This window comes from Lynx rufus, unplaced genomic scaffold (assembly GCF_022079265.1).
Source record: "Lynx rufus isolate CCGP_SWC_20201006 ecotype Redwood Valley unplaced genomic scaffold, mLynRuf1.p SCAF_3, whole genome shotgun sequence".
Taxonomy (NCBI): domain Eukaryota; kingdom Metazoa; phylum Chordata; class Mammalia; order Carnivora; family Felidae; genus Lynx; species Lynx rufus.
Window position 1 is genome coordinate 7,085,898 of NW_025814845.1, and position 72,089 is coordinate 7,157,986.

The 72,089-nt window shown below is 41.6% G+C and overlaps 1 pseudogene; it reads right to left on the bottom strand.

Moving 5' to 3' along the window:
• Window positions 1-1,813: 1,813 nt before the first annotated feature.
• Window positions 1,814-56,857, bottom strand: LOC124520461 (40S ribosomal protein S5-like; annotated as a pseudogene).
• Window positions 56,858-72,089: the final 15,232 nt, after the last annotated feature.

A 72,089-nucleotide genomic window follows, 5' to 3' on the forward strand; every position in this document is an offset into this window, starting at 1 on the left:
CTAGCCATTGTCCAGGCCCAGGCGAGAGGTGGCAGGGAGGGAACGATAATCCTATCACCTCTTGGGAGGAGGGCATTATCAGTTAAGGGTGTTTTCAGTACTTTGGCAAAGGAAACAGCCTTCTGGCTGCTTCTCTGAAAGGAGAACACTAGAGAGAGGGAAATGGGAAAGTAGAGAGAAAGATGTCCATGGCATAAAGGATCAGGTGAAGGCAATGACAACAACAATAATCGACACTGGCTGAAGACTTGGTGTGTGCCTAGGTGTGTGCTTTACATATGTTGGTTAATCCTTGTGAAAACCTTGTGAGGCACTATTATTGTTCTCTTTACAGAAGGAGGCTTAGCTTGGCTGAGGCATGAGTAAAATGGCAACACAGTAAAAGGAGAAGGGGAGACTTGAACCTGGGCCATCTGGTTTACCTGGGGCGGCTTTTGTTGGCCATGCATGACGCTATTCTGAGGACAAAGAAAGACACTATTCTGAGGACACTCTTCGGCTTTGGGGCTGCTTCAGATAATCAATTCATCCATGATGGTAGTACCAGTTAGCCATAGTGACAGGTATGTAGAAGATGATCCAGTGGCCTCTGTGATTCACCCATTTTTTCATTTGACAGACGTTAGCCTACAGGATTAGAAGTGTTAAGCAAGTAAGAAATGGTTCCCACCTGTAGTTGGCCTTCCTTGATCTTTGGCTCTTTGTTAGCAGGGGCGGACAGGGTTGTAAGATGATCCCAGGGACCCTTGCCCTTGTGAGCCTCCTTCTCTTTGAGTGTGGGCAGAACCTATACATCTGATGAAGGTGAGGTTAGATGGGGGGGGAGGGGGGCGGACACTGACCACTCTTGAGATTCTTGGTTGTGAAAAGATGGAGAGAAGAGGGGTGCCTAGGTGACTCAGTCAGTTAAATGTCCAACTCTTGATTTTAGCTCAGGTTATGACCTCATGGTTCATGAGATCAAGCCCAATGTCGGGCTTTGTGTTGATAGCACACAGCCTACTTGGGATTCTTTCTCCCCTCTGTCCCTCCCCTGCTTATGTGCATTCTCTCTCTCTCTCTGTCTCTCTCTCTCTCTCACACACACACACACACACACACACACACACACACAAATAAAAAAACATGGAGAGAAGGAGTGAACCCGCATACGGGATGTATCTAGAGACACAGAAGGCAGAGGACACTTGATGAAACCTAGGTCCTGATGGAGGTGGGATAAGAGGCTGGGCTGAGAGGACAGAAGAGATCACCCATGAACTGAAACCTTACTGCTTTGCTTGCATTCTCGCCGCTAAGTGTGGTTGAGACTGGAGAGAATCTCATTCGATCAAAAAGAATGGGAATGTGCAAGCTACCAAGCCTTGGTATAAAATCTGCAGCTTTTGTGTTGACGTGTCATGTCATATACTTTCCCACTCGTTAGCCTCTAATATAACCGTACCTTGAGAGTATGTGTCTGATGTTCCCTCAGACTGCTGTAAGCGTCGTAGCTCTCTTCCTCCTGAGCATGAGCTACGATTGCACTTCTGTCTCCCCTGGCGGTCAGGAATGGCTGTGTGGCTTGCTCTGGCCAATGAAATGTTAGTGTATCACTTCTTGGAAAACACTGTAGAAGCAGTTCAAAATTGCCACGTCGCCTTTCCCTCTGCCACCGGTAATCCTCAACGGTTTAGAAAAGGCTCCTTTGACAGCCTGGGCTCTGGAGGGAGAACAAGCCAGAGCCATCTCCAGCTAATCCGTGGTGGGAATTTAATGTGAACAAGAAATATATTTTCGTTGTTTTCACCTGTTGGGATCTGGGGAGTGTTTGTTACTGCCGCATAATCTGGATCATCCTGACGCATGCAACCCGCGAATAGAGAGCACTGGGCTCCCCATTATTGAGAGACTTCCAACCTGGTTGAAGGACACCACGCCAAGGGCACAGGGACACTAAAGGGACAACAACAAAAACAGCAACGCAGCAAGAAGCGTGGGAGCAACAAAAACAGTGGAAGCTCTACCCCCCTGCTCTCTGGGCATCCATGGCAATTATAGCCACGGCGAGGGACGCATGAGCTTTTCCAACTCACTGTTCTCTAAAAGCCGGGACTGTCTATCCACATTTACTGTATCATTTCTCGGCAGCTTGTCCTTAGGGTGGAAGAAGAACAAGGGCTTTTATTAACACATTCCATTGGCTGGGTTTATGATGCTCTGCCTCACTCCCTCTGCCCTGGAGTGAAGTTGAATTATCAAATAGGGCCAGCCTTATCTTGGGCAGCCATGCAACAATGGTATCTGGAGGTGAGTGTTGAAATATGTCTTGGGGCTTTGGGAAATGTTTTCAGTTCGACATTCTGGGATCATTGTCCAAAGATTCTTGATAGTGTCCTTTAGGAGTCACTGAATACAAACAGGAAAAAAAAAAGAAAAAAAAAGAAAACGAAACAACCTTGCATGCAGATGCCTTGAACTAACAAGTAAGCCAGCAAAGGTTTAGAAAACAATTTTGTGGACCCGGTAAGGATAATGACTATGATTATATGTATATACCATATAAAATATTAATACTTCTTGTAATAATGCATATGCAAATAGATTTACAATTTTGGAGCTCAGAGTCATTTAGTAGAACACTACCTGGGTATTGAAAGACCTGGAGTTCATTCCAGCTCAGCATTAACCAGCCAGGAAGACTTGGGCAAATAGTTGAGCTTCCTTTCCATTCCTCTGACCCGGAGAACTTTACGTTCTAGAGAGCTGAAGTCTGAAGGTTTACTCTTTTTTTTTTTTTTTTTCAATATCTGAAATTTATTGTCAAATTGGTTTCCATGAAGCTTTACTCTTATAGTGGAAGAGCCTTCCACGGGCTTTCACCTCATTAAAGGTTGTTCTTTCTGAGGATGTTTCAGAGATATTTCCACCAAGCACTGCTAAAGGCAGAGAGGTAAGAGAGAGACTCCTTTGGCAGGTGTTTCCGGTTACAGCCCAAAGCCGTATTTTGTGTATTAGTTACTCTTTGCTGCATTACAAATTATGTCAACAACCAACTTTTATTATCTCATCGTTTCTGTGGGCCTGAAATCTAGGTTCGTCTCAGCTGGGGTCATCCAATCTCTCGTAACTAAGGGGTCAGTTAGGGTTTCAATCACGTCCAGACTCCACTGTGCTTCCAGACTCATTCGCCTTTCCCTCTGCCCCTCATTCCTCCATCCCTTGTGGCTGGTATGACTGAGCGCTTCAGCTCCTTGCTGGCTGCTGCTTGCCAAGTGCACATCTCTGGACGGCAGCTGACCATGGCAACAGGCTTCACCGGAGTGATTACGTGAGGAGAGAGAGAAGGAAAGTCACAGTGTCTTATCCTCTAACCTCAGAAATTTTTATCCCATTGCCTCTGCTGCATTCCATTCTTTAAAGGAAAGTCACGAGGTCTAGGAGGGGATTACACAAGATGTAAACACCAGGAGGTGGGGATCATGGAGAACCATCTCAGAAGTCTACCAATCATGCACTGCAAGCCAGATGTGCTTTGGAAGCTTTGTGTTTTATCTTTAAAATCTATGCCTATGTGCAGTTTATGGCAAATCATGTCTTTGCTTATTTTAACAGAAGGGTAATGGTTTTGAATTATTTATGATCAGGAAAAAAGGCTTTTCTGGGAAGAGGCACCTTGTTTATCCAACAACTTTCAGTATGCCAGGTTGCAGGCATAAGCTTCCATTGGAGGATCATGGCCTTGGGTCATTTCCTGACATCGTCAATTCCAATCTCATCATTTATATAGAGAAGAAAACTAAGGCCAGAAAGAGGGAGTGATTTTCTCATGATCACCACCTGTGAAGGTAATGTATCTTAACTCTTCTGAATATCACTTTCCTCATAGAGTGATTTGGGGGTTTTGGGTTTGGAGTCAGGAGAGGTTTCCTCAAGACCTTGCTTTACTTGGGTAAAGCACCCACACCCTCCAGCATTTATACTGTGTTCCTCAACGCCCTCCAGCAGGGTCCCACACATCGTGACATTCTCCCTGTGATGCTATGAGGTCTCAGACTCCTGGCACACCCCTGGTCACATTAAGATGTGCTCAAAGGGTCCGCTCCATGTATCCTTTTTCTTAACATGGAAAGTATTGGCCACGAGGATCCCATTATCACCATAAACACATTTTTTTTTCTACTGCAATCTCATAGAGTGAGCTCTCTCTCTCTCTTTGAATGGCCTCATCCAAGCCCTCATCTGTGTTCTCCTGATTTATGGTCATAAGCTCCGAACAAATCCCTTGACTCCAAATTATTTTCCAATTCAATACATTCTCCTCCCTGTAGTTTAGGTAGGTTTATTATTATTATTATTATTATTATTAAATTTTAAAGATCTTACTGACTTTGTACAACAATTCATGCATCAGGCAGCATCCAGTCTAGCAGATAGAAAGGAGCTCCAGGAAACTGTACAAAACGAAATACTTTCCTGGGTAGAAGGGAGTGGGAACAAGGAAGTTATACTAGACAAAAAAGCGGATTGGTTATTGCAAGGTTACTTTCCTGTGGAGGATGGCAGTGGTCTCCCAGGCAGTTAGCTAACTAGTGGTGATCAAGCAATTCCTGACTGGTTTAAGATTCCATTCTTGGGAGAGCTGAAACTAATTAAGTTTGGTGATGCGAGGATTAGCATAAGCCACTCCATTTTGGGTCTGCTGTTTTGTTTTTAAAAGTGGGTATAGAATAGTACTTAATATTTGATTCATTTTCCTTTTTTTTTTTTATTTCCTAGTGAAATTGAGACTCGTTGCTCTACTTTTTTAAGTTTTTTTTTTTTTTTTTGAAGTCATCTCTACCCGGCACAGGACTCGAACTCATGACCCTGAAATGAAGAGTTTGCATGCTCCACCAACGAAGCCAGCCAGGTGACCCTCTTTGCTCTACTATTTTTCAAAATTTTGATTCAAGTGTGTTAACATATGATGTAACATTGATTTCAGGAGACGAATTTATTTATTTATTTATTTAAATTTTATTTTTTAAAATTTACATCCAAATTAGGTAGCATATAGTGAAACAATGATTTTAGGAATAGATTCCTTAATGCCCCTGACCCATTTAGCCCATCCCTCATCCCACAACCCCTCCAGTAACCCTCAGTTTGTTCTCCACATTTATGAATCTCTTCTGTTTTGTCCCCCTCCCTGTTTTTATATTATTTTTGTTTCCCTTCCCTTATGTTCATCTGTTTTGTCTCTTACAGTCCTCTTATGAGTGAAGTCATATGATTTTTGTCTTTCTCTGACTGACTAATTTCACTTAGCATAATACCCTCCAGTTCCATCCACGTCGTTGCAAATGGCAAGATTTCATTCTTTTTGATTGCCAAGTATCACTTACATACAACACCCAGTGCTCATCACAACAAGTGCCCTCCTTAATGCCCATCGCTGGGTAGGTTTTGTTTTTTTTAGTGTCTTTATTTATTTTGAAGGAGAGAGAGAGAGAGTTGCAAGTGGGGGATGGGGAAGAGAGAAAGGTAGAGAGAGAGAACCCCAAGCAGGCTCAGTGCTGGCAGCATGGAGCTTGACGCAGGGCTCAATTCCATGAACCATGAGATCATGACCTGAGCCGACCGAGCCACCCAGGTATCATGGGGTTGTGTTTTTCCAGTAGGTCTCACTCCCCTCTGAAAGCCCATCAATCTCTTCCCATTGTCTCCAAAGATGCCCATTTCTCAGGTAGGCCAAATAGGGTCTCCATGGTAGGGTCTCTGTCTTTTTTGCAGCTTTATCTCATCCCTCATTTGGGCATGAATCCTACTCCTCAGCCGAGCTGCAATTCTTGAACATTCCTGAAAAGGCAGAGCTGTCTTCAGCCTTCATCCACGTGTGCCCTCAGCTCTGAGGCCCCTTTCCTCATCCTTCTTCTCTCTCTCACTCATGTGTCGAGATTGACCTCAAACATCATGTTCTTGGAAGCCTTTTTGTGGTCCTTCTTTCCCATGCTATCTCTCTTACCCATTCTCTGTGCTCCCCCTTCACCCATTGCCATCAACACCCAGAGTAGGAACGAACCACCACAAGATGCTCAACAAAAAACACACGGCAATGAGTTATTAGGGTATCGTTATCTGAGTTGTTAGGAGACCTCAAACATGTGCTAAGTGTAGTATATTTATCCTGTTTTTCTCACAGTAACTGTAAGAGCTTTATGAGGAGAATGCCATTCATAGTGGTTGAGATACACCAGGCCCCACAGCTTGCCAAAGGCAGAGCTGGGATGCCAGCCTCAGTCCATCTCATATTCTCCTACTGTAGTAAATGTCTGAGCTTTGAATGTTGGAGTAAATAATCAGGTTAGCCTGAATCAGCATGAACTTTGGAACATTGTCTCTGCAATACTCTAGTGAATGCCCTTGTGGTTGATCAAATTTGTGCTACATTTGCTGAAAACCAGAAACTTCCACTCTCTTAATTCAATTTGAGGATTCATTTGAAATGGCTCCAGGAGAGTGGCTACTAGAAATATGGTGTGGGCATCACACAGAGCTCTCCTCCTGCTTATCTCTATAAAATCTTTATAATTGCCTTTGAAATGTTCAATGGTCTGGTCCCTTCATCTAGACTTGGGCTGTCAGCTGTTTGCAACGGTGGTTCTCAGACATTAGTGGCGACCCGTGGTGTTTGTTAGAATACAAATTGCCCGACTCCCAGGGTGTCTAATTCAGGAGTCTGAGATGGGGGTGCGAGACTTGGCTTGTCTAACGTGTTCCCAGGTGATGCCGATGCTACTGGTCCACGGGCCATGGATCATCTATTGAAAACCACTGGTTTGCAGAAATTGGCTGGGAATGCTAGGGGAAGGGGGCCAATTGCTACACACCAGTGGCTTTCAATAGATGATCCATGGCCCGTGGACCAGTACGTCAGCATCCCTACAGGGTGCTTAGCTTAGATAATGCTTCTCCCACATCGAGAAGCTAGCAACCGCTCCTCATTTGCTAATCCCAGCCAGCCTGTGTACCTAGCAGTTCAGAGTGAGGGTTTAGGGTTGTCTCCACACAATTCTATTCACTGCCTCACATTATTATTATTATTATTATCCAAATCTGGATATATTTTTAAGTTTACTTATTTATTTTGAGAGAGAGAGAGAGAGAGGGGAAGGGGCGGAGAGAGGGAGAGACAGAATCCCAAGCAGGCTCCATACTGTCAGTGCAGAGGCCGGCCCAGGGACTTGAACTCACGAACTGGGAGGTCATGACCTGGGCTGAGATCAAGAGTCAGACGCTTAATAGACTGAGCCACCTAGGCGCCCTGCCCCCTCCCCCCGCCCCCCGCCAAATCTGAATTTTTTTTTTCTTAAATCAGATTATATATATCTTCATTGTGTAACTCAGATTTACCTGGGACATCTGTTAGAAGTATCTGAAGTAACACAGGCCTGTCTATGAGCTTCTAGAAAGTCTCATTTCGCCCTCCATTCCACACTTAACATAGGCACAACTACACTTTTTTCTGTCCTCTTATTAACTGTGAGAGAGTCCCTCCATCTGTCCAAGATGAGTATTTTGCATACCTTCCCTCTAGAACCTTGCTAAGGTTCTTATTCCCTCAATTCGCACTTTCTGTCTCTTTCTATGAGCCGCTCCTTCCTTACCTTGCCCTCATCAGGATATAAACGTGCTCAAGCCTTTCCCACGCTAGAAACGAAATCCTAAAGACGCTCTTCTCCACTGCTTCAGCTGCAAGACTGAAGACAAATTTTGGTAACTGGGTAATCCACAGCCCAGAAATTGTTGACATTTTTGAAGGGAGGTACAGTTATCTGGGGGAGCCCTACTGGTTTTAGATACAGCAATATTAACCTTTTTTTTCTCCCAGGAAGAAAGAATAAACGTGCCAGATTGGCAGATGGTGGAGAAATAGAAAGGAACGGGTTACTGTTTGCGTGATCTGTGGTTGTACACAGAACATGCTTAAAGGTACTGGTGGGAATTTCAAAAGAAGGCCGATGGATGTTTCCCTCAGAACTTGTGCAAGAAAAAGTCTCCCTTGTTTCAATCTGAAGTGTCGGTGCCTGAGTGGCTCAGTTGCTTAAGAATCTGACTCTTAGGGGGGCGCCTGGGTGGCTCAGTCGGTTGGGCGTCCGACTTCAGCTCAGGTCATGATATCAGGGTCCGTGAGTTCGAGCCTCACATCCGACTCTGTGCTGACAGCCCAGAGCCTGGGGCCCGCTTCAAATTCTGTGTCTCCCTCTCTCTCTGCCCCTCCTCTGCTCATGCTCTGTCTCTCTCTGTCTCAAAAATAAATAAAAACATTAAAAAATTAAAAAAAAAAAAAAGAATCTGACTCTTGGTTTGGCTCAGCTCATGATCTCACAGTTCGTGAGATCTAGCCCAGTGTCAGGCTCTGTGTTGGCAGCACGGAGCCTGCTTGGGATCCTCTTTCCCTCTCTCTGACCCTCCACTGCTCTCTCTCTCTCTCTCTCAAAATAAATAAATAAACAAACAAATAAAAAATGCCATTAGTTTTAAAAACAAACAAACCCAAATGGATCCTCCGGGTTTTCTTGGCCTGTACATTTTATACAAACATGGAAAAGTACAGTATTCTGGAAGGAAATGTGGAGGGGTGTGAGTTAAAACCCAGGTGCTTCCATCCATGGGCCATGTCGGTCGTTATTCCCCATCTTGCTCCCCTCTCATTGAGGCACTCAGAAAGAGTTGGCAACATTACTGACCCTGGTTCTCGGTGTCCAGTTTTAAGTTGGCTGCAATAGAGTCTCTACCCACAAAGGCAGCCCTGGTGGCTTTGGAGGTAATTCAGAAATGACCCCTTAATTTTCAAATTCAGTTGACTTACGTCACAGCCCCCCATTTTGCCAAATTCACCTACTCCGTCCAACCCTGTTGAGGGTTCTCTTCTTCAGGAAACTGTATTTTCTCTTTTCTTTCATGCTCCTCTTGTGCCCATAGTCATGGTCCTCCTTCTGCCCGTTCCCCGTCCTTGTGGCCTCCTTCTCATGCTTTCCTGTCATTAACTGTATTGCTCTGGATTTTGTCCCTGGTCCCTTAATGATTGGTCTGAATTCCCTGGAAAAAATGCTTGTGGCTTTCACTCCACCAATAAACTGCCTCCCGGTCTGGTCACTCACCAGGTCAATGGTTTACCCTGTGAGACATTTTGAAACTGTGTGAGGATATTTTTGAATTTCATGATGAGTGAGGGAAGAGAGCTACTGGTATTTAGAAGGCAAGACCCAGGAAGGCTAGACATCCTGCAACGCACTAGATGGTTCCGCCCACATAATAAAGAATCATTCTAAGTTCTGCATGATTTGGATGTCCATTCTGCCATTCATGTAAGTAAAAAAAACAAAACAAAACAAAAAACAAAACAAAAAAAAACGTATTGTCATTGTGTGGACCCAGGATATATGCTTGTTTTCCATAAAATCCCAAGGGATTTTGTGTTCACTTTGGGTATACTTTGGATTCCCAGGAATGCGATGAGTGTGTAAATCCATAAGTAACTGTATTTTTCTTTTTTTCTGGACTTTGCTCTGAGTAGCCAGTCTGATCACAGTTTGAAAAATCACATTAATGGGGCGCCTGGGTGGCGCAGTCAGTTAAGCGTCCGACTTCAGCCAGGTCACGATCTCGCGGTCCGTGAGTTCGAGCCCCGCGTCGGGCTCTGGGCTGATGGCTCAGAGCCTGGAGCCTGTTTCTGATACTGTGTCTCCCTCTCTCTCTGCCCCTCCCCTGTTCATGCTCTGTCTCTCTCTGTCCCAAAAATATATACATGTTGAAAAAAAAATTTTTTTTTAAAAAAATAAAAAAAAAAAAGAAAAATCACATTAATGATGACAGTGTTGTTCATATGATTTGTCTCTAGCATACCTGTATCCGCCTGCATTAAAAAGGATTCTACCTATTTATACCAATGTGCCTCATTATCCCTTATTTCAAAATGCCACATATTAAAAAAAAAACATCGGTATTCATCTGGAAATTATATTAACTTAAAAAAAAATCGCAGCCTGTTGTTTTTGCCTTCCCTCAGAAGGCTAACCCCAGACAACTAGAGGAGGGGAAGGGAAGGGAAGATTCATCATGAAAAATGATCAGTATTAAAGAGCATTCATTAGGTACCAGGCACTGTTTTAAGGACCTGGCATATTTTCCTCAGTCCTTACACTAACTCTAAAGATTTTTATTATCGTTATTCCCATATCATAATTGTACACTTCGGAAAGGCTGAGGAAGTCTCCCAAGGAAGATAACTAGTAAGTGTAGGTCTGTGATTTGAACCAAGAGTCCATGTTCTCAAAGTACCATCGATACTAATGTTGAGAGAGGCAGCATCCTCAGGAAGGAGCTCAGAGTATGGGAAATCAGGGCAAATCTGGAGGAGGGCAAATATCAGCATTCCAAAACGTCCTAGAGAGAGAACACCTCACATCAAAGAAGGGCTTATAAAACCACTCCCGTATATTGAGACGCCAAGGTATTATTGATGATTATTACATAAAGCTAAAGTCCACATCTGAGGCTTCCTGCCACATATCCAAGGGTTCAATCTAGTATAAATTGTGCCTAATGCTGTGTTTCACCTGCTCAAGTGATCCAAAGCCTTCCACCCATTCTTTGTGCAGAATCCTTTTGTGCTGGTGCATTATCCTCAATTCTGCCCATGACCTTGCTTCTCCTTCCTAGCTCCAAAGGGTTAATAACGTGGTGACAAGTTTATCAAAGTTGGTTTTTCCTTTGGGCTCCGCCCTCCTTCTTCCCCCAGACTTCTAGTACCATGGCCGAGGTGCTAACCTCCGGATTTTTCGTTTAGCTAGGATGAGGCAAAGAATACTGCCACAATTTCTTCTGTATCCAATGGAATGAGAACTGGTCGAGTGGGTGTCTCTTAAGATTCTTTCTTGCTTTAATGATGAACAATTTATTTTTTTTCAGCTTGCAAATGGTCCCATAATTTAATTTAATAGTGTTTATGACAATATGTAATAAATACCATAAAAAAGTAGAAGTCGTTCTGGGTGTGTTAGCTCATTAAAATGAATACTTGCTAGATTCTGTAGCAAGCTTTGGAAACATGGTGCTAACTCATGTAAATTGCCATGACAAACGTGCTTTAAGACCAATAAAGTGTGTCCTGATTCATTAATAGTCAGATCCAACATCTCCCTGTTGGTTCCCAAGAAAAGTCGAGTGGAGATCGGCAGAAGAGAAATTGCTGTCCGCATTCTGCGACCCTTCAGGCATTCTGATTAGCCCGTGTGATTTGGCGACTGTCTTTTGTGACGTTAGGCACCTGCAATGCTGTCCTCCTGTTTTTGATCTTGCAAGCTCTGAAAAGGCCTCAGAGCTCAGCACGTTCATCCTGCCGATGCCTGATGTGGAGTCTTTGGATTTATGCAGACTCCCCAGTCTCCTGGCTCAGAAAAAAAAAAAAAAAAAGATGCTTTCTGGGCTCAGAAGGGGGCTGCCAGATTAAGCACAGCACAGGTGAGGGGCAATGGAGCCCGTCCAAACAGCAAACTAGCGTATCTCCTGTCTCAGAAGCACACTGAAGCCACAGGCATAAATATGCAATAAAGCTGCACTGAGGGGAGGCAAGCTCATGTTTTATAATGTATTTATGTCTTACACAGCATCTGAGATTGCAGGCACAGTCCAGACTGTGGTTCTAGTGTTGTTGTTGTTGTTCTAGGGGAAAAAAAAATCGCCTCCCCCTTTACCTCCTGAAAATACAATTTTGGATTGTACGAATGACTTCGCAAGATGTTAGATATGTTGAAATATACCTTTGTTCTGACTTGTGCTCTCAAGCTTTGCTGCTGAATTTTACTTTATACAAACTGCTTCAGGAACAAAAGATCGGAAGATTTGTTCAGTAGGACCATTGTCTCTAGACCTCGGCTATCTGTGGAAGGTCTCACCTCTCATCCTTTTACAGTTTACAAAGTTGACCTTCCCTACTGCATCCGATATGGATGCTGAGTCAATCTGTGGAGGATTTTAAGGTTTAATGCACAAGCATTTTTTTTTTTATTAAATCCTGATGAAAAACCTTCTGAGGGGGCATGTTGCCCAGTTTCCGAGCAAGAAAGATGAGATGCAGGGTAGCTAAGGTCACAGACATCACAGCTAAGGTCACCTAACATCACAGAACATGCAGGTGATAGACATGGACACTCAGCTCATGGCTTCTCATTTCAAATCCCATATTCGTCTTAACTCCTTTAACGTGCCTTTGGCATAAAGGGAGAACTTCCTCTTTCTTTTGGTACTTCTGTCTCCTTTTCAATTCTTCTTGGGAGTTGGCCTTGATGAGCAGAAGCTGTCCACACTGACACTGGCTCCTGTCATCCTGTCTTCACAGAAGACAGATCTATGCCAGACCCCACTCAACAAGCAGCCAACTTTGCCTATTTGGTGCAGAACTGACTATGCGTCTGGGAAGATAAAAGGACCTCTAAGACTGAGTCAGTCAAAATATTTTACGGAGTGCCTACTATGTGCTGGGCATCTGGTGATTGCCTTTAAGAGTATTTGGAGCAATCAGACTTTTATCAATACATCTGTCCACCACCTACCCAGACCCCATCCGATCGTCCATTTAGCCATCCACTCATCCAATCATCAATCAGTTTAAGTCATTTAAGTGCTAAATCATATGCAATAAGGCCCCCCTTCGAACAAAGAAAATAAAGGAGAAAAAAAAAATAGAAACCTCAACAAACAAACAAGTAAAACCTGTCTGGGCTTAATATATTCAAATAAGACTAAGAATTATCTTCTTGAGAGCTTATTTCTCCCATTTATGCTTTCTTCATCTGAGTAGAAGACAGCTACTCGTTCAACAAATTTATATCCATAATATATGTTCAGTTTGAATAGTGACCACAACTAGAATTACCTTGGCATATTGGACTGCTTTTCTTTTTGGCATTCTTATATCGTATATTTCATGCCAATGAATACAGCTGCCCTCCAATATACTCCTCAGAGTTTTTATTCCCTTTCTTCCTGAGATGCAAAATCCTAGTCAAGAAGGAAATGCTTCGACAGTCACTTTGAAAGCTTTCTTAAATGTAGATTTACTGCGATCTCTAGTCATGACACAGCTATCAGCCTATACTAGCACACCTATTCCGTGTAATTGAATACTTAAAAAATGAAATATGCTTCATAAAATGCAGGTGTAGGATCAATTGCCATAAGCCAGGTTTTTTAAAGAAGCACTCCACCAAGATTTACTGGCATTGATTTGATGTGATTTATTTTATTTTTCATTACATTTATACTTCAATTTCACCACTTCAATTTCTTATTAAGAGATCACATAAAAATAAGTCTTTATGCAAAGGTCTCAGTTTAAACAACAAATAGACACAAATCTGTGAATGCATCATTGTAAAAATGAAATATTTACCCCAAATAGAGGCAACGAATAAGAAGAGCTAATGTTTACTGGGTCCTTATTATTTATTAAGCATCAGGCATAAGGTACATGTGCATTATTAATTCATTTATCTTCACAACTGTGTTTGTTTTGTTTTGTTTTGTTTTTAATTTCAACAATACCTTGACCCCATCTTACAGGCAGTCAGGACGTGTGGAAGTTACGTAATCCATCCAAGGATACTGAGCTCGTCAGTGCAGAGCAGGGATTCAAAGCCAGGCTGTCTGAGTTCTACTGTTGTTCTCATTAAGGAGTCTTGGGCTCATCAAAGCTCAGTCCATACCTAATATGTGAAGAAGCTTCCTTTCCCCCTTTCTTTTAATTTCTTTCCTCAGCAAGGACAGAAATATCCAGGGATTGTTTAAAACACATTAGATATCAAAGAAAGCCAACGGCTGGCTTCCCTGTGTCTAGAAAGTATTGAAAGAGGCATTTCTAGGAGGGAGTGGAATATGAGAGTTGGTGGGACCCTGGACATGAGATTTGGAAGGACGAATAGAGGGGCACCTGGGTGTCTCAGTCGGTTAAGTGTTCAACGCTTGATTTCGGCTCAGGTCCTGATCTCACAGTTCGTGAGCTCGAACCCCAAGACAGGCTCCATGCTGACCACGCAGAGCCTGCTTGGGATTCTCTCTCTCTCTCTCTCTCTCTCTGCCCCTCACTCATACTCTCACTTTCTCTCTCTCAAAATAAATAAATAAGCTTTAAAAAGGTAATTTTAAAAAAGGAAGGACAAAGAAGAAAAGAATAAAATGAATTTTTCACTACAGCAGTAGCCCATTTGTGAACAAGTGAAAGTGACGAGGGATAGTGTGAAATAGACAAAGTTTGGTTGAGAGTGCAGCTGGATTTAAAGTGATGGCTATAAAGGTAAAAAGAAAACTCTGAGAAAGAGTCAGTGAGTACAGACATCTGTGCATATTGACAAAGCCGGGATCACTGGGCTAGTGGGTGTGAGGGCTGCGTTCCTCTGGTAAGCGATGAATTATCCGGAAGGACGGTGGTGGTTCAGGATCTAATATCCCCACTAAATCCTGGACTTCAGTGTACTAGGATTGGCTTCTGTTACTTGACGTGGGTGCTCTCTGCCTGCTCATGGAATGTTAGACTCCCTAGAGAATTATTCCCCAACTTTGTCACTTGGCAGATGCGTTTCTTTCCTCGGGCTGCTGTAGCAAAACCACAAACCTGATGGCTTACAAAACAGAAGCACCGTCTCACGCTTGTGTCAGCTCGCAGCCTCCAGTCGAGATGTTGGTGAGGTTGGAGCCTTCTGGAGGCTGTGAGGGATAATCTGTTCCATGCCTCTCTCCTCGCCTTCACCTGCTGTGCTTCGTAGACGTATCACTCCAATGACTCCCTCCATCGTCACGTGGCTGTCTTCCCTCTGTGTGTCCCATGTCTTCACGTGGTGTTCTCCCTGTGTGTCCCTGCCTGAATTTCCCTCCTCGTATAAGGTCACCAGTCATATTTGATTAAGGCTCACTCTAATGACCTTATCAACTTGCTTAAATCTGAAAGGCCCTATTTTCTTTTTTTTAATATACAATTTATTGTCAAGTTAGCTAACATGCAGCATAGTGGCTTTGGGGATAGATTCCCGTGATTCATCACTTACATACAACACCCAGTGCTCATCCCAACATGTGTCCTCCTCAATGCCCATCACCCATTTTCCCCGTCCCCTCACTCCCCCACCCCCATCAACCCTCAGTTTGTTCTCTGTATTTAAGAGTCTCTAATGGTTTGCCTCCCTCTCTGTAACTATTTTTTTTCTTTCCCTTCCCCCATGGTCTTCTGTTAAGTTTCTCAAATTCCACATATGAGTGAAAATATATGATATCTGTGAAAGACCCTATTTTCCAAGAAGGTTACCTTAGAGGTACTGAGTGTCAGGCCTTCAACATATCTTTTTTTTGGAGAACACACTTCAATTCCTAACAGCCCAGTTCATAGATGTGATGATCACTGCTTCCCCGTATGGAAGTTGTCTAGATTTTATAACTAAGAACCAAGGCTTAGGGTTTTCAATATCAGGTTTCACTGGTCGATCTGCTGCCAGACCCAGATACAAATGAATTTCTTCCCACCCTATCATTCTGAGAAACTGCTTTCTAACTAATACTGATGGGCTTCACTGAAAGGCCATGATAAAGGATGTGTTTCAGAGAGCGGGGCCAGTGAGAGTGAGGGTGGGGACCACAGTTATTCCTGTTTGTATCCTTAGCAACTTATACTCTCTGGTACCAAGTACACACTCAATAACTGCTCTACAATTGCATGAAATTGCACATAGCCTCAAGTCTACTGAATATCAGAGATTATTCTGAGGAATCAGGGATCTTACCATTCGTTTTTCAACTCCCTTCTCAGTCCACTCTAAAGCACAATAATCTGAGCGCTGGTTTTCAAACACAATTCTTGTCAGTGGTCTGCCATTTTCAGGTGTCCCACCTAAAATAGAAGTCTTCCAGATGTCTAATCCTTCTGTTCTGAAGAGTCATCTTTAGAGCATAATAAATGAAACCAAGGGATCTCGTTTCAAAGACCAACCTCCTCCCTTACTGGCTTCATGATCTTGGGAAGCTGAACCTCCCTGAATATCAGTCTCTTCACCTATTAAATGCAGATAAAAATAGAACCCCTGAGGATTAAATGAGACAATTTAAATAAACTTTTAGAGAATAGAGAGCCTGGTAAATGGTTACACAAGGAATGTGGTAGGTTTCTGTGGACAAAATTATTTCAGGCTTGAGGTTCTGTATGTCGTTTCACTGTTAATGCTCATAAGTAAGTTTTGTTTTATCCCCGTTTTACAGCTGAGAAAATGGACACAGGGGGCCTAGAAACTTTCTCAAGTGCTCATGGCTTCAGAAGAATAGGAGAAGGGACGAGGGCCCATTTGGGCAAGGCCTGTCTCACTCCAAAGCCTCGTTGCCCCTCTCCTCATCTCGTTTAACATGTTGTATTAGTTTAGATAAAAGAAGACAATCTATTTTCGCTTAATATCAGATGGAAAAAGTGAATATCACTTCAGAGTGTTTATTTCAATGTGACCCTTCAGAGAGTAGTAAAATAGAAGCTAATAAACAAGCAAAGAAACAACAAAACTGAGTTTCCATAGCAAGCAGCGAACCGAGCCTGGATCTCACATACTTTTTCCCTCCAGCTCATGCTCTTCTCCGTGATGCGACTGTGACAATCACAGCTTCTTCTGGGTGGAAGAACGGGGCACTGACCAGCCGTGTGCACGTGGGAACAGCAAAGTTCCAAATGGGGTACAGCTTGTTTCAGTCACAAGGGGATTTGAAGCAATTCGCCAAGAACAACCTACATTCAGTGATCAAAAACAGGTAGGGAGTGGAGGATGGGGAATCAGGTGACATGTGAATTACCTAACATGAACGCAGGCCAGAGATAACAGGTATCGAAACACAGGCCAGAGATCCAGGCTTGCAAGTGTTGATGAAGATAGGACGCTACCGAAACAAGGAGGGGCCCTTTGAGAGGCCACTTGCGAATGACGTCTGGCTTCATTGTAGCCCTTAGGGCCCCTCTCATAAAGGAGCCGTTCTCAATGTCTTGTATACTGTGGGCCAAACTGACTTCTGGGAATTGCAGTGTCAATAACCAGTTCTTCCCTATTCAGTTATCTGATCACCCCGGAGGGATGGTCACCATGAGGCCAAGGGCATTCGTCTTGAGGATGCTACAAAACATACATAGTTACCTACTGATCTAGAATATGTGAACTCATCTTCCTCCAAGGAATCGGAGCTTTGGGGACTGAGGAATAACAAGCTAAGCGTAGTTGTTACAGGGGAATCCACGGAGAAAGAGAAGATTTGTTAAGTGAATGTGGATCCCAGACCTACACTGGTGGACTTGGTCTCTATTATACCAAACGTCAAGACAGTTAGGGCTCTAAATATTGTAAGTCTTCTCCACTGCAGGTTTTAATGGAGGGACTGATTGAGACTGGATTTTATGCATGCTTGGGACTATTCACTGGGAAAGAAGTGGAAACAATTTTGTTTGTTTCGTGTAGATGGATGACTACGTCAGGAGGAACGTTGGAAGAGGTTTATTGAACTGCTCTTTCAGATTAAAGAGTTGAGGGATTCAGATGACTTTGAAGAACCCAAGTCTTCAAACCCTCTATTGCATATTTACATTGTTATGGTAGAGATATGGATTCACCAACTTGAGGAGGTAAAAGGAGAATATATTCAACTTGGATGCTTTTCTTGAGGAAATACAGGCACTCAGGAGCAAGCTGAACATGTGGATTGAGTACAAGGAGACTTGAGGCTCTACCCGATTCCCATTGCTCACCCTGAAATCACTGGAAACCTGATTTCAGAAAGAACTCGTAGGTCTGACGGACATGAATTATGCCCGATGTTTAGACTCCAACTCTCAGGATGATTCAGTCATTTAGCATCTGCCTCATCTTTAAGGTTGAGCTTCTAGAAAATCTCATTGGAACATAAGCAAAATATGGCTGCCAAGAAGGTGATGTAGCCCAAGAATTTGGGAGATGGGTACGATAGTCTCAGGGATATCCAACAATTTGTAATTATGTGAACAGATTCTGAAACATTGGGCCTATTGGGCTTTGTGAGAACGTATCTCCTTTCATGAAGTGACTGAAGTGGGGACTTTGAGTCACCTTCAGTGACACAGTCTTGGAATGAGCACGGTATTGGTGGCTCACAGAATATGTCATTTTCAGTAACTGTATTCTGATTGACTTGATCAAAATTGTTCAAGGACAATCAATGAGTCCTTAGAACAAGCACGTTCTTCTGAGAATAAGATTGTCTAGGGTTATGTAGACTGTCTTTGTACTACTCCCACAAAATCTATGCATTTAAACAGCTAATCGCCTCCTACATTCCATTGCAGTTGATCAAAATTTCATGAGGGTTTTTGAGCAAGAGAGCTACCATCGACAAAAGAATGTACGTTTGTAGTAAATCCCTATAATTTTGTTGAATTGCCAAGGCATCTGATCATCACTATTGAGGAATTGTAAAATTGTCAATTGTAAAAGTGAGCATTGTAAAATGCTGACTGCTCTGTATTTGAACGTTCTCATACTGCTACCTATTGAGAGCTTTTGGGCATCCTAGATGTTCTGCCAGAGCTGTGCCCTAGACCTCACCACTTCCTCTGGGTTCAGAATCTGTTTTTTCCTTTCTGTTGTTTGCTTTCAATCTAAGGAAGGTATCTATTCTCTATTTTGCTTAGTTTCAGTTTCCGTAATCGTAGACATGACAAAAGTTACTCGGTCTCCTAATAACCCTAGAAGGTTTACAATGAAAACATTCAGAAGCCACCATCAGCACTTTAGATAGTCATTGTGAAATAGTCCCTGTGTTGCCATGGAAATGTAGCATTCCAGAGTGGGAGAAGAACCTGGATTTCACAGCCTGCTTCATTCTCTTATCAAGAATGTTGTTTTCAGGTGCCTGGACAGTCAGTTAAGCCTCCGACTCTTGATTTCAGCTCAGGTCATGATCTCACGGTTTGAGTTCAAGCCCTGTGTCAGGTTCTGTGCCGACAGTGTGGAACCTGCTTGGGATTCTCTCTCTCTTCCCCATTCTCACTCTCAAGCTCTCTTTCTTTCAAAAAAAAATTTAAAAAGAATGTTGTTTTATCTACAGTGGCACCAACAGGGTGAATGATAACGTCGTATCTGATATAAACATCTTTTTTCTCCTTCCAAGTTGTGGGATCCATTGACCACATTTCATCTCTGGGCTCCAGTGAGGTTTAAATTACACCAGCAAGAAATACTTATTATGCCAAATGCTGAAGATTGTTGGGGGGTAAGGAGGGATCATTCAGAATCAAAAAATTAACGACAGTCAGAAATGGGACACAGCAAGATGAAATTCTAAGCCCTTGATGTGTTCTGAAAAGTTAAATTACTGCCTTGCATCAGTTGGTAACTTTTTGAGAGGGTCCAGGATGAATAGCTGAGGAACACATAAATGGAAATCACATCTTAAATTAACACAAGACAAGAAAAGAAAAGACAGGTAGATGTGGAGAAAATGTCATGTGAAAGTCGAGCATAGAGCTTGCGTATAACGATGTTCTCCCTTTCTATGACTGCAGTTTGACTCTTTTAAACCTCAGCGTCTTAGTAGAAGAATGCAGACATGCTTGAGAGGTGTTCAGCTGTCAAGCTGTGGACATAGTATTGGGCCCAACTGGAAGAAAGCAAATTATTTTCTCCCATTTACTTTTCTGTCTTTGCTGCCGACCCTGAATCGTGGCTGCTGACAGCTCTTGAGTTTCATTCACTTTCAAGAGATTACCTGGATTCCCTGCCTCAGATAGCTAAAAATACTGGGTCAGGGCTCTGAATGGTCTGGTCTGGATTAGATACGTCCTCCTGGTTGAACGATTGGAGCTGAAAGTCAGGGATCCTGAGAAACGCAATGTCCATTTCTCTTTGTGGTTACCAAGAGGTGAATTATAATATCTCACAGCAGTCTGGGGTGGGAGGCACTCCTTTGGGTAGGCAAACACTCCTGTTCATCGTGTAATTGAAGATGGATTTCCCACTTTTTTTTTTTCTTCCTGTTAATAAGATTAGCTCCTACTGCGCTTGTTTCCTCCAGAGAAAAAAGTAAAGACGGCATGGTGTGAAATTGGTGAGCTCTGTAAAGTTCATGCAGCAGGAAGCCTGCCTTTCTTGCTCGTCATTACACACCCCCATCTAGAATAGAACCTGGCACTGGGGTGCTTGGATGGCTCAGTCGGTTAAGCTTAGGTCATGATCTCACAGTTCATGGATTTGAGCCCTGCACTGGTCTCTGTGCTGTCAGTGTGGGGCCCGTTTGGGATTTTCTGTCTCGCTCTATCTCTGCCTCTCTCTCTCTCTCTCTCAAAATAAATAAATAAAAGAAAAAAATAGAACCTGGTACCCTGGAACCTCAGTAAATGTGTGTTGACTGAACAAACGGGTAAGCGGCTGCCTTGTTTTCTATTTTTTCCTACTATTTTATTCTTCTCTTTCCTTACTAGTATTTTATCTTGTTTTGTATACGATTTTGAAATCCACCTCAACTCAAAAGGGCAAGGACAGGAATTATTGGGATTTCAAGTGGCCATAAATAATACCTCCTTTTCCATCCTGAATTTAAGGGCCACTGAGAGTAAGGTGCAGTAGGAAGTCTGGGGTAGAATATGACTTGCTTATACTTCACCTGATAGTTTCACACACTTGTCAACCTGGCCATCGCTGCAGATGACCAACGACAGGCATCCCCTGGAGGGGGCTGAGCACAGCCTTCTCAATTTCTTCTCACACGTCCTCCATTAAGGTAAATCACTCCTTTTCTCCTGGGAAACAGTGAGAGTCAGAAGGGAGATCAACACTCTTTGTCTACTACAAGTCTCTCCACTTGGACACCAAGGCTTACGGGGGATGGAAACCCTTCCCTAACAGGTGTAAAGAAAGAAATGGAGGGAGGGAGGAAGAAAACAACAAAAAATCTGCCAGAGAAAAATAACAGGACAAAACCAGCTCTGATCTGGTTACTCCTTTGAGTAGCATCAATAGCAAACCTCAATCTCCCCCAACCCCATTCCACTCTATGGGAAACTCCTTTCTTTCCTATTTTGCTTGGCTTTGGATTTCTGTCCCAGTGTCTTAATACCTTTGTTCTCTTTCTGGGACAAGTGACATTTAAAAATCAAAGCAGAAACTGGCAAAGATATCAAGCCTATCTATCATTGCCAGTTCAAACACCCTTTATCCCAACATAGCTATAATTACTAAATAGGTTCAAAACCATCGGGATGAGAGGAAGTCTATGGTTATCACTGGCAATCCATCCTGTCAATATGGGAATCACTAAAACCTTTTTATCTTTTGTGCTGTTTGCAACCAGGAGAGCAGTTAAGAAACTAGAATTATGTCAACTCAACCAACAAATATCCATTGACTTTCTATCATATATAAAACATGATTTATCTCAGAGTAAAATTAATTTTCACTTATACATATATTTTCAAAAAGATATTTAAGAGCACAAAGTAAGAACATTGCAAGATGGCCCAGGATCAACTTCCAGATGAGTTACATGATCAATATATCAGGATAGAGGAGAGAACTAAAAACAAACAAACAAACAAACAAACAAAAAACAACCAACTTCCTTGTGCAAAATTTTACCTGTAGCACAATAAACACAAACAGTAACACTAGAATTTATAGGGTATTAAAGAAAATGCACAAAGGGCCTCAGTATTATGCAAACTCAAGAAATTAAGAAAAGATTATTCCTGAACTGTGAAAGAACATTTATATATGAGTCTATCAAGAACATCCACAAACATCTAACAAACACTGTTCTCTCGCAGACTTCAAAGTCCACAAAAAATATATCTTTCCTAAGTAGTAAGTGGGGGAATAAAGGTTTAGTTAGACAAGGAATGAAAACAGCTGCAAGTTAGGGATGAAAGTACCAGAAGATACAAAAATTATACTTTAAATTTTGCTTCAGGATTTTTTTTCCCTGATAATATCAATGTAAATATCGCAAACTCATTACTATTTCCACAATTCTAATAACAATAATGTCTTTCTTTAAAAGCTGACGTTTAGTGCTACATTCTCTGGGGCTCAGCAATCCACATCTGGAAATTAAATATTAAAGCAGGACCCAAGGGCTCCTGTCAGAAAATGCAAGCGATAATGTCAACTGACCTCTAGAGGGCTCCCTACAAACCAGATCTTCACCAAGTAAGCTCAGACTTCGCAGAGAGAAGGACTTTTTCCTAAAGGTGGTTTACACAGATTAAAAAGGTTTTTTGTTTTTTTTGTTTTTTTTTTTTTGAAATTAATGAATGAATGAATTAATTTTTATTTTGGGATACTCATGCCTGGCTTGCTTCTCCAAATGACCAATGAATCTTCACTGCTCTTCACACATAGTTTGGTATGTTCCAAACCTTGACGCAGGTCATTTGCAATCTTTGTGGTGCTGGACAAACTGGGCGTTTCCAGTGTGCTCATTGACCTTCGTACCCAGCACCAAATGCTGTGCCCGCTTAGAAGCAGGCAACCAAGAAATGCGGGTTGATTTGAAATTAACCTCTTTCTTAGCTCAAATGGTTCTTGGAAAATGTTATTAGCACAGGATGAAGCTGAGAATAATAAAAACATATTTGACATTTTTGTAGCTTATAATAATTAACACCTCCAGGCACATTATCTTACTGAAGACTTAAAATATTAGGAAATTAATTTTTATTATCATTTACATAGATGAGACGACTGAAACTGAGGTGCTTGATGTAATAAAGTGGAAATTCAAATTTAGCTCTTTTGATTTCGATCTCAGTGACCTTTTCATTGACTCATTGCTGCTTCTGATTATCCAGATAATGAAGTGACAAATTGGTAACCTTTCAACAGGTGTCCCTTGGTGGGTAGAATGAGACACCCTAAAAAAAGGGATAAGGCACCAGTTGTGATCTCAGCTAATTAGTCATAACCTTGGAAAGCTGGTTGACTCAGGAGGGGAACTAGGTCATGAGGCCTCGATGCATTAGTTTCCGGGGAGACTGAAGGCCTCAAGCCAAATTGGTCAACTCTGCCAGGACCAGAGACCTAAGCCAGAAAGGAGAGCCATTATCTCGGATGGCAAACCAATAGAAATAAAAAGACTGCTAGGATAGGACCCAAGCCATAAGACTGACCAGGTCAGGGCTTAGTATCAAATGGGACACCATTGTGACAGAGCATGAAAGGAAGTGGTCAAGACAGGATCTAGTGGACATGACTTTGATCCCACGTGACCAGTATAACTGAAAAGTCCTAGTTTATTCCATATGTGGCGTTTCTATCTTCACAACGCAGTGCTTAGGACAGGAGGAATAAGGGGATAGAAATCGTTAATCAAAAAAAAAAAAATGATCCATTTCATTACACTTATCAGCTGATACATGGCAGGAAACCTGGGAAATCATGACCCAGAAAATTGTATGCTTTGTTTGGAATGTCTCTCTGTTTGAAAATAAACACAGGCTGGTAGGACTGTTTCTAGACAAAACCCTGAGAGTGATAAAAGATATTAAGGGCTGAAATGGACAAGGTAACAGGCAAAAGAGGATGAGTTCCTGAAGGTAAATGAGGCCAAACTTATAATTTTGCTCTGGACTCATCTTCCTTGGCATTGGAAGGGAAATAAAATACAATGGTTTAAGAGCGTAGACTGCCTGGGTTTGAATCTTTTCTCTGTCACTCACCAGCTGCTTGATTTGAAAAGAAATTGTGAAACTATCTTCACTTCTCTTCTGTAAATTGAGATAATATAGTACTTCATGGATTTTTGTAAAAAGAAAGTTCTAGGTTAAACTAGAACTTTTTAAAGTTTAAAAAAGTCCCAGTCTTTATTTAGAATAATTATGTAATATATGTGATTCATTCAGCAAAACCCCAATAATTTTTTGTAATTTTTATGGGGGAGGCACTTTAGTAGATGAGACATTCTGGGAAAAGACAATAACTTGCACTGGCATAAAAGTAGATTGGATCTCATGCTCTTAAGATACATATATCAACATCTTCAGGGTCTACAGGAAATGTCTGGACTTTTCCACATGACAATAAGGCTTTACAATACATTAGTGACGCTGCTACCCAGATTCCTGTTCACTCTCCAACTTATGGTCCCAAAGGAAGGCAGGTACCTGTTCTAATTTATCTATTTATACAACAAATAGTTACTGAGTATCACCCCTATGCCTTGCACTGTTCCAAGCATTGAGATACAGTAGGCAGAATTCTCTGCCCTCAAGGAGCTTCCATTCTAGAATTCCATTCTAGTGGGATTCACTTGAATACTTGCTAATGTTCATTTCTGAGCTTCCTGTCTGTCGTGGAATTGCTGGAGAATGGAAAGTGGGTTTCGTTTTCTCTGAGTGGTGAGGACTTTAAGCCTCTGCACACATTTGTTGCCTTTGGATATTTTCTGATATCAAAATAGATGAATCTCAGCTTCCTCCTGGGACCTGCTATCCATCCAGTTACTAGAAGAGAGACTTGAAGGGGAGTCCAGATTCCCATGTCCACCAGTGAGCTGAGCACAGGACCCTACCTTGTCCCAGCTGCTCACTCCTTACACTGGCGCCGAGTGAGTCTTGCTCTGGGTTTCTGGTGTCCTGTCCTCAAAGGGCCTAACCAGTCAGAACACAGCTGTGATGGTACCTTCTCAGTCTCCCTAAAGCCTATCTGCACCCCAACACAGCCATGCTGTCCTCAGCGACTATCTCCTTGAGGATGGAGCGACTGTCTCCTGGGTTGTCAGGAGAATCTTTTGTTCTTTGACAGTCACATCTTTCTCAAAAGGTTGTTGCTTTCTCTGGCCTGGCACGATGGCATAGACCCAATAAATATTTGTCAAATGAATCCAGGTCGTGGGCAAGATGATCATAGGGGGTATGTGGATGAACAATTGATATTGTAATATATTAATGTGTAATATTTTAGGAAAGATGTCAATTAAACGGATAGATGAATATTTTTTTTTTATGTTTACAGACCACCACCTTTAACAGTGGTACAAAACTGATGAAAGTTGGGGAAGTCCTGACCCAGTGGTTGACAATTCAAACTGAAGAGCTTCATTGGCTTGGTTTTCCTTTTGGTTCAGACACAAACCAGTTGAGCGAGGTTGGGAAACGGCTGTCTGGACTTCAATTTCCTTCATTAAAAATGGGACTAATAACAGAACCTACATCATGGGGCTGCTCTACGAGTAAGTGAAATATGAGACGTGATCCATGCAAAATGCTACACCCCACATCAGACACCTGTGCATGTTCCGCAAATGATCGTTATTATTAATCACATAGCTACCAGGTCATCAGCTGCCGCTTCGTAATCGAAGTACCACCGAATGGAGGGCTCACTCCGTTGGGGTAGGTGCATCAAAGCGCCAGTGGTGCTCACCCACAGACATGCTGAGAGGAGCCTGGGAGAGGGGGGTAGGGCACTGCACAGAATCAAAGAGAAACGGAGCCCTGCTCAGATAGCTATTCTGTGGCTTAGCTAATGAACGCATCCCCCAGGAGGCGGAATGAGAAGACTGGACCCTCTTCTGACACCCTCAAGACTACTCTGTCATGCCACTTTATTTTAACTGATACACTACATCCCTTAAAAAACTGACCTGGCTTCCCTGAATCTTCGATAGATAAGTCCTCAGTCCATATTCAATGGTAGGAAGCAGAAATTCTGCAGAGCAATAAAGAGAACACACACATAAATAAGATGAAGCTTTGTTTAACCATAAAATCTGAAGTTGGTTAGTCATTACGTTGTAATCTAACCTGATCTAAACAAGGCAATGCACATATGCCATATAAGCTTTTTCTCTTCTAAAAATATCTCATTACCATCCACAGGAATAGTTAAATATAGATACTTTGTTTTTATGGCCTTTATTTCTGAAACATAAAAGGTTTTATGTTTCTAATCCCTAGACAATTTTTCATGGTATTTCTGTTTATCCTGCAATCTACTTTCAAGCCATGTTTGGGGGGAAAAATGCAATGATTTCAGGAAAGTCTAAAGTGCTTTTCAATTATGGTGAGTGAATTCTGGGACTCAAGGAGGCATTTAGCTCCTCTGATCTTAGACAAATTGCTCTGCATGACAGGAGTTCCTCTGCTTGGGTTTTTACCCTCTTGGTTTCTTTTGCATTCTCTGTGGTGGTTTTCATTTCCTTTGTGTTTCTCTATTGTTTATTGCAGTCAGTTTCAATGGCATTTGCCTAGACCGGTTTTGTAGCAATGAAGAATGGTCGGAGTGAAGATTTTCCAACATCAGAGTTTCATTGTGAGGAAAAGTGACAACCTTGTGGTCACTTTCAGTGACCTGGAGGTGGACTGGGACAAAGGGCTCTGAGATGAAACAGGAGGGTAAATTTCGTGCACATTCCTCCATAGGCAGGGTGACCTCGTGGGTGTGCAGCCTGTGTGGTCACAAGGGTCACACTCAGAAGAGCCCTGTCCTTGGTTGAATGCCCTTTGTCATTGTCTTGTAATTCTTAATTTTTTAGCAATCCTTTATGGCTTATGAAGCCACGGACTGCCCCACCTCCAGGCTCTGGTGCCACATGATGTCCCATCTGCTTGGGATGTCCCTGCCTCCTTCTTCCCTTGCTGGTGATCTCATCACAGCTCATGGGTAATTCTCTGCACAACTTTTCTCTCCCTTCTTCTGGCAGAGTCACTCAGTGTCTCTGTGTTCCCATGGCAACGCATGCCCACTGCTGGGACTGCATTTTTCATTCCACACTCTATGTGCATGTGTGACTTTCTATCTGCCTCAACCGTGAACTCCAGGGCACAGATCAAAACTGACTTTACCCTTTTGTTTCTTAGGAACAGTTCCTGATACGTGGTAGTGCTCCTTCAATGCGTGATGATGAGAAAAATTTCAACAAGCGTTCCCACTGTGCTGGGGCAACGTGAAGATTTTCATTGCCACTGTGCTTTTCTCTCTGTGCAAGCTACCATGCACCCTCCTTTCTCTGTACATGCAGAACCCTCATGCATCTTGTAATGGCCAACACAAGGTCCCTTCTTCTGGGAAGTCTTCCTGGAACGAAAGAAAGATGAAATCTTTCTCTTCTGTGGTTTCTCTGCACATGATAGATGAAAATTTCAATTGAACGACTTTATTTTTAAGTTTTTTTTTTTTTTTTAATTTTTGGGAGGTGGGGGAGGGGCAGAGAGAGAGGGAGGCAGAGGATCTGAAGTGGGCTCCATGCTGACAGCAAAGAGCCTGATGTGGGGCTCGAACTCACAAACCGTGAGAAGATAGCTTGAGTTGAGGTCGGCTGAGTTAGCCACCCAGGCACCCCAAGCAAGTTAGTTTTATTATCTGACATGCCATGAGTTTCTTACGTGTCTTTTTCTTTATACCTCAGGGAATGGAAGAGAAATACAGGACCTCAAAGCTAACGGATTTTTCAGCACAAGCTTGAGTTGTCTGGTTATACCAGTTTTATGGGTCCAGTTAAACTAGAAACCAGATTTTTTTTTCCCAGATGAGAAAGAGAAATCTTTGAACTTTACGACCACGTAGTAGCTCCCTTAAAGTCTCCAGGGGGGCTGGTTAATATATTTAACAAGGAAAATTGTGTATTCTGCATTGTACATTGTGTATTCTTGACTTTCTTGTGGAAGATCAGTAGACTATGGATGTAAGGATTTCTTTCTGGGCTCTATTCTGTTCCATGCTGTTTGTATAACTGTAGCTTTGAAATACGTTTTGGAATCCGACATTGTGAGGCATCCCGCTTTGTTCTTTTTTGTTCAATATTCCTTTGGCTATTTGGGGTCTTTTGTGGTGCCATATGAATTTTAGAGTTGATTTTCTATTTCTATTTCTATTTCTATTTCTCTAAAAAATGCCATTAAATGCCAGAACATTTCATTTTTTAAATGTTTATTTACTTTTGAGAGAGACAGAGGTATGAGAAGGGGAGGGGCAGAGAGAGTGTAGACACAGAATCCGAAGCAGGCTCCAGGCTCTGAGCTGTCAGCACAGAGCCTGACACGGGGCTAGAACCCACGACTGTGAAATCTTAACCTGAGCTGAAGTCAGATGCTTAACCAACCGACTGAGCCACCCATGCGCCCCGCCATTAAGTGGTTTTAAAAAGAAAAGCATCGCTTCACTTTCTTCCCCTACTAACACTGTCTCATAGGCATGATTATCACCATTTTCTGGTTTTCTGGGTAAGGAAACTGACCTTGGGAAAGCTGAACATCTTGTTCAGGGTTATCTGGTTGGGAAACACAGAGGTAAACAGATCCCATGCTTTCCCCAATACATACTTATGGATTTTTTTTTTTTTTTTTTTTTTTTTTTTGGTCAGGGGGTGGGGTGGGGTGTTACTTGTGCTAATAGGTTGAACCTATTTCATTTTAAAGATTCAGAAGGCAAAACCCCTTTCTCAGTGAAAGGGTGCCAACTAATTCCAATAATAATCCTTTATAAGTCTCTGCTTGCTAGAGAGCGTTAACTGTTTAGTAGCAGTGATTTTTAACAAGCCCATAACATTGCCATTACATGAATTATACATGGCTTATAAAATGATTATTTAGTCAGTGGAAAATTAAATCCGTCAGTGTTTTCCAAATCTGAGCTAGGACATTCATCAGAAAAAAACTGTTAAATTTTTAATCAACTGTACTGTGCTTGATGTAGCTATCAGCCTAAATTGCTCTTTCTCTGTCATTCTCCTTGTTGCGGAATATGGTGTAGAATTACCAGCTCGACGATGCTAATTGATTTTTTTCTTGCAGAGATTTAAGACAGAGTGACATGCCATCGAGCATTAAGCTAAAAAAAAAAGTTGCATGAGCTTCAAAGACACATTTCACATATACTGAGTGGTAATTTAATATTTTAGGGTTTTTTGATCTTCCTCCCTTTGACCCGACACCTCAAACCAGAGTCACCTCAGACTGAGATCACCCTAAGGATTCAGACCCAAACATTAAAACTAAGAGATTATGTAGTGTTAAAAGGTGGTAAGTTTATAAAAAAATAATGCAAGGAAAGAGAATGTCTGCTTGTGTATCAATAATGTAGCATAGTAAAAGAGTAGATTCCCCCGATGAACGAGAGCACCTAATACTCCATACGAACAGATAACTCATTGGACATTTCTTGTGGTCATAAAGCAATTTATATAGTTTTTCATTTTCTTTATAGATTTCTTTTTCCCACTTTTCTCCTCCTCCTCCTCCTCCTCCTCCCCCTCGTCCTTGTCCTCCTCCTCCTCCTCTTCCTCCTCCTTTTCTTCTTCTTCTTCTTCTTCTTCTTCTTCTTCTTCTTCTTCTTCTCCTGGGCACTTTAAGTTCTGCTGATGGCAGTCAAGGGAAAATATTCTGTTTTTCTTCAGGGAAATTTATCTATTAGGAGAACCTTCCAACCTTGTCTTTGCATCCATTAAAAGAAGTATCTTCACTGGTAGACTCAAGGAAGCAAGGGAAGGCACGGCCCTAAGAACACATGTCTGCCTCTAACTCTGTGTCAGAAGCATAGCTGGCAATGGGAATCGAAACATTCAGTGCCCACCCATGCCCTCGACACAGGATTTGCCGATCCCAGGCCTCAGCTAGCATCACGCGGTGGGTTTCTGCACAGTTCTGGACCCTTTCTGGCTTTCTCGGCCATGACTTATCTTTGGCAGAACGTGTTTTATCTGGACTAGTGTTTCTCAGATTCAGATGTGCACGCAACTTACCTGGAATCTTGCTAAAATGCAGAGCCTGGTTCAATTACTCTAGGGTAAGCTGGAGATCCTGCATTTCTTTTTTTCTATATTGATTTTTGGGGAGAGCACAAGTGGGGGAGGGGCAGAATGAGGGGGACAGAGGATACCAAGCAGGCTCGGGGCTGACAGGCTGACAGCAGTGAGCCCTCTGTGGGGCTCCAACTCACAAACCGTGAGATGGTGACCTGAGCCAAAGTCAGATGCTTAACTGATTGAACCACCCAGGGGCCCCCAGATTCTGCATTTCTAACATACGCCAGGAAATTCTGATACTGCTGTTCCACTTAGAGGATCAAGGGTCTATTGGAAACATCTAGCATGGAACCTTCCAGGATGAGAGTCCTGGCACCAGTCCTGGGTGTGGACCACCATTTCCTATGTGGGGCACATACTGTTCCCACCAGGCAGTCCTATGCATAAGCACTAGCGAACTGAGCAAGAACCCAGAATAGACCTTGTAAGAGGGTGGCAGGAGTGGGGTGAGGGAGTAGAGAAGGGACATTAGACATTTCTGCACACTGCTCTAGATGTAGCTCAGGGTGTCATCAGGAAGGAGGAGCTGAAGTGATCGCTGTTCCCACTTTTCCTTCCCATGAGCTCTGGTGTGGGCTCTGTCCACCTAGAGGACGGGACACTCATTCTCGTTGTGGAGAAGCCCTTATATATGCTCAAGGCCCCTCACCGCCTGTTCCTAACAGTTTGGGTCCCACCATAGTCTGGGGACAAATATTTACTGCTTCCCTAACTTACCCTGTACTTAGAGACTTCCATATATTTGCAATCACTGTTCCCTCTAAGTGAAATATTCTTCTCCATTCCCCTGCCTAATGAGATCTTGGTTATCTTTCTAGGGAAGGATGCCCTGTCCCCCTTCCCGGCCACCCCTCACACGGGTGGCAGCAACACTCCATCCACCTGCTGGGCTGGGTGTTGCTGTGGTGGTGACCTAATGGTTCCTCTTGCTTCTGTGCTCACCAACCCCACCCCCGTCCACGTACAATTCTGAGTTCTGAAAGGTGTAAACCAGATGATGAAAATCTCCCCTTAAACACGTCCAGCTCCACAAGTAGCCACTCAGACACCTCAAGAAAAGTCAATCTCCCTGCCCTGGTCTGGAAGCTTCTATAAAACATGTCCCTGTCTGCCTCTGAGACTCCTCTCTATACTTGGATCCCCGCCTGCACAGAGGATCTGGTTCCACCTATCTTCCATCTGAACTTGTAAAGGGGATGAGCTTACAGATGTTCCTTCTGCTCAGAATGTTCTGCCTCAGGAGCTTCCCTTGCCCAGCCTCGTCTCTTTCGGGTCTCAGCTCATTCCACAAAGCTCAAGTCAAAGTGACCTCGGGGCTCTCCCTGTGTATTGTCCTGCATTGTTTCCATCATAGTTTCCTGAGTACCTGCCATTTTCTCACCTGCTGTTTGTCCGTCCTCTGCTGTCAGAATTCCCAGTCCCGTGAGAGAGAGGACTCTGCCTTCTCTGTGGAGCACCGTATTCCCAAGGTCAAAGCAGGTGCTGGGAGGGCTTTGGGTAATCTTGGTTGAATCCGTGTTTGAAGTATTTAACAAAATGGCGTCCCCTTTAGAGAGCTAGGTCTGTGCTTGAGGGCCAGCTCTGTCCTTCACTAGATACTTACCTTCTGTACGCCTCAGTCTGACCACTTGTAAGGTGGGGTTATGAGCCCCACCCTTCAGAGCTGCTGTGAGAAGCAAAATCAGGTACCTCACATACCATGTGTAGCACAGTGCGGCATGAGGTACAAGCATACTAAGCGAAGCTACAGGTCTCATTCTTACCAACAGGCCCTTCATGCATGCAAGAGGAGCTGTGGGGGGTGGCGGAAGTCAGAGGGAGTGAAGGCGCATGCCTTGGACCCACCTGGGAACCATGGCCTTCCTCTCCGAGCTCCAGAAGATACCTCAAAATGGGGAGTGTTTATTTAGAGAATCAGCTTGAAAGTTAGTAATTATCTGATTAATGACCCTCCCACAAAGGGCTTCTGTTCCAGGATGATGGGTTTAAGTGTCTCTGGACTCAAGGGGAAGATTCTAACCTGCTGCTCTGCGGATGGTAAAATATTTAAAATTAGATGTATGGAGTGCTGAGGTAATTATGTGTGTGGCAAACATATGGCAGAAGCTATATTTCTCCCGCTGAAAGAAACAAGTCCAAATATGTAACGTACACACATTCTCCTTCCCTATAAATACACAGATTGGATGATGCCGTAGCAACATTTTGTTAAGTACCAGCATCCCGGAGAATTCACTGGAAGCGCCTTATCAGAGGAACAGATGGCCGGTGTCCCTCCTGGTCTGAAGGTATTTCTGTCTGTCATGTGATTATTCTATAAATAAACCCCACCGAGAGGCAATGGAAGGTAAGCAATCGGTTGAACTCTCTGACTTTACAAAAGAAGGTACTTGAAAAAAAAAAAATTAAAGGCTGGTTATTTTAAGGATGATTCTGTCACAGAACCTGAGGGCTAGAAGGGGCTTGACAAACCATCCAGACCATATGCTCTTTTTAGGTGGAGCCTCACTGGATTGGATTCAGCTTGACTTTTGAAGACCTTCGGAGGACGACTCCAACATTCCATGGTGACATCTGTGGTGCTGTTCAAAAACCCTGACTGTGTGGCCTCTGCCCACCCAGCTCCTACCCCCTCGCCTTCTTCCCTCCACAGCTCCCTCAGCCAGCAGACATGTTTCGTGCCCCGCAACCCACAACCAAGTCTGTTTCTGCTGGTCCCATCCTGGTCTCAGGTGGGCGCTTGTGAAAGAAGGTTCTGTTAACCAGGAGCCAAGAACCTCCCACGCAATTGCACGCAATGTGCTTGTTTTGTTTCCTTCTCACAACTGGACAGTGAGACACGTTTCATTGTTTTTATTTTATGGGATGAGGTTTTGAAGTCCTAGGTGTTAGCTGTTATTCAACCAAGCTGATGAAGGTACCAACTGGAAAGAAGAAGGGGGCAGTGACCCAGGTTCTTTGCCTTCTTGCCACCTCATCAGAGCTGGGCCACAGTCCTGTCCTTTCTTTCTAATTCCTTCTATGCTCAGCGCCTCCAGAGAATGCCCTTCCCAGAAATTAAGGGGCCACCATTTACTCTCTAAATTAGAACATGGGGGCACCTGGGTGGCTCAATCAGTTAAGCAACCAACTCTTGATTTCAGCTCAGGTCACGATCTCATGGTTTGTGGGATCGAGGCCCATGTTGGGCTCTGTGCTGAAAGAACAGAGCCTGCTTGGGATTCTCTCTCTCTCTTCTCTCTGCCCTTCCCCCCCCCCCCAATAAATCAATAAACTTAAAAAAAATAAAGTAGAACATGAAACTTAACCCATGCGTAGGTAAGGGATAGCTGTAGAATGAGAATCCCTATGTCCTTCTCTTCATTCATTCATTCATTCACTCCCTACCTTAACAAAAATTCTTCAACATGATAATGGGAGTAAAGGATGTATTCCATACCTGCTCAAGCTTGTCCTTCTTTAAATGTCTCTATCGCTACCTCTGTCTTACCCCCATTTAGTTACTTAAGCTTCTGAATCATAGTTCCCAGGGCTGGAACATAGAGAAATGACTTACCACAGTGGGTGGTCGTGATTATGGCAAAGTGCTGTCTGGGAAGTGCTTGAATCTTTAGCCACTGCTGGTACCCTTTCCCTTGTGTGCAGAATGAAGTAGGGTGATGCCTCTTCTCACGTCCATCACAATCCTTTCTCACGATGGGAAAAACATGTGGCTATTTTCCAAATTCCTAGGGCTGGAGCCGTACGAATTTCTTACAGTTTAAGCTCTACTGATCTCATTCACGGATGTATGTTCGGAACCCAAATGGGAGTGGGGCCAGTCTAAAGCAGGTGCTTAATGGATTTTTGTTGAAACACATATTGATAAATGGAATCTGAAAGCAAAACAACTTTTTCAGAAAATTCCCTACTCACTAGTTTTTATCAAATAGGCATTTTCTTTACACAGTGAAAATAAGCTATTTTCCAATCACACTTTTATGTGTGTTTTATCCTAAAATGGTAATAGTCTTAGTCATTTCTAAAGAAAACTGGGGTTTTCGAACTGCCTAAAAATCTTTCTTTATTTCCAAAATTCTTTGTTCCTGCATTCAAGGAATAACCCAGATCTTTTACTTAAAGAATTTCAAAGAAAGAGTGGCCTTTTATTTTTTAAATTTAATTTTAGGAATTGATATTTAAGATAATTTTAGTTTTAAGGGAAAAAAAAGTCTTACATAAATGAAATTATGCCAGAGACTTTTAAAAGACTTTGGTGGTTCTGTGTTTTTACAATTACTGTTTGCCTTATGTGAAAAGGATGTTCATCAGTAGAGAATTTTAAACAAGTCTGCTGGAATTTTATTGGCACAGAAAGCCTGTTTGCATACCTCTGGTTGACAACTTCGCTTTTTCATCAACAATCAAATTGCTTTCTGCAGTACTAATTATATGTCTATTATTCGCTTTGTGAAATTTCTTTGGCCCTGCTGTTGACATTTCCTATAGAAACTTGGACTCTGGGAGAAGAAAAGCGTCGATTCCTCCCGAGAGAAGGATGTCACAGGCTCTGTGGATGAAGCTTTGGACAGATAGATGGCAGTGGCCTTCACCTTGCCATGGGGTCACTGGGGGAGCTTGGCCCTGACATGCGATCCCTCTGGGCCTCGGTTTCCCCATAGATGAATTGTTTAGGTTGGACAAGTAATTCCAATTTTTTTTTCTAACATTATTACAAATGTCTCTCTTTTCTTCCATTAAAGATAATATATGTTCATGGTAGAAAAATAAGAAACATCAGGAAAAAAAATCTCTTCTAAAATCATCACCTTTCTATCTATACATACTTATGCCTATGTAAAAGTGTGTGTGCACATGCCCACACATGCACACGCTCACACACATTCCCTTATGAGAGCATATGCAGTAGATTTACAAATGCCTTGGAGCCCCGTGGACTGACCAGACTAGACATCTCGACCCGGTCCTTCCAGCTACCTGCTGCCCTTGCCCTTCTTTTTTCTTTTTCTTTTTTGGAAATAATTATAGATTCATAGGAAACTGCAAAGATAATTCAGAGAGGTGCCATGTACCCACCCTCACCCCCATTCTGTGGCTGCAAGAAATACTGCTCGCATCATGCACAGTATATAATCCTCACATAATCCTATTACACACGTCAAATAGTTTTAGAACTGCCAACCCGTATCTCTATGAGAAACGATTTTACTGAATGACAGCATTTGCACGCAGTTCTTATTGTCTTGTGCTTTACCAGATATTTTATCCAAATGCCAGTTTTTCAAGGTGGTTTAGGTCAGTTCTTTGCTTCCCCAACCCCTTCGGTGCGCTTTCGATATTCGCGGCGATGTGATGAAGTTCATTTTGTGTCTTTTATTCTCCACGTTGGATTCCCCTGCATTCTGGTTGATTTTAATGATTCATGTGGGGGGGGGGGTTGTGAAATATTCCTGTGACGTTAAGAGTGAGGGCTATCTAAAGAAGTCCACTCGGAGAAGCGGCCCTCTCTCCTTATAAGACCACTTGGCCCTACTCTCTGCTCCTGTCCAGCCTTTTCCTAGCTATCCTTTGCATATAACCAATCTCTTTAGTTTTTGGTTTATCCTCCCTGTTCAACTTTTGCAAAAATTATGTGTGGTGCATTTTCTTATATCCTTTTTTTTCTTACATGAAGGGTAGCATACCGTAGACACGACTTTGCACTTTGCTTTTTTCATGTGATAGTATATTCTGAAAAATCACATCATATTAATCAAAGAAGATCTTCCTTGATTTTTGCTGCAGGTACATACTATTACCTTGTGTGGACATGCCACATTTATTTTCAATAATTCTGCTTTGAGTATTTAAGTAGTTTCTGATATTTTGAAATAACAAGCAATGCTGCCACGAATAACCTTGTGCATATCTGTATGTCATGCCGTAGATTCCTAGGAATTGAATTGTGGAGTCAAAAGGTAAGCATGTAGGTAGTTTTGTTGGGTCTGGAGTTCCCCTCCAGAAGGGTTGTATTGGTTCGCGTGTCTACCAGTAATGTTTGAAGAGAATGTGTTGTCTCACAGTTTTACCAACAGGATATGTTGTTCTATTTTTGTAAGAGATTTTGTATATGAGAGTAGTTTTAGGTTCACTGAAAAATTGAGTGGAGAGTAGAGAGTTCCTGTATATTCACCGCCCCGCACATGGGTGTCCTTCGCCACCATCAGTATCCCTGGTCAGGGTGCTACAGTTGCTGCAATTGATGAACCCACTCTGACACATCATAACCAAAGTTCATACTTTCCATTAAGGCTCAACCTTGGTGTTATACACTGTATGGGTTTTGACAAATAATGACATATATAATGACATATATCTGCCATTCTAATATTATATAGAACAGTTTCACTGCCCTATAAATTCTCCATGCTGTCCCTGTTCATCCATCACTCTTCCCTAGGCCCTGCTGACCACTGATCTTTTTGCTGTCTCCATAGTTTTGTCTTTTCCTGGATGTCATATAGTTGGAATCATATCGTATTTAGCCTTTCAGATTGACTTCTTTCCTTTCATAATATGAGTTCAAAGTTCCTCCATGTCTTTTCATGGCTTCATAGCTCACCTTTTTGAGTATTGAATAATATTCCATTGTCTGGATGTAGTTTTCTTCCTTCCTTCTTTCGTTTCTTTCTTTCTTTCTTTCTTTCTTTCTTTCTTTCAATCCATTTACCTACCGAAGAATATCTTGGCTGCTTCTGAGTTTCAGCAAATGAGAACAAAGCTGCTATAAACATCCGTGCTTAGGTTGTTGTATGGGTGCAAGCTTTCAGTTCCTTTGGTAAATACTGAGAAACATGACTCCTGTGTCATAAGGGTAAGAGTATATTTAGTTTTGTAAAAAAAAAAAAATACCCAACTGTCTTCCAAGTGGTGGTACCATTTTGTATTCTCACCAGCAATGAAGGGGAGCTCCTGCTGTTCCACATCCTCAATTTCCAGCATTTGGTGTTGTCAGTGTTTTAGATTTTGGCCATTTTAATAGGTGAGTAGTAGCATCTTGTTTTAATTTGCAATTCCCTAATAACATAGGATGCTGAGCATCCATTCATATGCTACGTGCCATCTGTATATTTTCTATCTTCTCTGGTGGGGTGTCTGTTCAGGTCTTGAACCCAGTTTTGAAAATTATGCCGTTCATTTTCTCACTTAAGACTATATTTTTGAATAACAGTCCCTTATCAGACATGTCTTTTGCAAATGTGTCCTCCAAGTCGGTGGCTTGTCTTTCATTCTGTTTATAGTGTCTTCCCCAGAGCATAAAATTTTAATTTTCATGAAGTCTAGCTCATCAATGATTTCTTCCATGGGTCATGCCTTTGTGTTGTATCTACAAAGTCATTACTTTGTCCAAGATTGGGTGGGTTTCCTCCTATGTTATCGTCTAGGAACTTTACAGTTTTGTACTTTTGAAAAAAAAAATTAATGTTTTATTTTTAAGACAGAGCATGAGTGGGGTAGGGGCAGAGAGAGAGAGAGGGAGACACAGAATCTGAAGCAGGCTCCAGGCTTTGAGCTGTCAGCACAGAGCCTGATGCAGGGCTGGAACTCACGAACTGAGATCATGACCTGAGCCGAAGTCGGACACTCAACCGACTGAGCCATCCAGGCACCCCAACAGTTTTGTACTTTAAATTATGTTTAGAATCCACTTTCAGTCCATTTTTTGTGAAGGGTGTGAGGCTTGTGTCTAGATTCTGTCTCTGCGTGTGGATATCCAGTCGTTTCAGTACCATTTGTTTTCTTACTTTTAAATCATTTGTCAATCTGAGAGGTGAAAAATAACTCAAGCATTATTATAACTTGCATTTATTTAACTAATTTGAACTTTTTAATATATGTAGAGCGATGTTTATATGCTCTTCCGAATTGTATGCCCATATATATTTTTTTTTCTATTTTTCTATTATTTTTGTCCTTTGTCCTTAAAATTTTAAGAATTCCTTGCTTATTAGGCATCTTAAACCTTTGGCTATGGTACATGTTGCTTTTTTCCCCAGCTGTCTTTTGATTTTGATTATGATGTTTTGTGTGATGCATTTTTACATATTTTTCTGCAGTCAATTTTATCAACTTTTCTTTATTGCCTCTGGATTTTGGGTCATATTTAGGAAGCCTGTCTCTACTCTGAAGTTAAAAAGGAATTCAACCATATAGTATATATATGGTCCCATTTTTTGTATTTAGGTTTCTAATCCATTCAGAATTTATTCTTGTATATGGTGTGATATAAATCTAATTTTTGCCTTTCTTTTCCAAAATGATTTGCCCAGTTCTCCTAACACCATGTATTTAAAACTCTATCTTGGTCTGAAGTTTGTCCTGATCACTGTGTTCTCAGATCTGGTTTCTGCTGCAGAGTATTATCAATAGAAGTGAGATCTTATACTTTCCTTTGATTTTTGTTTGAAGAACACTTGTTTAAGTGCGGAATTCTTATAATTTGTTTGCCAATGAACTCTTGCTTCTCCTTAGCATAAGAGTTTACCTGTGTGCTCCTCAGAAGGGAAGGCTGTTTCTCTGTATCTCAGCCTGGTACCCTGTGACTGCAAGCTGGAATAATGAGATGGGTGTCTTAAACACCCTTCTGAGAACGTCTTTTGCTGTGCACGGTTGACATTGAAACCATCAGTCTCACATTAGGGAGCCAAGGCCCTTCCTGTATAACGACATTTACCACCTGCCATTCCCCGTCAATAGTAGGCTATAGGTTGTAGTCTATGGGGAATAGATATGTTGTCTGCCTTGGGTCTGGTACGGTGCCACACACACAGTAGATAATAAATTAACTTTTTAAAAAATGATGATGCAGTGAAAGAATACATGAATGAGTGATGTATTACTCTTATATCATCTCAAGTTCACTGTAAGAGCAGGTATGATTATCAGCTTAGTAGACAGGCAACACCAATTTTGCAGCCATATTTAAATCAGGAAAATTATATTTCTGAGTGTATGTTCCCCCTACAGATCACTGATCTGTGGGTGTTAGTATTATGGATCAGGTATTGCACAAGGACATTTCACTCCTATTAGCTCACTTAATTCTCAGCACAACCCTACAAAGTAGATATTTTTAGCGTGCTTAACAACAGGAGAGAGGAAGCTCAGAAATTTTCGGTGACTCGAAGAAGACAATGCAGCTACAGAATGAAGCCAGGTCTCTGGGCTTCAAGTCCACTCATTTCTCAACAGCGTGTTGAGAAGTGTTAAGATTTTTTTCGGCCAAGATGTAGAACCGAGGAGAGTATAATGATGGCCACAACTGCCCATGACCCACTCCTTACATGGACTGATACGTGGTAATTTATTGACAATTCACAAACTATTTACAAAATACTTACAAACTATTTCTTGAGAAGGTGTCAGAGCTTTACTGCTTCTTACAATATTATTCACATACCCTGTTCTGTAGCAGGTGATAAATAATTCAGACTGAATTTGGCAAAAGCAAATGTTTGTCCTTTCCCACTTTCAGTTGGCTTGGGAGGAAATTATTTTCCCTCTTCAATTGTTTACTGAACAAAAAGGCATTTACATTGTTTTCTAAGCCAGCTGTGTGGTCTGGCCTGTTTTCCCCCATTGCTTCGATGAATAAATTGTGCAAAATCTCCTTGTTCCAGTAACAGGAGATCCTGCTAAGAAAACATTCAGTTAGACTCCTACAATAAAGCACACCAATCTGACGTCTGGGTCAGATTTAAGAAATCAATTCTCCCCTGCTTCCAAAGAAGTCATTTTATTCTGGAAGACAAACTATCATGGTATAACCTGGAAAATGAAAATCTTTATTTAGAGCCACTCTGGGTTTTCTGGTGGGTCAATAGTTGTATTTAATATATGTAAAGATAGGTCAAAGGCAGTTTCATATAATAATATTTTCTTAGGGCTAACTGAGTACTTCTGATAACAACATGGTAAAAATATCATGAATTTGTGCAGAGCGTTTTATTATCAGTACAAGGTGGTCCTGCATTTGAAGGCAGCCATAATGCAGGGAAAGGAAGACTAAAATTAGCTGGATTTGGAGTCAGGTGTTGTAGGATCAGTTTCCAGCCGAATGATTTGTTAGTCACTTGAGTGAACCGAGGGTCTTACCTTCTCTGAACATGTAAAATGTGAAGGCTTAAATGAGATTTGCATACAAGAGCCTTCTATATGATCTAGAACATCATGCAAATGTAACATCTTTTATTCCAATAATTTTTCTTACAGTTTTTTCTTCCCATTGACTTATGTAGGTAGGTAAGGATGGTAACGCCTACAGAAATTTACCTGAGGGGCAGCTAAGTCAGTTAGGCATGCGACTCTTGGTTTCAATTCAGGTCATGCACAACTTGGTGAGTTCGAGCCCCACATCGGGTTCTGTACTGACAGCGCGGAGTCTGTTTGGGATTCTCTTTCTCTCCCTTCCTCTCTACCCCCTCCCCCCACTCGTGCTGTCTCTGTCACTCTCAAACAAATAAACTTCAAAAAAAATTTACTTGAGACACGAGCAGTGTGAACCTTCTGATTATGTCCATTTTGGAAGGAGGGAGCTGCAAGCAGAAAGGAAAGGAGCTCAGGTTTCTCTGGTCAGTCTTTCAACGACTTTTTAATGAATATGACTCCATGGCGAGTCCTATTCTAGGTGCTGGGAAGAGGTTGAAGAAGACCACGCTTACCCAGTTTACCACAACTGTGGTGCCACAGAAATTTCAGCAACTATTATAAAAGAGAATATCCTAATTCCTCCCCTCAAGGCCCTTGTGCCATATTGGCGTGGGGTGGGAAGGCTGATGCACAACTAAAGAATTGTTACTGGTCTGACCCATGTCACAGACTTCCCAAACAGAGGACATTATATTTCTCTTTTCAGATTCTTGGCTGAAGTCTCCTTTGCTGCAACTTGACATAAGACCAAATTCTCTCTTGGGTTCTTCTCCTTACACCAACTGGCCGGGAATTTTGGGATTGACTCTTTTTCCAAACAATAGGGAGTGGGTAAAGCAAAATGCTGGGTCCACTTGTGGCCCACAGTGTGGGGCTGTGGTTATATTGCTGCCCCCCCCCCCCGGTGTCATCCTCACTACCCTCTGTGTCCTGAGATATAGCTCATCACACCTTATGGTTACAGCTCTAGCTCACACTCCTGTTCAGAATTCTTGGGAGAGTGACTGCTAAGAGGGCGTTTCTTGTCTTTCTCCCATGAACATCAAGCCTCGCACCATCCAACATGGAAGCTACTTAAAAGCAAGAGCACTTGAAAGTGAAATAAGTCAGGCAGAGAAAGACAGATCCCATCTGTTTTCACTCCTATGTGGATCCTGAGAAACTTAACAGAAGACCATGGGGGAGGGGAAGGGGGACAAAAAAGTTACAGAGGGGGAAGGAGGCAAACCATAAGAGACTCTTAAATACTGAGAACAATCTGAGGGTCGATGGGGGGTGGGAGGGAGGGAGGGTGGGTGATGGGCATTGAGGAGGACACCTGTTGGGATGAGCACTGGGTGTTGTATGGAAACCAATTTGACAATAAATTATGTTTAATATAAAAAAATAAAAGCAAGAGCACTTGAAATGTGACTTGTCCCAATTGAGGTGCACCATAATTAGAAAATACACCCTTGATTTCAAGATTTAATACATTAAAAAAAAGATATAAAGTATCTCATTATTTTTATATTAATTATTTAAGACAATAATATTTTGGATATATTAGGTTAAATAAATAAAAAATGGATTAAAATTATGTAGGTTTCTTTTTACTTTTTAAAATGTTTATTTGAGAGAGAGAGAGCAAGAAGGGGAGGGGCAGAGAGAGGGAGACACAGAATCTGAAGCAGCTCCAGGCTCTGAGTTGTTAGCACAGAGCCCGACACGGGACTGGAACTCATGAACCACGAGATCATGACCTGAGCCAAAGTCAGATGCTATCATGACCTGGCCTGAAGTCTTTTGCTTAACTGACTGAGACACCCAGGTGCCTGTCCTTTAATTTTTTTAAAGGTAGTAACTAGAGCATTAAAACTATGTACATGATTTGCATGTTTTTCTAGTGGATTTTGTGAGTTAAGTTTTTGGGTGTTTTCAGATTACTTGGTGAACCCCTACTTCCGCCATAACGTTTTCCTCTTTGGTGTTCTTCGTGCCTCACGACCTTCAGTTCCCACCATCCTGATTCACCAGGCACACTCTCAAATACTGGCCCCTGAAAGAGAAAGCATTCAGAATCTAGATCCTTTTCTTCTCAGGTTTCTTCATTCATGTGCAGATTTACTGACTCTCCCCCATCCTTCAGGGCTAGCTGGGTACATTTAGGGGGATTTGGAGGGGCTACCTTGCCACGCCCCTCCCCTACAGTAAGTATCCACTTGTCTTTCATTTACAAAAATTTAGAATTACTTCAGGGATTTCTCTCAGAGCAGAGACGAGGTTTTGCTTCCACCCAGACTGGGGTGGGCAGTCAGGTTTATCGGGGCCACAGCCAGGGGACCAATGGTTGGACCTGAGTACACTTTCCAGCTCGTGCTTCTTGATAGCATAGGAATTGGAAGGACCCTGGGCTTGACTGATGAGCGCATCTGCTGGCTACTCAGCAATGGTCTTGATGTTCCAGAGGGCGGCCCCACGGGCACCTGTGCACAGCAGACAGATGGCCTGATTCCCACGGCGTAGTGGGGACACATCGGTGGCCTGATGCTTCCCTGTTCTGGTTCGCCCAGTTCGGGTTGAGTCCTCCCAGAACCTGTGAATAATCACATGCACCAGGACCTGTGCAGTCGGGGGGGGGGGGATGATGTGTTGTTTCTCACCAGTGAGCAGATAGATGATCTCCAAGGTACACTTGGCAATGGGCATGGTCATGAGCTGCTTGCCGTTGTTATGGCTGTGCAACGTCATCGAGTTGGTGAGGCCCTCCACAGCAGGGCGCCAGGCTTTTCAGAAGCATTTGGCCGCATAGTGCCCTGTGCTGCGGGACAGGTACTTTGGCACATTCTGCTTCACCGCAATGTAATCCTTTAAAGAGACGGCACTCATCTGCACGTCATTGGTGCTCCACTTCCCCAGGGGTTTGATGTCAGGGGTCTCTGTGATGCAGGTTGCACCACCTCCCACTCAGTCACCTTGAAGGCGTGGCTGGGGATCACAATGGTTCCAGACACACCATACGCACGCCCCTACGGGCAAAAGCCACTTAACCTGCTCCATTCTTACCATCTGTAAAATGGGCACGGTATTTAATGCCTATTTGGCTAACAGAGTCCAGAAGAAAGCGGTTGGGAAATCATATAACCTTGAGAAGAAACCGCCCCTCCCCCCAAAAAAAAATCAGGAGTTGGAAACACTCGTGTTTAAATGGTGTTCCCTGCACATCAGCTCATCTCCAAAAGAAAAAACAAAGAATCAGTTGATGGGATTAAATCACCTAGAGACGTGTCACCTCTTAGAAGCATTGGAAATGTGTGAGAGCTTCAGGCATAACTTGAATCAAAGCACGGATAACAGGCTCACTACCCCATGGGCTAAAGCAAACGCTCCAGGGATCCCACAGCCAGACCACCGTTTTCTAATAAAGCATTCTCTGCTGTAACACAGTCCTTAAAGTGTTAGAAAGGTCTTAGCATGGATTATAGCAAACATCTCAGTACATCTTTCTCAGAAAGGATGTTGAAGCACCACTGGGGTGAATTTTAAATATGGTCTTATTAACATATCCTTTCCTATAGCTCAGAAAACGTAGGAGGCACTAAAAGTCCTCCTAGAAAGTGCATTGTTCATGAAAAGATGCTCAACGTCACTCCTCATCAGGGAAATACAAATCAAAACCACACTGAGATACCACTTCACGCTGGTCAGAGTGGCTAAAATGAACAAATCAGGAGACTATAGGTGCTGGTGAGGATGTGGAGAAACGGGAACCCTCTTGCACCATTGGTGGGAATGCAAATTGGTGCAGCCACTCTGGAAAACAGTGTGGAGGTTCCTCAAAAAATTAAAAATAGATCTACCCTATGACCCAGGAATAGCACTGCTAGGAATTCACCCAAGGGATACAGGAGTGCTGATGCATAGGGGCACTTGTACCCCAATGTTTATAGCAGTGCTTTCAACAATAGCCAAATTGTGGAAAGAGCCTCAATGTCCATCAGCTGATGAATGGATAAAGAAATTGTGGTTTATGTACACAATGGAATACTACTTGGCAATGAGAAAGAGTGAAATCTGGCCATTTGTAGCAACGTGGATGGAACTGGAGAGTGTGATGCTAAGTGAAATAAGTCAGGCAAAGAAAGACAGATATCATTTGTTTTCACTCATATGTGGATCCTGAGAAACTTAACAGAAGACCAGGGAGGAGGGGAAGGGAAATAAAAGTTAAAGTTACAGAGAGGGAAGGAGGCAAACCATAAGAGACTCTTAAATACAGAGAACAAACTGAGGGTTGATGGGGGGTGGGGAAGACGGGAAAGTGGATGATGGGCATTGAGGAGGGCACTTGTTGGGATGAGCACTGGGTGTTGTATGGAAATCAATTTGACAACACATTATATTTAATATATAAAAAAAGAAAGTGCATTGTTGAAACCTGACTTATTTTTCACTATGTGTGCAAAATTCATGCAAAGTGGTAACGCATGCATTCAAAGTCACTACCCGAGGGGGCTTGTGGGTTGGTCAGGTGAGTTTCTGAAGCAATTACTCTGAAAATGTTAGACTGCTTGGTTTTTTAATGCTTATTTACTTATTTTGAGAGTGAGAGGAACAGAGAGAGAACCCCAAGCAAGCCAGATGGGGGCTCGATCTCAGGAACAGTGAGACGATGACCTGAGCTGAAACCAAGAGTCAGACACTTAACAGACTGAGTCACCCACGCACCCCAGGCTGCTTTTCAATCTAAACAGAGGCATAGCTACTGTGCGTCTCCTCACGAGCTACAAGGTGTTGACATGTTAGAAGGAAGTCCCAATTATTTAAGTGAGAATGGGAATGTGGAAGGGGTCTTGACTTTATTACACTGTTTGGCTGTGGTATTCAAGACATACGGAATTTGAGAATACTTTCAATGGGCATTGAAGATTGGGGATGGGTGATGGTGGTAGACAGTGGGTCCACAACCCTGGGCTGAGATGACCAAAGAGCTAAAAGTGCATAAAAGGCCCTTCTATTCAGAACAATCTACTCCCACAGTGGCTTCTTCTATATAGAGTTAGTAAGTCAAATCTGTGACTAGCAACATTAAAGTTGGAATGAAAATACCTGCCCACAGACAGATATCTAAAAGAACACTCATAACAGCTTTATTCATTCAGTGGAATACGACTCAGCCATAAAAAGGAAAGGACTATTGGTAAATAGAATACCATGGATTAATCTTATAAGCCTTACATTTGGGCAATAGAGGCCAGAAAATAAGATTAAGTATAATGTTACTCCATTTATATGAAGTTCCAGGATAGGAGACACTAAATTATGGTGACTGGTACCAGCGTAGTTGTGTCCAGGGCGAAGAAATGCCTGGAATGTGGTATAAGGGGGGCACTTTGTGGAAAGATGAAAATGTTCTGTATCATTTTGGGGGTGGCATTTGAACAAAGGTATACGTTGGCCAAAACTCATCAACATGTACATAAAATCTGCATTTTATTGTATGCAATTTGTACTCCTATTTATAAAAAAGGTAGAAGAAAAAAAGCCACTTCCCAAGTTTAAATACAATTTCCTTATAGCACAGCTATCATGAGTCTGGGTTCAATCTGATTTCAACATTCATCCATATATGAGTCTTCTCTTCTCCAAGGATTTAATACAATTTCTTTCACTCTTTTCCCAGGAAGTGGGTGAAAAGGAAAAGTAGTCTGTCCGTGAACGGGCTTTACTAATGGGAGAAAGGGTTTGCCCCACCATTGCACTTAAAAGACCAGAGAACAATCCCCTCCTTCAGGTATCTAGTTTCAGACTGTTTTAATGATAATTGCCCTGTAATGGTTCCCTTAGCAACTAGCATCTAACATCTGAAATAGAATTTGGAGTTTGAGGAAGAAACATGTTGTATTTTTCAGGCCACTGTTTCAAAGGGGCCAGCATCTAGAAGAAGCATCTTTCATTTCAAACAGAATGAAGGCAAAGACGACATAATTACAAGAGAGATATAAGCTGGTTTCACCACATAACTTCTCCATTGCCTTGACAGTCAGTCAGCAATCTAATCTAGCCTCTAGCCTCTGTCTGTTGATTCATTATATTCAAATAAGGTACAGCAAGAGTACAAAAATCTGGATGTGGACCAACAAAAGTGAATTCTCTGCCATATGCTTTATAATTCTTCCAGTCCTAAGAAACTAAGCAATCTTGTTTCAGTTAGTGTAAAAATGTAAAGTAGTTTCAGATAAACACTAAAAGAACATGAGTATTCTAACAGTAATGATTAACAATAATATTTATATTCTGGCTTCCAGACTTTGATGAATTTCTTTCTTTGACTTGTAGTCATAAGAGAGGATGACAATGATGATGATGATGGTGATGGTGATGATGATGGTGATGATGGTGGTGATGGTGGTGATGATGATGGTGATGATGGTGGTGATGGTGATGATGATGATGGTGATGGTGGTGATGATGATGGCGGTAGTAGTGATGGTGATGCAGCTTCTTATGAGCATGTTGGCTACCAAGTGGAATGCAGGTAGCAAATGTATTGCCTCCTAGAACTTATTCATTCTAGAGCTTTCATCTTGTGGTTGGAATCCCTGTACTCTTTGGCTCATACTGTCCACACTATTATGCCCACCCGACATGAAGCCTATGTTCTCTGCCTAATTGACACACCCATTCAATTTTATTTTCTACAGCTCCTGGACATGCACCTTTCCCACCAGTAAGCCTTTTCTCCACATCATCATATGGTCAATATACACTTATTCTTCTAATAGGAGGGCTCTATCTCACAGGAAAAATAAGCCCTAATTAAATGGAACCATTTAATATCTTTGTATATATTTTTTTGTTTCCAATGTTAGCTGAGTACACAGTAGGCACAAGGCACCATCCTTGACAAATGTAAAAGCACATGCCATTAATAATGCCAGTGCATTAAATACATATGCTATAGACAGAGATAATAAAGTTATGGAAAACTATGGTCATAAACAACTGAATTGGCTAAAATGGCTGTGTTATTGGGCATTGGTTTTCAAAAGTTCAAAAGATGGCAGTGAGAGTTTTTATTTTAAGAGCAATCATTGAAAGAATCAACTGACCTTGCTCTTCTCCGTCTCAAGTTAGAAAATAAACAGTGAAAGTATATCTTAGTGGTTTGCAAGTGATTCAGAGCGGGACGCTCCGCTATTAGAAAGCCATCGATTTGGCTGGAGGAAATGAGTTGCCTGCAGGATTGTGAGGTCAGGGAAAGGTGCCAAGGTGCACCACATTTCTTGGCCAGAACTCAAGCTCACTGCTAAATGCCTGCTATTACTCTGAATCCACGTTTTCGAGCCTTTGCAAAACTCTTCCTTTGATAGTCAATATCTTTCATTCAATTTCTCCATCTTTCCAGATTCTTGACATTGGTATAGGATCTTCCTCTTTGATTACAGTCCCCAAACCCACGTTTTTAACAAATTAATTTGCTGCTTTGAGACTATTCTTTTTAGAATGACAATCAACTTTGCCCAGAGGCTCTATTTTCAGAAATATCTCTCACTCTAGAAAATAAACAAGTTTGCCAAGAGTATTACTCAGGAAAAAAAAAAAAAAGGTACTGGTGGTTTAAGAATAGCAAAGCCATTAGCCACTCTCACCAGACTGCTTCAAGTAAGGTGTATTGGGAAGGGTCCCGGCTGAACGGGAAGCCAGCAGATGCAGTTCTATTCTGGGCTTGTCTTCTGTGTGACCTTGAGCAAATCACTCAATTTTTCTGCAGTTCAGTTCGCTCAGGTTGAAAAAAAAAACTGGAATGATAATACCAGGATGTTGTGGAGAGTCATCAGATTAGCAAGACGCTTTGGACCCTTGAGGCACAAACTAATGTAGAAAAATAGAAGATATTCAAGACTTGGCTCACGGCAATGCATCTTGTATTCTATGTACTGTATTCTCCCCGCCCCCCTTCCTCACTGTTTGCAAGCTCCATGAATTATTCCTTTCAAACATTCTATTCTATTTGAATTGTTGCTCGGTAACAAACGATGGGATACACGTGCATCTTAGTGAAATCAGTTCACTTCAATTCAACACAATAAAGATCGAAGGAGTTACTTATAGAAAGTAGGTTATTAATTTGATGATAATCCATAATCCCCCTAATATTCAGAAACACCCGGCTTCTCTTTTTTTCCTACCCATAAAGAATCTAATGTTGTTTTACTGACACCGCCTATTTGCTAAGTGGTTAGTCGCTGCGGGGCGTTTTTCTCAACACTGTGGTTGCATCATCGCATAGTTGTCACAACTCCGTGAGGGGTGTCTCACTTATGTCCTCATTTTACAGACTAGAAAACGGAGTGAAGATTAGCAAAGACTCAACACTCAAGTTATCATGAGCATAACTGTCCTCTGACCTTGGGTCTCTGAGCTTCTAGCCACTAACTTACACTTTCCCCGAACTCGTGATTGTCAAGTGTAAGTTTTTGAATATGTGACGTGCTTGTGAACGATGCAGGTTGCTGAGACTCACACACAGATCATCCTGATGCTATGGCTTGTTTATTGCGTGTTAGAGACACATCCAAGGATTGAAAGTGAGGGGCTCTGCTGTGTATTCAGTGGCGACTGAGGATCAGAACAAAGACCTTGTGGAAAGCCAGGAGGGGGCCATCCTGTTGCCAGGTTCAGATAAGCAGATGGGTGCAGCAACCCTTATGACACTCAGTTATTGGGTGGTTAAGCAAGTGTGACCAGACCCACAACCCAACTCTTACCCCCCCGTTAGCTGGTGAACAGCTTTAGGATGGTCACACTATAAGGCAGGGGTTCTCTACCTCAGCACTATTGAAATTTGGGGTCTGATGATTCCTTTTTGTGGGAATCGTACTATGCCCTATAGAACATTTAGCTGGATGCATGTCGTCTAACCACCCGTAGCGCGTAGCATGCCCTCACTGTTGTGAAAATGAAAAAACAAAAATAAAAACAAAAAAACCCTCCAGACTTTACCAAATGTGTAAGGGACCAATCACCCTTGCTTGAGAACAATTGTCGTTCCTGTGTTTATATCAGATAACTTAGGACATTGGGGAGGTCCAGCTATGGAAGTCCATTTTCTGCCTAACACGTCTCACCTGAAAAGCATCTGTAAAGAATCCAGTGTTCAATAAGGCCCCCTCTTGGCTCCTAAGGCCTGTCTATTCTACTAGAGGAAATGCCATATTTACATATGTAACAACACAATAAAATAGCGATGGCTGTAAGAAGGGTTCCAAGCCCTGTGTGGACCCAAAGGCTTGCACCCACCTCAGACTCCTCAAAAGCCCTGCCTGTAGGAGGAGAACAATCCCACCAAGAAGAGACAGAAGACTAGTCAGCGATGAAGCCTGAGTCCCACGATCTGGAGTAGCTGTGGCAGCCGAGGGAGGCGTTTTAGGGACATGGCCCTGCTGACAGGGGCACATGCTCAGAGGGAGAGAGAAGGGGTGTGTAGCATTCAGGAGCCCGCATTGCGGCCCGGCACTGGAGCTCTTGAGCCGAGGGCACAGCAGGCGGGTGGCGGGCAGTGAAAAGTGACAGAACATGAGACAGTGGAGGCAGGGGAGCAAACCACTGCAGGAAGGATTTGTTTGGAAGGGGGTGAAAGTTACCGCCTGAGGGTGAAGCAGAAGAAAAGGAAAATCTAAGCTGACATATTTACAGGATGGTTCCAGAACTAGACAGGCTGGCTTATATAACACAATACAGGTGTAAAAACTGCATGGCCTGAGCAATGGAAGGACTTTCAAGTCACGCACAACACAAGGGGAGGGCAGGAAGTCACTGGCCGGAGCTCCGGTGTGGGTTATTTAAAAAAGAATATTTTTAATGTTTATTTATTTTTGAAAGAGACAGAGATAGAATGCAAATGGGTTAGGGGCAGGGAGAGAGGGAGACACAGAATCCAAAGCAGGCTCCAGGCTCTGAGCTGTCCGCACGGAGCCCGACGCCGAGATCGAACCCACGAGCTGTGAGATCATGACCTGAGCCGAACTCGGACGCTCAGCTGACCGAGCCACTCGGGTGCCCCTGGTGTGGGTTATTTCAAAGCACTGAAAGAAAAAGTCACAGAGACAGATTTTCATTTCTTCCTGGCACTTCCTTGAGAAATCGCAGAAATGAGAGGCCTTCCTCTTAAGGCATTTCGGATCCAGACGGGCTCTTTGAAACATTGACCTTTCACAGGCCTGTAGTTAGTGCTGTGCTAGAAAAAAGTTTATTAACTGCCTCCCTGGGACAAAACGAAACAGAAAAACATTACCCTCAGATTTGTAGCGTTCGCTGATTTCAGGGATGTAAATACTCCCCCGCGGCGAATTTTAAGCTGCGATCCAGGATCCACCGCAGAGGGGAATCGGAAGAGGTGCGTTCAACTGACTCTCCCTACCTACCAAGTGTGACTGGTTTCCAGCCTGAGTTCGCTGACTTCAGCACACAGTGCAGCCTGTCTCCTCCAAGTCATGCTTTCTAGAAGGCCATCTTCTCAGCACTTAGTCCCTGACTGAACATTTGGGCGGAACGAAAACTTTCAAGTTAAGGACTTCTCAAGGGCTAGCTTGGCTCAAGGTAATAGTTTCCATTTTGTTGTGACTTTGTATCCATCGGCCCTCGTGGAATGCACAGGAATGCTACATTCAGGCAGCAGAAGGCCAACTTGAAATTCCCAGGACAAATGTGATCCCCCAAAGATGTCTAGAACAAAATAAACAAATGCGGGAAAAGTGGACGAAATAAAGGGCTCCTGCAGGTAGAATTTAAATCGGTAGCTTTCGCTGTTTGCTTATTTGGAGGACTTTGATTTCACGAATTTGGACTGACAGAGTAGTAGCTATGGTATCTCTCTTGTGCTCAAGGGGGAGCAGGGGGATAGACAGAGACAGCCCTCAGGAAGCTGCAATCATGACAAGGACTTAAGAAAAAAATAGTTTCTATCTCCAGAGAAAGGAACAGGGGAGGGAGAAAGGACAGGGCATGCGGCTGAATTCACTGTGTCTTCTGGCTCTCGCGTTTAGTTCCGCTGAAGTTACAACATGAGACTGAGACCCTGTGAAAACTTCCAATGAGCTTGGATAAAACCTTCCTACGTCCTTGTCTTTTTTGGTTCTTGTTCATTACAAGATGCCAGGAATAAACCTTCACACATCAGTGTCCTCAATTTAGAATCCAAGTGGCCACACATGTATGGTCCAATTCCCCACTGAAAACTCTTTTGGAGAGTATTTTTTATGGTAACACATTTTCATGTAGCAAGCAATGTAAAAAAAAAAAAAAATGATAGCAAATGACGGAGGGGAAAACATTTGTAACACGAGAGGTACATGGGATGAAACTTTGTGTTTTTCTCTCCAGCCTTTTTTCCCCCTTACTATATTTCTACTAAGTCATCTTACTCTCAAGGTGTTTAGAACAATGAGCTGTGTTTCTAGTTCATATCCTTCTTTTGAAAAGAAATATTAGTAGGCAAATGCCAACAAGAGAAATAACCTCATTAGCATGCCCCTTTCTTCCCTTTTCTGTCCCTGGCTCTATAAATTAAAGACAGGAACACAGGCTGGTGCAAAAAAAAATTTAGAATATTTAATTTCTTGATTTGAACTCAAAGAAGGCGTGTGGGTTAGAGAGCTCGCTCAGAAATAAGAGCGGAGTTTTTTGTGTGTTTGATAACTGGCCTACCTCATTAGGCCCTTGCGGGTTTAAGGATGCTTTCCTGAGGGTGCCCTGGAAGGTCCCCTCAGAGGACAAGGAATTATTTTCCTTGAAGATTTCTCGGGCAATTGTAACCCTTTCTCTGTAATTGCCCCATTTGGCTTTGACGTTCTTTTAAGAGCAAAGGGCGTTCCTAAACGTGTGCCTGTTTCGCTCACCACACTTCCTCTTGCCCAGCCCTCAGTGGACTCTCTTACTGGGGAGTCTATTAATAGTTCTCCCTGGGCTGTGCGCTGGAGAGTGTTGGGGCCCGTGAGATTTTCATCTGCTTGCCCCTCAGAGCACCTATCCCAGTGGCTCAGAACAGTGACAACCTCTGGCACGTTCAGGATTCGATAGTCTACCCGGTGCTTTCAACACCATTGCCCAGTCCATCATTGCAGCCCTGGGAAAGAAGCAGGAGGGGGTTTTATTGGAGAGGGGGAAAGAGTGGGAACCCAAGATTTTGGAGCAATATCGTGAAGCCAGTTTGGAAGTAAACGTCGATCAGCATTCGTCGTAAACCTTTACTTCCATCTCCTATTTTGTTTCTCAGAAAGAATCCATTATCCATTGAGACAATAACCCTTTTCTGATAGGAGATTTTAAAATTGCCTTTTGTAGCTGCTGCTTGGTAGCACTAATCTGGTTATTTGCTATGTTTCATCTATGTGATCCTGTGGTCCCCTTATCTATTGATGCTAGATGATGGGTCATATTTGGACCCAACCCAGCATCCCCGGTGCTATGATGACCAGTCTAATCTGGAAGGAGAGAGGCTTCCAAGGATGGTCCCATCCAAGAGCTCAAACCAAAAAGTGACATCGTCAGATAAGGCCTTTGGGAACAACAGCCTCTGCAATGAAGGTTCAAGACACATTTCTAGATTATTCCTCAATCTCCCATGCTAGCAGCAAGCAAAGGTGCTGTTAGGATAAGGATACTAGGACTGCACGGGGCTTAAATAGAATTGGATTGGGAAAGATATTTTCATGGGCAATGGGATTTATAAATTTTCATGAAATAAAACAAATAACTTTCTCCTTTGAATCGAGCTACAGATATTGCAACTTCTACTCCCATGATCCATCCATGCATCAGGAAGTCAATATTCTTTTCTAATATTTGACAAGACACTCACTGTCTTATCCCCGACAAATCCAGGGAGACTTTGCTGAAAGTTGTGTGTGTTAGGAGGTGGGGAGAGGTGTTGAGGGATTCCGGTAATAGGAATCGTGTTACTATTCTACTGCAAATGAGCCTCAGAGCGATTTTCATGATGTTCACAATTGGTCAAGAGTAAAGATGGAATTCGGATCCAATTCCTCTGATATCAGGCCTTCTAACTCTGAATCCAATTTTCTGTGCTCTCCAGCCCTGTTGCTGCCTGCATAGAGAGTGTTCAATAAAGGTTTGCCGAACAGGATTGAATGCAACGGCAGGCCAGAGGGAGTTTTAGATCTGCCTTCCCAATAAAGACAATTACCTCTCCACCAGATTCTCAGCTTTTTGTTCTGCCTCTGAGTTCATTTGATAAGAGACTTGATTTGGGCTTGTTTTAGCAGATAAGTTCAGTTAATATTTATTTTAGGAAAGTGGGATTAGTGAAGATAGGTGGGGAATGAATTATACATTCTCTGAGCAACTGAAGGTCGTTAGGAAAACACGCAGCTGCTGGAGATTTCCAAGTGAGACTAGCATAGAGAGGGCTCGAGGCAATTTCCAAATGTTCTGGTTTCTATTTATTGGAATCACGTCGGAAGTGGCAAACAGGACGATGGGGCTGTTAATCCAAATAAAAGGGAACTTTTTAAAAGAGAAAGTGACACATCTTTAAATTTGGAGAAGACGGCTTCGAAGGCTGGCAGACAGTGTGGGCAGTGAGTTGGGGGAGCCACAGGAGTTGAGTACTTTGTTGCGTCACCGAGCATAAGAAGCCATGAAGAGGGGGATGAGGTGGGGAAAACCAACTCAACTGGGGAAATGGGCCCTGGCAAGGGCAGCCATTCTAGTGCAGAGGCCAGAAACCGTACCCGACTCAGGTAGCATTTCGGATAGTATTAGCACTGGGGGTTTCTCTCCATTGGGACACACAGTCTACTGTCGAATAAAACTGGAGGTTGAGGTTGGGCAGTAATAATACCTAATACGTCATCCTTCATCCTCCTTACCCATAAGCCAGGTACTGTGCTAAGTACTTTGTCTGAATTAGTACATTAAATGCCCATAGCATCCCTACATGCCGGGGAAAATCATACAGAATTTACGGAAGGGGAAACACGCTAAAAATGTGGTTTCTTTGCCCCGATTCATAAGCCCGAAGTGGCCAAATCGGATCAGAATGCAAAATCAGACCCACGTGATGGCACATCGTTACTGTGTATCATGAATCCGAGTACCTAATAGTGTGTGGTGTGCTTCTTCAGAAAGGAGCACCAGAGAACGTGTGTGGATGATTTTGTAGTGCTCTACGGGGAGATGAATTTGAGGCACCAAAATTTCCAGGGTCCTTTTCTATCATAGAGAAAACACAATCTGTGGAAAGGAAGTATTCAGTCCTCCTCATCTGAAGCAGTGGAGGTGAAGAATTGTCTTCTTTCTCTATTTAGGACTGATTGACTCAGGAACAGGGCAATGTGGATAGGTGGGTGGGGTCCACCAGGCTTTCCGGTGAGAGAGGTCTGGTAAAAACAATGGCAGGAGAAGGTAGGTTGTCTGGGCGTCTCTCATTACTCATTCCGCAGATAGTTGTTGGGTCCCTGCTACATGCCAGGCAGTGTCCTAGGCACCAGGGCACAGTGTGTCCAGCAGGGAACAAAAGGACAATTTAGAAGGAGCAGAAGTTTGGGGATAAGAAAATCCCAGCATTGTCACCGACTAGCTAAGTGACCTTGGACATGTTACTTAACCCCTCTCAGCCTCTGCCCCTACCTGATATGGTCTTAATGAAGCCCAGCTCTGAGGGTTAATGTGAGGAGTAGTAAGATAATGCATGTAAGATGCCTGGCTCATGGTAGATGCATATTTAAATAGTAACGCTATTTCTATGCATTATTAAGGATTTCATTCTCCTTAGAAATCATGCGTTCTCTTCATGATGTGATAAGGTACCATCTTCCTCCGTGTCTCCTAAAATTCATAGAATCTAGCTATTTCATCTTGTTTCCTGGAAGATGCTAAATATGAAGAAACCTGGATTTCTTGAGTTTTCAATTCTGTATTTCTGGGCTCTACTTACCCTTCTCCTCCTCCTTTCTTTTCAAGAAAGGTATGGTTGATGTGATGGTTAATTCCGTGTGCCAACTTGAGTGGGCCACATGGTGCCCAAACACGTAATCGAATGTTATTCTGGGTGTGTCTGTGAAGGTGCTTTTGGATGAGATTAACATTTGAATCAGTAACTGAGGGAAGCAGATTGCCCTCCCAGTGTGGGTGGGCCCCAGCTAATCAGTTGAAAGCCTAAATAGAAGAAAAAGATTGATCTCAAAGTTCCAGGTAAGTCCACTTGACTCTCTTTGGAGATGGGACATCAGTTTTTTTCCTGCTTTTGGACTTGAACTAAAATATCCATTTTTGGTTCTCAAGCCTGTTGGCCTTTGGACTAGAACTTACACCATTGGCTTTCCTGTTTCTCAGGCCTCCAGGCTTGAACTAGAACTCAGTCTCATGAATTGTCAGTCTCCAGCTTGCTGACTGCAGATCTCGGGACTTCTCAGCCACCATTTTACGTGAACCAATTCTTTACAATATGTATCTATATATAACACACATGAAAAATATATATCTCATCATAATTATATATAAATAATTACATTCTAGTTACATATATAGTGATATATGTATACTTGTATATAATATATACTATAATCATGGAATGAAGCCATATAACTGTAATGTACTAGAAAAATTATACTTATATATCTGTCTTAAAATAATTATATTAAGGTATATAATTGTGTGTTAATCATTACTTAAATTGTACATTCATGATTAATCATATATTAATATAAATTAATCACTATATTACTATAGTTATATGATAACTTTTGACTCCTGAAAAACGTAACTACTATTGGCCAACTGTTGACCAGAAGCTGTACTGATAACCGAAACAGTTAACACGTATTTTGTGTGTTGTATGTATTATGTGCAGTATCCTTATGGTAAAGTAAACTAGAGAAAAGAAAATGTTATCATGAACATCATAGGAAAGAGAAAATACATGATTAGTATTGTGCTGTATTTATCAAAACAACAAAAACCCATGCAGTTCAAAAATCAAGTATAGTTACAGAACATATATTATATATTATAGTTACACAGCATATAGTAAAACCAGTTCTCGATCTCTGGAGAATCCCCAAAACAGAGTTGAGGATGCTCAAGTACAGTCATGGCATCTCTTCAAGGTTATGTTAGTGCCCAAGGGCATAGACAAGTAATTTCCAGCTCTCCTGGCTCCTGGTTCCAAGCCCCTCCTGCAGAATTCTTCACTCCACCTGCCTCCCAGTAATAAACACTAACTTCATAGGTAAGAAGAAGGAAATGCAGTTCGGGAGTCTTTTTTTTTACAAGATGGGTGGGCTCTAACTTCGGCAGCCACGACCCTTCCTAGACAGAGGAGGGAAAAGTGTCCCCACAATAACGGAGGGAAGGGGCGTGGCCTGCCAGGTGCTCAGCAAGGCGTACCGCGCATGCTCGCACATCTTTTCTTTCTTCCAATTCTCTCCGAAATCTACCCTGGCCCTCATTTTTAGATGAGAACACCAAGACCCAATACGACCAATGCCATAGAGCTGGTGAATAACGGGCTCCCTTCTGCCCGAATCTAGAGCTCACGTTCTCACCGGGACAATAAACAACACGCCCTCAAATTGAGCCCAGGTGTGGATGAAATGCACTCGGAGGAGAGGGTCCGAGAGAGCCTGAGGATGTGCGAGAAGGCTGGGTTCTGCTTCCCGCCCTGATTCTAGCCTTGCGTTTCCTGTCCTGTCGCTATTTATGCCCCACATGCCTGTGTGGTACACATGAGTCTGGGAAGATGCCAGGGCCTGGCAGGCAATGCTTGTTTTACAGCCAAGCACACCTGCTCTCGCAGTCTGCCAAACCCTTTAGCTGCTGGCTGCTGGGCTGCGCGGTTATCTCCCTTCAGACCCCATGCCTTCATGCTCCATTCTCTTTCCATGGAAAGAAGAACATCTCTCTCTCTCTCTCTCTCCTCTTCCGCCTTTCATCTTTCGCTTTCTCTCTTCCTCCCACCTCCTCTCTTTCTCTCTCCCTCCCACCTCCTCTCTTTCTCTCTCCCTCACCTTTCCTTTCCCTCTCTCTTTTTGGGTGGACCTTGTCCTCATTTTATAAAAAGTGATAATAATAATAAAAAAGAAACAAAACCTCTTTTGTGTGCTTTTTGCTGAAACTTGTAGACAGGGCTCGTTCTATGCAAAAGTCTTGTGCCTCTGGCTTCCATTTTTCAGCCCTAATTTGGTACTCGTTGTCCTTTGCTGCTTTTTCTTCCTGCGGAATTTTTACCAAGTCCTAAACACTGGTGTTTGTTCTGACGGATGCTCTGCTGTTTGTCATGCAAATAGGATTTCGCTTCAAACATGATTTTAATTTGATGGATGTTCTGGTTGTTTGTCATGCAAGCAAGATCTTGCTGGCAGAATATTTTTCTAGCCAACTCTGGTAACTCCCACGTTCCCACAGTTACTATAGTCATTTAGTCTTGTTATGTAAAGCCCAGGATTTGGAGGAAGTAAAACCACTTTGATTACATTCATTAAATTTGTAAGCTATAACATTTTCACATACCCATGCGAATGCATCTCTATGACAAATTCTTAAATGTTAAAAATAGCAGTGATTTTTGGTTTTTTATGTATATACATACATGTGTACACATAGGAAGGCAGGTACATGTATATACATGAGGGTTCCTATGTATGTATGTGTATTTCAATGATATACTTCTGCAATTTATTCATGTTTATGAAAATAATGATGTCCTTTGCTTATTCTTAAAAGGGGAGATCTAGATCTTGGTGCCCAGCTTCATTTGCTGAGAGGAGCATTGATAGTCAGGGTCTGGGGTTATTAGGATGCTGTGTACCCAGGTGGAAAGGTGCACGGAGTCCATAAATAGAAGTAAGGTAGGGGCCACAGGTGAAGTAGGGACAGGGACATTCCAGGGAGGTCAGAAGTCATCTCCAGGGCAGCAGGTGGGGAAGGCCTCATTATCTCAGGACACTTTCACACTGAGATAAGACCACTTAAAGTGAATCCACAAAAATGGGACACATATTTTGGAGAAAATTAAAAAATCAGTTTGACTGGGATAATGTATGACAAATGAAACTTAACAATTATAAAAAAATAAGTTCATTTTACCTTCTTCTAAAAAAATTTTTTTTACATTTATTTATTTTTGATAGAGACAGAGCACAAGTGGGGGAGGGGCAGAGAGAGAGGGAGACACAGAATCAGAAGCAGGCTCCAGGCTCCGAGCTGTCCGCAAAGAGGCTGTCGCAGGGCTCGAACTCCCAAACCATGAGATCATGACCTGAGGTGAAGTCGGACGCCCAACCGACTGAGCCACCCAGGTGCCCCAGTTCATTTTATCTTCTATTTAACAATATTAGCTAAAATGTAATTGTGATCTAATTCTTAGAATGAACAAAAAAAAATGGATCAAGTGGATTTCATCGTTTTGGTGGTGGGTGCATGGTTTTTATTATAAACGTATGGCATCAGGACAATCTATCCTTCACTTTCCAATAGTCCTTCATAGCCTGACCTTAAAGAAAGTACTGTTTTGCAAAATATATATTATTTTGTTCATTGTCCAAGTGTTCTTCTGGCTTTTTTGCTAATCAAATTATTCACTCTTGAAATGCAATAGGGTATTTTGAGTTTGTCTTTTCTTTAATTGTTAACCGATTTAACGGCCACCTTCTGGACCATCAGCGGTTTTACGGGAGAATTTGGACCTTTTCCGAGATGGGTCTTATAACCTCCATCAATTTAATGAAATTGTTTGGAAATGTTGCCATTCCTGCGCAATTATTCTGCGTCGTATTCTTCAAGCTGGGACTACGACAACAAAGCGATGGATGCATTTATACCAGTCCGGCACTCCCTGAAAGTCTAACCAACAGGGCACTGATACAATAGATCAAGATGAATGCTCGTGTTAGCGCAGTGACGTGTGTATAGCGACTCACTGTATACATGGCTATTTCATTAATGAACACTTTTTTTCTATTATATTCGTAGCAACAAACTGTGGGGACAGGAACAGAAATAAATGAATAAACTTCAACATGGTTGGTCCAGAATCATGTCTAAGTGCTGTGTTGTGGATTGGAAGCAGGAGGGAAGGCAGTTCCCAAGGTACAAAGATGTAGGGAATAGGCCAGAAAGCAGAACGTGAGGGTAAGTGGCTGATTCCGTCGGCCTTGGGTGAGGTTTGCATTTTCTAAACCTGGTTTCTGCTGGCGGCTGATGTAAAAGTGATGGGCACCTTGGCAGTATAACGATGCCCTACATTGGATCCCCCAAGAAGCAGACTGAGGTGGAGATTAGATACAGGAGATTTTATCAGGTGTGCTGTTAGGGCCCACACCTATGGCAAGTAGGGACGGAAGCAGAATTTGGCAGAGGGAGAAGATGGTTAGTGACACAGTCCCATCAGAAGCCTGAGCCAACCTTCTGAGGCTGGGATGACCCTGCAGAGTTGCCCCAAGTTGAGAGTGAAGGGTCCCAAGTCCAGTTCATACCGTCATATTGAGTAGTCATGGGTGCAGACAGCCCCAGGAAGGTGATGTGAGTTTGGGCAGGTGCCCTCTCTAGTGGAGGCAATTCCTTCAGGGAGCCAGTGGGTGAGACTGCCTTCTGGGACAGTCTTGAAGCATGGCATGATGGTAATATTGAGAGCTCACTACGTGTTTGTATAGTCATGAATTCAAGTAACTTTGCCAGAATTCTCTTTTTCTTAAATTACCATAATTAACTCGCAACAAAGCTGTTATTATTAGCCCCACTTTAAAGATGATAAAATTGAAGTTTCATTGCTATGTGGAGGAACACTAAGCCTACAGTTTATAATCCACTGCTCTGCCGGAAGAATCACCACTGCTTCAACTTGCAAGCTTCACATCTAGCACAGAGCCGCATCCTTCTTTCTTCTCCCTTGTTCAGGGTGCCTTACACAGTACCTCTCACCCCTCTTGTTTCCTATACAGAAGGGGTACATATTGATCCACATCACGGAGAGAAAAAATGAGGTTCACTTACTCATTTACTATGTCAAAAAGTAGCTAACTGGCACTGTTCTATTTCAGGAAAAGCACAAAATTTAGAGAGAGTTGGTAATAAGTCAGACAAAGACACCCCCCTTAACAAGGTTATGGCCCGATCGTTTACAGAAGTTGGGTGACTTTTCCAAAGTCATTAACATAGTGATGGGCAAAATTGGGATTGAAGCAGGGGCCCACTGACTCCAGAATCTCTGCGCTTGCCCCTAGGCCACCTGAATCTTGGGTCTTTATTAAAACCTCCTCTCATCTGGACACAAATGGAGGAGCTGCTCCAGGAAAATTTGCACTGGGGACTAGATCTAGTCCCCGCACTGAAGGCAGGGCAAAGTCACCCCCTCGTGAGTTCTGACCTAATGCTTGTGTCCTCACACCTCAATGCTCAATGTTCTCCATTGTCAGCCAACAAAATCAACAAAGACATAAAGGTAACTGGAAAGAAATAGTTTTGTTTAGAAAAGTGTGATTTGGATGTTGGATAGAGGACTTCAGTGCAATGCTTGCCGCCATGCAAAGGCCTGACCCGAAATACCTTTAGCACTTGTATCCCACCCTTTGTAGGTACTGTGTCTCTTTGAGAAGGGAGAGGACTCACTAAAGGGAAAATCAAGGGAGAATGTAGGTGATACAGATTTTTAGACAGACCTGAAACAAGTTAATACAGAAGTGTTCTCTCTAGAATGAATTTCCACAGGTCACTACGAAGTGGACGCCTCAAAAGTGAGGCTTTCTCTCTTTCCTGTTTGAGCTTTTCTTGGTTAATGGAAGTCAGGTGGTCCTAGAAGTAGTTTCCTTAATCTCTATGACTATATTTCGGCTATGACAATTATATAAATCTTTCTCCTCAACTGCCTGAGATAAATATATAAAAGCTATCAATACTTACATAGCAAATGCAAGAATATAGATATCCTGGGTCAGGAAGATAGGAAATAATCACTAATTCCAATACAGTTATACTTGTGGCTGTGTCATCATTTATGAATACCTTATTTCAATGCTTTATATTAATCCTTTTTTTCATATATTAAGCAATTTTGAAATAACTGTGTAAACGATGAATTCCACTATTACTGATGTCCTATTATGTGCAAGGGGCTATGCAAAGAATTTTATATACATGTTTTAATTCACTCTTCTAAACCTGAAATCAGATCGTGTTACTCAAGGACACTTGGATTTTATGGGCAGAGCTAAAATTTGACCACAAGTGTGTATGTGACTAAAGATTTCTATTTCCTTCAGTCACATTGGCTCACTGTAATCCTTATCAGTGTGGAGACAGTTAAAACATGGTTGTATGTATCTTCATCTCATAGGTCTTCTTGATCATGGGAAAGGGCTCTTAGGGTTTGGTGTAAAGGTAACAACCATTCCTTGAGCTCCTACCATTGTCAGGCATTGGATTTGCCGTTGTGAAGGAAAAAACAAAACAGACACAGATCCTGCCTTCAAGAGTTTTATAATGTGTAACGAGACCGCACTTTACCATGTACTAGTGCTATGCCAAAAAATACATGGCAAAAATATGGCCAAAAAATATGGCTTATACTATCAAATTTCATCATCCCAACCACCTTGTGAGGTAGCCTAGAACAGGTGTTATCTGCCTACTTTGGAGATTCTCAGTTTCCTCATTTGGTGAGTGGATTCCCATTTGGTACAGTATCTGATACAGGATTGCCATATGCTATCATAAGTAGCAGAATTTACTTCTGGTCCAATGTAATATCATCTGTACATATGCCTAAATTACTATGATAAAGTTAAAAATACAATGAAAACATGTAAAGTACAATGGTAGTTGGAGGCAAGTTAAGGAAGAAAGGAAGGAAGAAAGAGATGAATTGCAAGTCTTGTACGCATGGAACATGGTGTTTGTTGTGACTTTGCAGAAAGAGAAGACGCAGAAAGGTAAACCCTTTTGCTCAAGATTTTATAGCTAGGAAGTGATACAGTCAGGAATGAAATTCAGGCCCTCTTTTTTCTAATGGTTTATTTATTTATTTATTTATTTAGAAGGGGTGAGAGGGCAGAGAGAGGGAGAGAGAGAATCCCAAGCAGGCTCCACACTGTCAACATGAGCCTGACATGGGGCTCCATCTCATGACTATGAGATCATGACCTGAGCTGAAATCACAAGTCAGGTGCTTTACTAACTGAGCTACCCAGGTGCCCCCAAATTCGGGCTCTGTTAACCTTCATCCCACCACCCAACACAGCCAGCCCCAGAGAAGTTCATGTAGTACAAGAGGAAGTTGTTCCTGGGACTCAGGGAATACTGCAATGTCACGTCTCAGGACAAAGACTAAATTCCCCTTTTCTCCCTAAATGTATGTCATTGTGCAGATTGATGGCAGGCAGCAGTGAAAACCAAGGGGTAAGCTTTATATAATTACAAAAGCTGGTCTTTTTCTTTTTGGTTCTGCTAATATCATTGATAATTGGATCAGACTCTGGATAGAATAGAAAATAAAGACAAGAGTGCTAGCAAAGATGTCTTATATTGCGTTGCTAAATATAAATGTTAACAAAGAAAGACCACTTCCTTTCATTTGCGGAATGAGTGCTGCCACACAAAAGCTTTAATTCAAATCAGAGGAGCAGTTTATTTATAGGTAAAAATGGAGTGTTCACAAAAGCAAAGCATGGAAGCTGTGGCAGGGTCTAGTTCTATTTTCTGGATATTTTTGGCTCTCTTCTTTTTGGGTACATGAAAGAATAGAACTTCTGTTGCCTTTGAATTTAGGTGGGAATAAATAAATATCTTTGGCCAATGGAGGGACAATGATTCGATTATTAGTGCAAGACCCTCCAGCTCTTTCTTTCTATCCAGTTTGTTTACCAGTAATGTTTGAGATGGTGGCTGCTTATTGGCCCAAGATTTTGAGTGATTCCACATCCCCCCCATGTTGATGTGCAGTGTAGTCAGTGTGAGTAAGAAACACATGTTTGTTATTTTAAATATTGAGATTTGATGGTCATTTGTTCTTGCCACATATTCCAGTCTAGTCTGGCTGGTATAGGCGAAGCCATGGGACACCCTTAGTACAAATGTTAATGTTGTTTCCTACAATCCTCTTTAATATCAGCCTTTCTGTGCATTGTTTTGAGTGCTTCTTGAACTCAAAAATCTCAATCTTTGCAGCTAAAGACTGTGGCTCTTTCCTTTCCTTAAACTATCTCTGTATCTATTTCTGACATGGTAGATTCAGAAATAGAGTGACAAATCTAAAGGTATTTGATTTTGCTTTCTGGATGGGAACAAACTGGGGATAAAGTATATTCCTACTATATGTGGAAAGCATGATAGTCAAAGGTACCACTTAACACATGATCAATTTAAGATTTTCAGCTCTGTTCAATCACATGGGCCAACAGCCACATCAGTCGGTGGAATTACTATATAATTCTGACTTTGAAATGTCAAGTAATTTTGTTTATTCTGGATTTTTCCATCCTGGGGGGCATAATAAAGCATAATGCGCTGAACTATGTTTACGTTTTGATATGAAAGTGGACTACAAGATCATGATGGTTTTGCATGATTTTAAACCAATTGTTCAAAATTGAGAAGAAAAGTTACACAAACAAAAAACACCTCAAAGCAATTCAATTAAAAAAAATTCGGCACCTGGGTGGTTCAGTTGGTGAAGCATCCAACTCTTTATCTGGGCTCAGGTCATGATCTCATAGTTTAAGAGATTGAGCTCCCTATTGGGCTCTGTGCAGACTGCGGGGAGCCTGCTTGGGATTCTTTGTCTTCTCTCCCTCTTGCCCCTATTTTGTGCTTTCTCTCTCAAAATAAAAAGAAAAACTAACAAATGAAAAAGATAACACTTTGTTTTCAACAACTTTTAAGACTATGCAAGAAAATCTCAAAAATATATCTGTTCATCAATCACGTAACTGTTAAACATAAGTAATAGCCACCAGAGACTGAGAAACTGGGCTAAAGGACTTGCTGAGAAATGGAATCCTTGGGTAATGACTCACAGGAGAAGCAATTCTTTAAAAAGAAACCTTGGGACACTTTAGGATTTGAAAATAACTTTCCTTAGGTTTAGGACAGTAATATTCAAGACTGATAGAAAACTTAAAAAAAAAAATTCTGCTAAGGTTATCTGTGTAGCACCATTTATTGATGGTGTAGCACCATCAAGTTCAGACAGATAATTCTTTAAAATGCACAACATGTAAAAAAGCTGTTCACGCACACACACCCTACTCCTTCCTGACTGTGCCTTTTATTTTGCTATGCATTATCCCTTCTTTTAAATTTCAATTTATTACTTAAATATCTTGCTTTATTGGATCCATTATTATAAACTTCTTCAGTCTAACCTTTTATTTAATTATTTTTGTTTTCTTATTTAATTCTATTTTTCTGTACATGCACTTAAGTCCTTTTTTGCATATAAAAGGATATGTACTTTTAAAAGGATATGTAGATCCAACCTTAAGTAATTTATAATAATATTTATACCTTGAATGCTTGTTGATATCTTTGCATTTATTTCCTATTTTTATCCTTTATGCTAAGATCACCTGTCAACGATTGTTTATAAAGATCTTGGTTATAAATGAGAAACATAGGAGGACTAGGACATTAACTCCTTCGTCTGGCCCTATGGGCATCCTGAGACTAAATAGCTTTTTAAAGAGTCTTATTGTGCTTTTTAACTGACGTTGAATTTTCAGTCTTTGTAAACCTATTTTCTCTCTCATTTGCAAAATGGAGATAGTGTTAGTACCCAGTTCATAGAACTGTGTTATTTTAAATAAGTGGCTACAAGACATAAGGGTTTAATCAATGCCGGTTATTATAATTGTTATCCTCCTTCTCTTCCTTGTCTTTCTCATCATCATCTATAATCTTTGCATCATTGGCTCCTTCATAATATTCAGGTTCCCAAAGAGACGGAGGGAGGGAGGCAGGGAGGGGAAGTGACAGAGAGAGAGAGAGAGAGAGAGAGAGAGAGGGATTTTTTTCTCAAGGAAGCCTTCTCTAATTACCTTTCTCTAAGCTATAATTCAGGCTTATTATATTCATAATATTTTCATTATCTGCAAATATTAAATGTATTTTTTTTATTTACTTGATTATTGTCTACCACCTCTGACTAGGGATTTGGTTCTTTGTAAGCAAAGACTTTCTATTCTTTCCATTTGTTCCAATGCTTATGAATGTGTCCAGACCTGATAGGACTTTAGTAAGTATTTGCTGAATAAATGAATATTTATTTGAAAGTCAAATCTTTTTAATTCCGTGGTTCATTCTTCCTCCCAGTGTACATCAGTCCGTATTACATGCTGTAATTCTCCAGTCTATCCAAAAACGTTCACAATGTAGTGGAATTATCAATGAAAGAGTGTTTCTGATTGGTATCTTTTGAGATATTTTGATGTGTTTAGAGAATGAACAGACTTTTTAATGTTTATTTATTTATTTATTTATTTATTTATTAGAAAGCCTTATGTGGGGCTGTATCTCACGACCCTTGAAATCATGACCTGAGTCAAAATCAAGAGTCAGACACTTAACCAACTGAGCCACCAAGGTGCCCCAAGAACAGACTTTTGATTGGAGAAAACCAGGCAGGAGATCATGAACATAGAAAACAGCATCAGCAAAGAAAGAGCTGGAGATATGAAAGGTATGGATGTTTTTGGAACCATAAGTAGAGTAGAGTTGTTTGATCAGAGTAGTGACTGATAAGAATGTAATACAGATCTAGACCAAATTAAGTTGGACATTCTTTTCCTTGTAAAGAATGTAACCTATATCCAATAGAAGAGATATATGTAGCTGAAATGATTGCAAGAAACCAATGGAAGGAGAAGTTGAAGATGACCTTTTGCTTTCTTGCCTGTGGTTGAAAATAATAGATGCTGGAAGCAGGACAATTTATTGATAGCAATGCTCACAGAGCATCAGGCAGGAGGTGGAAGAAGAAAAGCCAGGATTCCTGATATACTCCATGCAAATATAAATAAGTTATAGATTTATAAGGAATTATAGATATTAAGAATATGACAAAATTATCAAACTAAATAAAAATCACTGGCAAATATTATAAAACATAAGTCATGATTTAATATATTCTGCAATATGATAGAAAACATAACTTTAAAAAATCAAGATAGAAAATAAAAACAAAGAAAAACTTATCATTGATGTTGTAACTTCAGTCTTGGTATCAGGCAGGCTGGGTTTTGTTAACACAAACACAGGTATTATTTTCTTGGTTCACATATTTCTTATTCTATAGTTGTTTCACATTCAAATAATATTATTTTGTGGTTTCTTGCTCAGTAACCTTGGATTTCTTAATATGATGATAAAATAACAATATTTCTTTTTATTTTACTTAGCTTTCCCTCATTTATAAACTAGGGAATCAATACCTTGCATCACTGACAGTATCTACCCATTTTATCTGGTTAATAACTCTTGTCTTCCATTTGTGGTTTCATCTCTAGCTGACTAGGAACTTTTGGGAGAAACTGGACAGGAATTATTTGTTTCCCAAGTTTAATACATGGCCAGAACCATGGACAGCGCCACACTCCACTTCCCTGCCCTCACATTTAGTTGTGTTGGGCCAGTTTACCTCACTCATCCCATTCTTTGTTCAATCTAGTTCTCTTCTTACACAAAATCTTAGTGTGTATGCCCTCAAGCTTACCTCTTGAGACCACAAAAAATATAGTTTAATGCCATGTCTTATCAACTCCATTGCACATGTTTGGTTTTATTGTTTATGTTCTATAATTTAAAAAATTTGCTGGATCATAACTTGTTAGGTAAAAAATATGTACAAATCTTGGCAGGAAAACACTAAATGAGTTGGCAATAAGTAATATTATTTAATTAAATAGACATTATTGAGCCCTTGTGGTAAGTTCTAAGGGAAGATGATAAGAGGAGGAGGCTGAGGAGGAGAGGTGGAGAGGGAGAGTGAGAAGGGAAGAAGAAGAAGAAGAAGAAGAAGAAGAAGAAGAAGAAGAAGAAGAAGGAAGAGGAGGAGGAGGACAAGAAGGAAGAGGAGGAGGATGAGGAGGAGGAGGAGAAGAAGAAGAAGAAGAAAGAAGGAGAATGAGGACAAGGAGAAGGAAGAGGAGGAGGAGAGGAAGAAGGAGATGGAGGAAGTGGGGAAAGAGGAAAAGAAAAGGGAGCAGGAGAAGAAGAGGAAAGAAGGAAAGAAGAAGGATAGAGAGAGAGGAAGGAAGAAAGGAAGAATGGAAGGAAGGAGAACATGGAAGAGGGAGGGAGCTAATGAGGGATGGAGGAAGAGAGAGAGAAGAGAAATAAGATTCAATCTCCACTGACAGCAGGAAACATTACAAAGATAAGATTGAAATACATAGAATTATCTATCATACTGGATAATCTGTGATTAGTGGTAGAAAAGCACTCATGTAGGGGCACCTGGGTAGTTCAGTTAAGCGTCCAACTTCGGGTCATGTCATGATCTCACAGTTGGTGCATTCAAGTCCCAAGTCTGGCTCTTCTGACAGCTTGGAGCCTGGAGCCTACTTCGGATTCTTTCTCCCTCTCTCTCTGCCCCTCTCTCGCTCACATTCTGTTTCTCACTCTCAAAAATAAAATACACACACACACACACACATACACAGAGAAAATCACTCATTTAGATAAGTTAGAAAAGCAGTGAAGTTGCTAACTAGGAATCTTTTACAATTTTATATCATGTTAAAGCTTACATGTTATTTTCACCTATACTTTTAACTTAATTTTAAATCTTTATAATGGCTCTGTAAGGTCTATATTGTAGATATCATACACTATTTTACAAATAGGAGACCCTGACACTCAGTGAGATCAAATAAGTTATCTCAGTTCTCAGAGCTAGTAAATAAGAGATTTAGTTCTGAAAACTAAGTTTTACTATCTGCATTTCCCACTCTATACCTTCTTTTTTTATATGGCCCTTCTGTAATATTTTGTCTACACCTTAGCTTAAAATGTTTGGCTTATTAATTTATCACCCGCAATGTTTCCCATCCCCTGACAAGAATGAAAGAATACAGTAGTATTGGTCTTGGTTTATGAACATTGTGTAATAAAAACCTGTGTAAAAATACAAAAATCAAAATAAAACAAAAATTTACCTGTGAGACAACATGCTTCCATTAAACAAACTTCTAGTTAGCATCTACAATGTGCTAAAAGTCTTCAGAATATAGTGTTAAACAAGATAGAGTTATCTTGGGGCGTCTGGGTGGCTCAGTCGGTTAAGCATCCAACTTCAGTTCAGGTCATGATCTCACCATCCGTGGGTTCGAGCCCCAAGTGAGGCTCTGTGCTGACAGCTCAGAGCCTAGAGCCTGCTTCAGATTCTGTGTCTACATCTCTCTCTGCCCCTCCCCTGCTCATGCTCTGTCTCTCTCTGTCTCAAAAATAAATAAAAACATTTAACAATTTTTAAAATAAAAAAAGATTGTGAGCTTTAAAAAAAAAGATAGAATTATCTTCAAGAGCTCAAATACATGTAAGGAGACAAAGAATATGATCAGTCTATTATAGAAGTTAAGCACTGGACATGTATCAGGAAAGACACAGCAGGAACTATAATTCTATATAGTATATATAGAATATATACCCTATATAGTATATATAGGGTATATATAACTATATACCCTAACATGCACACCCTTGAGAGTGAGTAACTCCTTGATTTTGTAATTTAGGAAACCCTTTTCTCAATGTTGTCTTAGTTCTGGTGGCAGTGATGCCCATCTTGTCATACTGAATCCTTATAAATGCATATAAATCATCAGCACTAGTTTTCAAAAGAAAAGATATCGTAAGGGGTAAGGTAGAAGAAATAATATAATAAGTTATGCATAAACATATATAATCACGATTTCCTTTTCAGACCACAGTCCATGTTACCCCTGTTCTCTGTGAACCCTGTGGATAAATCTTTTGTACAGAGACCTAAATGTTTATTCCCCAATATTCTATCTTCATTGAGCTGTCTTTTCCATTGACTAGGACCATTGTCAAGAGAGTGATAAAGTTACCCTAATGACTTCATTGATTACTAATAGATTACTTATTTTCTCCATTGGGTAGAAGCAACCTAATTTCTTCTTAGTAAATGAAATCAAGCCCCTGTAGTCATCACTTCTCTGTCAGTGCAGTAGCAGAGGAACCCAAATGACCAGGGTATTTTCTTGCTTGTAAGTTAATAGAAGTGTTGCTATTCTCCCTAAGGGAAACATTATTTTCTTAAGAAATATAATCACTGGAATTTAGAAATCCTCTAAGTGAGTTATGTGACATAGCAGTGAGATTGGTCCCTTCTACTTCTGCTTCTTTATTCCCAGACCCATGTATTCTGGCTTTGAGGGAAATGATACCATGGGCTGGTTGTTGGTTTAAATTACATATTACTCCATGTAAGACAACATTAATACTTGAGGGTGTTTTCTTCTAGCCAATGCTGTAAGTAAGCTTTAAATGGTAGCCTTGGCAGCAGGGAAGGAAGCTGTGTATGATTTCTACAATTCTATTGAACTATACATTTATGGATGAAGGATTACTGATAAGAAAAACACATTGCATATACAAAAGCTTTGTTTTATTTGATTTCCCATATAGTTTCTTACTTGGAAGAGATACTATATAGGACGCTGAGATGATGACAGTGGTATTCTGTAAGTCCACAAATGGTTGTTCTGACAGAGTATGGTAGGCAGTCATCGTTATCCAGAATAGGACTCTCAAATATCTATTCCCAAGAATACAAATTACTGTCATCTCATGATGGAAGGTATCCAATGTATTAACTAGCCATTGGTTTTATTATTTTTGGTTTTAATATTAGAATCCACTGTTGTCAAGATAGGAATTCAGTTGTTTCAGTACCTGGATCAGGCTTGGTGGGGCTTAAGTCATGTATTTGTGCTCGTGCATGGGTTTCTTCCTGCCAAGACTGAATAAGGAGACACAGGAAAAGTATCAGTATATCTTGGGAAAGGGGCTGACATCCACAGTATGGATGATTTCATCATGCTAAAAACCCCTTCCAGAGTGGATGACTTCCTGTGGGCATTTATGTAGTACAAAATACATACTACATATTATCCAAAATGTACTACAAAATCCAAGAAATCTACGCACACACCTTTTCCCCAGACCTTCTTGTTACTAATCTTGCAGTTTTGGTCTTTTACATTACCTGAAAGTAGCAAGCCAACCAACTGGCCACTACCCATAAGGTGATGTAGACTCATCACATCATATCTCTTAATGGAAAAAGTGGGGGGAAAAACAGATGTGTTGCTCACAATTTTGCCTACAAAGAGGATTTCCATTCATCGTTGATTTAATAGCTGTTTGTATTATTGGCTTCTTATGATCATTTTTATAGTCTCTTGGTCACACCTATTTCTAGGACCCTTGCTTTATTCCAGACTCTATGGCAAGTGATTCATATAGGCACAGCCTGCAGGCATACCATCTCATGATAGCACCGGACGCTTTTTACCTTCTGACCTGAGGTTTCCATGTTCCTGCTGAGATGTCAGAGATGACTCAATGCCCACCCAAACTGGAAGTGCAGAACAGTTAAAACTCTATGAGTATAATTTTGACCAATGGAAGTTAATGGAGAGTGACAAAGGCTAACATCAACTAACGCAATGAACAATTATTGTTTTTCATCCAGCTTCCATATGGAAGTTGGTTCATAGGCCCAAAACCAACTGATTGAAATCAGAGCTGGAGCCCTTTAAGACAAGACCCTATGATGCTATCAAAAATATATAGTAAATATTTGTCTCATAATTTCACAAAAGCCCTTTTAACTTCCAAGGAAACTGTTCTCTGAGAATATTCAGATTTTTAAGACTATAGGGTATACAGTTTGCATGATATTTGTGCTCACCCAATCTGGAAGTGTCCTCATGTTCCTCTGGTTAGATTGGGAACTTATAGAAACCAAGCAAAAATGGAATTTGCTCCATTAATCCATTTCCTATTGTGTCTAATGAGTCTGCAGACCTAGCTGTGTTATATCCCTGGATTCTGAGTGCATAGTAAGAGTGGTAAATTTAATAGCCAACAGTCTTCATATTAGTTCTCTGTCCTGCAGAGTGAGGGTCATTATTAAAATGCTATATATCTATGTCGATTCTCAATATTGAACAGATGACTTAGCTAGTGATACAGGAGACTGGATAGAGAAATAATGGGATATTATAAATAAAGAATTCTAGGCAAGTGGTATATACATGAATAAATGAGATTTTAGCATAGGGTGTAAGCCAGGGATTTTTTTCTTAGTGGGTGTACTTTTTTCCAACTCCAACTATTGAACAGTTCTATTATTCATCACTAATGTGGCATATTACATCTGTCATATACTAAGTTTCAATATGTAAATAAACATGTGTTCCTGGACCCCCAGTCTATTTCATTGGTCAAATTTCTTTGAAAAAAATATTTTTTAAAAGTTTATTTATCCTGAGAGAGAGAGAGAGAGTACAAGCAGGACAGGGTAGAGAGAGAGGGGTTGAGAGAGAGAGAATCTCAAGCAGGCTCTGCACTATCAGCACAGAGACTGGTGCGGGGCTCAAACTCATGAACTGCAGTATCATGACCTGAGCAGAATTCGGATGCTTAACTGACTGAGCCACCCAGGTGCTCCTCACTGGTCAAATTTCTCCACCTGCATCAGTACCACATACTGTCTTAATTGGAACTTTACACATACAGTACTTAATTGGAGCTTTAGAGTACTGATATTATGTCTCCTCTTCCAGTTCTCTCTTCCTGTTATATTTTTTCATTTGAATGCTTTGTATGTGTCAATCAACTTGGATTTTATTTGATTATTTATGGTATTAAGTCTTCCTTCGCATTAAAATGCATATATATCCATTTGGGAGCAATCAGCAGTAGACAGACCACACAGTGAGTTGTACATTTTACAAGTAAGAAAATCAAGGCTTCAATCAAAAGATTGCTAGAAGAGTGTGGAAACCCAAGTTACACACTGAGAAGATAGAAATATTTTTAACTATAACAAAGGATTTGTATCATTATTATACAGTAAG